Source organism: Lithobates pipiens, unplaced genomic scaffold (genome assembly GCF_037356315.1).
Source record: "Lithobates pipiens isolate NorthernLeopardFrog02 unplaced genomic scaffold, aLitPip1_a1.2 Scaffold_28, whole genome shotgun sequence".
NCBI lineage: Eukaryota > Metazoa > Chordata > Amphibia > Anura > Ranidae > Lithobates > Lithobates pipiens.
The window spans coordinates 145217001-145289089 of NW_027507789.1; the positions used below are offsets into that span (position 1 = coordinate 145217001).

At 45.8% G+C, this 72089-nt stretch overlaps 1 protein-coding gene across 2 annotated transcripts; it reads left to right on the plus strand.

Moving 5' to 3' along the window:
* Nucleotides 1–11522: 11522 nt before the first annotated feature.
* Nucleotides 11523–45906, plus strand: SLC25A19 (solute carrier family 25 member 19). 2 transcript variants are annotated; one of them, XM_077459647.1, is made up of 8 exons: nucleotides 11523–11876; nucleotides 18454–18598; nucleotides 21774–21929; nucleotides 22957–23127; nucleotides 34912–35095; nucleotides 39321–39451; nucleotides 43040–43228; nucleotides 45148–45906. In XM_077459647.1, exons 2-8 carry the CDS (start codon nucleotides 18467–18469, stop codon nucleotides 45265–45267), a joined length of 1083 nt encoding a protein of 360 aa, XP_077315773.1. In that variant the 5' UTR covers nucleotides 11523–11876; nucleotides 18454–18466; the 3' UTR covers nucleotides 45268–45906. The 2 variants fall into 2 exon arrangements, with proteins under 2 accessions (XP_077315773.1, XP_077315774.1); XM_077459648.1 differs by lacking the exon at nucleotides 11523–11876 and adding an exon at nucleotides 11897–11935.
* Nucleotides 45907–72089: the final 26183 nt, after the last annotated feature.

Sequence of the window (72089 nt, forward strand, 5' to 3'; positions counted from 1 at the left end):
CCAGTGGTTCTATAGCCAATGCAAACAAAAATGGGGATAGTGGACACCCCTGACGCGTGCCCCTATGGACGCTAAACTGAGGCGAGACTGAACTAGCTATTTTAATACCGGCCTGTGGCGAACTATACAACAAAGTAATCCAGGTGACATAGATCTCCCCAAAGCCCATGCTCCGCAGAACCCTCAACAGGTATTGCCAGTCCACCGAATCAAAGGCCTTGGCCATATCCAAGGAAACCACTACTCTAGATCCTTTTTCAGTGGGTGCAATTTGTAGGTGGGTAAACAATCTGCGTAAATTAGTGTCAGTAGACTTCTGCGGTATGAACCCCGTCTGGTCAATATCCACCAAAGTCGTGATAACCTTAGAGAGTCTTGTAGCCAGCACCTTCGTGAGAATTTTTAAATCTTGGTTCAGCAATGAAATAGGTCTATACGAAGAGCACTCAAGAGGGTCCTTGCCCGGCTTCGGCAGCAGGATCACCTGCGCTCCAGCAGAGATGCCGGAAGACACCTGTGTTCCAAGCAGTAGTCATATAATTGTTTAAGTCTAGGAACCAATGCTTCCATATTCTGTCTATACCACTCGATGCAGAAGCCGTCTGACCCAGGGAATTTACGGGCAGGAAAGGACCTAATAGCCCATTCAATTTCTTCCGTCGTAATATCAGCCTCCAGATAATCCCTATCCGTCTCTGTCAGCCTCGGGATCTGCAAAGATGTCAACACCCCGTCCAACTCCGCTATGTCATAGGTCGGTATGGGTGCATATAACGTCTTGTAGTATTCCACAAATGCGTCCAGTACGTCTGTTGGGGTCGTCAGCAGGTCACCCTGAGCATTTTTTATACAAGGGATATTAGTCGGAACCCTTTGCTCCGCCACCAGCATGGCTAACAGTTTATCATTCTTGTCCCCTTGTTCAAAAATTGATTCCGCCATTTTCGTCCTAGACGTGTGTGTCAGGTCCGAATAATGGAGTGCTAGTGCGCGCCTTGCCTCCAACAGGCTACCATAAGTGACATCAGACTGATTAGTCGCGTAGTCCATGGCACACACCCTCTCCCTGTCCTGTAGTTCTTGCTCAACCTGATTATGGGACCTACGGGCCTGTTTAATGGCAGAAATATAGTGCCCCCGCATACAAGCTTTAAAGGCGTCCCACACAACATCGGCGTCCGCAGACCCCTCATTGTCTTCCCAGTACTGCACCAAAAGTGGTGCCACTTGAGAGGACACCTCTTCCACCTCCAACCACCCCGGGTTTAATTTCCACCCCCTCCCCACAGGACCTAAGTTGGAGCCAATGTGAATTGACAGGGGAGAATGGTCCGAAATACCACCCGCCAAATATTTTGCCCCCCCTACCACCTGTAGCATGGATGCATTGGCAAATGCCAAATCTATTCTCAAGGAGGATTTATGAGTTTTAGAGAGATGGGAATACCCCCTGGTGACAGGGTTCTTCCAACGCCATAGTTCCGTCAAGGAGGCAGCCGCCGCCCAGGCAGACAGATCCGCCGAGGCCACCCTAGATGCGTTGGACGAATCCAAAGCCGTAGATAGAATGGCATTAAAGTCCCCGGCTATAAGGAGAGGGAGATGCAAGTAGGGCGCCAGTTTACCCAATAAATCATACAGAATTTGGATCTGAAATGGGGGTGGAACATAAACATTCACTAGCACCATCCTAGACCCCCCAATGTCAGCTACCAACACCAAAAACCTGCCACCCGTGTCCGAGATCACATGGTGAATGGTGCACGGCACCGCCTTACTAATTAAAATTGACACTCCCCTGGAATAGGTAGAGTAAGTAGCGTGTAGTGCCCTCTGTACCCAGGCTCTACGTAAGGCCAGTACCCTGCTCCCATCCAGATGCGTCTCCTGCAAGAACACCACATGCGGGCTGATTGTCTTAAGATACTGAAACATTACAGCTCTTCGGAATTTATCATTAAGACCTCTAACATTCCATGAAACTATATTAAACCTGGAACCCGCCATCATTCCCCAAACAAATCATGAAACGGTAGATGAAATACATATGATACCTGTGACACATACAGTTGAATACAAAAAGCACACAGAACATTGAGCATAGCAGTAGACAATGTACCTTGAAGGGCTGCACCTAACAAACCTCCCTCCCTTTGAACCCCATAAACACCCTGCTGTCGTGTAACAACACAAAAAAACTCGTACACGCAGCCTATCCCCAATCCAAGTTCAAAAACAGAAGAAAAAGGGGGAAGACCGGTGGGTGCAGGCAGCCCACCCTTGGCAATCAAGAGCACCTCAATTGGGCATTTACAGCGACTGTAGCCATTGATCAGCCTCCGCAGGCGACTCAAAGAATTTCACCGATCCTCCGTGTTGCACCCGCAGTCGGCTGGGATAAAGCATTGAATACTTCATCTCACGCTCCCGCAACCTTCTTCTGATATCTGTAAATGTCTTGCGTCGTCGCTGCAGATCAGCTGAGAAATCAGGATACAGGTGCACCGTCGTGTTCTCAAAAGGTAGGTTCTGATATTTACGAGCCTCCCGCAGGATCCGGTCCCGGTCCCGAAAATTGAGAAAGCGTACAAGGAATGGTCTAGGGGGGGCCCCCGGAGGACCCCGACTGGTCGGGACCCTGTGGGCCCTCTCCACCACATACGTCGGGGGCACATCCGTCAAATGTAGCAAGGATTTGAAGAAATCTTCAGCAAACTCAGCCGGACGGTCTCCCTCAGCTCCCTCCGGTAGGCCCAGTACCCGGACGTTATTTCTCCGCAAACGGTTTTCGGCGTCATCGGACTTGGCCACCAGATTCTGGACCGTTCTCTGCAGTGCTTGAATGGCCTCATCATGACGGTGAGTAGTGTCTTCCGTCACCGAAATGCGCGTTTCAGTTTCTGAAAGCCTGCCCCGGAATTTGTCAAAATCAGCTCTAATAAGGTTGCATTCCTCCGCTAGATGATCTATGCGTACCAGCAAAGAAGTCCTGCTCTGTTCAATTGCCGCAAGGATAACTGTGGTATCATTAGCCGGCGGCACCGTGGGAGCAGATGAATTAGCCTCCTGTGGAGCCGCCTGCTCCATATCCGCCATTAAAGCCTTGAATTGATTCAAAAGGTCACTGGGATTCTGAACAGGCTGAAGCTGTGCTTTCTTGGCTGCAGACTTCCCCTTTGAGGGCATGGGGAGGAGGCAACAGGCCAGCCGGCCTGAGGTGAGCTTGTGTGCAGTAGAGAGGGTGCGCCCCTTTAAGAATACGCAAACACAGGGATACAGGCAAGGATGATTGGTACAACTAGCAACACAGTTCTGGTAGCTCTCTGGAACTTCTCACTGCCAGCAATAGGATGATAGAACATGCAAAGAGATGTGCCATGCACTAAGGAGTGGAAGAGTAGCCCCTTAAAAGTCACAGTTCATGTGCCCAGCAGGAAGAGCAACCGGGGAGGACACTAGGGCAGTCACCCACTCTCCCACACCTCTCCCCACCGCTCCTGTGCAAACACTGTATCCCCAACACAGCACTTACCGCCCCAGCAGGGATAGTAAAGGGCCTCCTGATAGCCTGTAGTCCTCCCACCGGCGGATACACCGCTGCGCGGCCGAGGGCGGCAGAAAGTGTCCCTTTAGTAGTGGCTGGCAGTAGGGCCTGAGGGTCTGGTTCCGGACCGTGTCTCCACCGTTCCTCTCACCCGCGGAGCCGAACGTCCGCTCCGAATACTCCGCTGCAGCTGGTCCAGAGGCTCCACAGGCCGCAAGATGGCGGCCGGATCCCGCGAGGCGACTAGGCCGCAATCCACGGAGCCGCCAGAAGCACCGATCGCGGCTCCAAAATGCCGCTCCGCCACTCCGCAGGGTGTCCGGAATGTAGGGGATATCGTGCGGTCCCCCCCAAAGTCGAGCAGGCGTAGGATGGGAAAGGATTTTTGTCAGGATGGCAGGAGCTCCAGCACAACACGTCCTGCTCGGTCTACATCCGGCCACGCCCTTGTTTTTTGTTTTTCTTTTTTCAACATTTTCTGTCTTATTTCGTTTATAGAGCACAAAATAAAGAATATGGAGGTGATCAAATACCACCAAAAGAAAGCTCTATTTGTGGGGAAAAGAATGACAGAAATGTTATTTGGGTACAGCGTTTTGCATGACTGCGCAATTGTCAGTTAACCACTTAAGGACCGAGCCTCTTTCTGAGATTTGGTGTTTACAAGTTAAAATAATTTATTTTTTATTTTTTTGCTAGAAAATTACTTAGAACCCCCAAACAATATATATATATATATATATGGTACTGTTTTGTTTCTAATACCCTAGAGAATAAAATGGCGGTCATTGCAACACTTTCTGTCACACCGTATTTGCTTTACAAGCGCACTTTTTTGGGAAAAAATACACTTTTTGCATTAAAAAATAAGACAACAGTAAAGTTAGTCCAATTTTTTTTATATATTGTGAAACACAATGTTACACCGAGTAAATTGATACCCAACATGTCACACTTCAAAATTGCACCCGCTCGTGGAGTGGTGACAAACATTTACCTTTAAAAATCTCCATAGGTGATGTTTAAAAGATTCTAAAGGTTGCATGTTTTGAATTGCAGAGGAGGTCTAAGCCCTTGTACACACGGTCGGAGATTCCGACGGAATGTTTCCTATCGGACCGTCTTGTCGGATATTCCGACTGTGTGTGGTCTGCATCGGACTGTTTCCGTCAGAATATCCGATGGACCAACTTTTCCAACTTGCCGGTAAAACTTTCCTAAAAAATGCTCCGATCGGACATACTCCGATCATGTGTAGCCGACTCCGATGGACAAAGTGCCACACATGCTCAGATCAAATTCCTAGACCAAAGCTATTGGCTACTAGCCTGAACGTAATCCCGTCCTAACGAAATAACGTCATCACGTTATGTACAATCGGATTTTCCAAAAAACTTAGTCCGACCGTGTGTATGCAACATCACTTCCAGACCTCTCGAATCTCCGACCGTGTGTACAAGGGCTAAGGCTAGAATTATTGCTCTTGCTCTAATGATCCCTGTGATACCTCACATGTGTGTTGGAGCACTGTTTTCATATGCGGGTGTGACTTACGTATGCGTTTGCTTCTGCACACAAGCTTGGTGTATTTTACTTTTTATTTTTACACTGTTCTTTTAAAAAAAAAATTAAACATCCCTTGTAATAGAAAAAAAGCATGGCAGGACCTCCTAAATATGAGATCTGGGGTCAAAAAGACCTCAAATCTCATATTTACAAAAAAAAATGTCCCTTTAAGAGCTATGGGCGGAAGTGACGTTTTGACGTTGCTTCCGCCCTGCAATGGTATGGAGCCGGGTTGGGGCCATCTTCCCCTCACTCTGCTCCAGACCACAGAGGGGAAAGGACCCGATCGCCTCAGCCGCTGGAGCGTGGCGAGAGGGGGGACCTCTCTTGCCACCGATAAAAGTGTTCTTGTGCCGAATCCGCCGCTGACACCACTTTTATCTGAAACCAGACCGCTCACTGAAGAAGTGGATATTACCAATCACGAATGATTGGTGGGTCCCGGCAGACATCACGTCCACTGGACCCGCTGATTGGCTCCCGCTGCATCCATTCACAGCAGGAGCGGGTCGCAGGTGGCCCAGTATATCTATGGTGGGTGGTTAAAGTGGATGTAAACCCGATTCATGAGATTGGAGCTGGGCACATATATTTGCAGTGTTTTCTTATCTCTCTTCAAAGCACCAAGTTTCCTGGCTTTCCTCCTGCTTCGTTCTTCTGTTATCAGCATGATAATATCTGACAAGTTCTCTCCATCAACTGAGATAAAACCAGGCTGAAGTGTGTGTCATGGGAGGATGCTATAAATAGATTAGCAGAGAGTTGAACTATTCACAAAACAGCTCTGCAAGTCCTCCAATCACCTGTCTTGGCTGTATGCTCAGACTTAATTTCCAGTGCTGAACAGGAAGTGTCAGGGCTGGGCTCAGCCCTTCCTTCAATGAGCTGGCCGCTCAGCTGTTGGCTACTTGCCAGCTCCCATCTCTCTACACAGTTACTCAGCTGTTGATATCCTGCTCGTCAGTCCTGCCTATTTAAGCTGTCCAGTTAAGAGGATTTCTGCCTTTGCCTTGGTCAATATCACAGAAACTTTCTGCTGCGATCCTGTTCAAGACTGGCTTTGCTGACATCCCTTCTGGCTCCAGATCCCGCTTGCTGTTCCACTACATTGATCCTTGACTTCTGGCTTGGTTGACTATACGTTCTGGTTACTGAACTTTGGCTATGTTTTGACTACGCTTGTTCTTTTTACTTTTATTTTTAAACAAGTGTGATTTAACAATACTTCTGTCTCAGCCTGATTTCATGGTTTCCGTCAAAGAGAAAATCTCCTAACATGATCTGAACTTTCTAAAGAATATATAAAGGTGAAGACAGCAGATATACATGTAAAACTTATGTAGGGAAATTTGTTTCATCTCTGTGTATCATCTGAGGCTGTTCACTTTACTGGGTATATGTGAGGGTTTACATCCACTTTAAGGAAAAGATCCACATCATTGCGATGATTCAAATCCAGAGGCATTCTAGTTTGAAGGTTAAATATCCAACACACCTCCCACTGAAGGAGTGTGTGGTGGATATCTCCTCCTCCTGGAGACAATTTAACCATTTCTAGACCAAGGAAAGCAAAAGATGTCATGTTGCCAAAGTGAAGATATTTGAAATGTTTAGAAACATTGGAGAAATTTTTGTTACTATTATAAGAGATGCCATGAAAATGTTTGCCAATCCTGGCTCTAAAAGGTCTTGATATGCAGCCCATGTACTGTTTGTTGCAGAGTTTACATTCCACAGCATAAATAACTTTGTTAGTGCTGCGGTTAATGAAAGCCTTGTTACATACGGGGCCTTTGGACCATGGCCGCAGAAGGGAAGCAGCTGGAGCTGTCTGCTGGAACCCACTGGGGTCTGTGGCGGAAGCTGCTATCTTTTTTCAGCAGCACACATGATGACCATATAGCAAGGAAAGGAGGCCTGGCCCAGGAAGCTTTGCAGCAGGTGAGCAGGCCCAGTGCGCTGAGGCACGCCCACGCGACGTCATTAGGTGTCAGACCAGGAGAGGAGTCAGACCGGCAAGCCACAACAGGGCCAGGGACCAGGAGTCATTGGCACAGCTAAGGCTGCATTTCATGGGACTGGTAAGGCTGCATTTCATTGGCATTGGTAAGGCTGCATTTCATTGGCGCTGGTCAGGCTGCAGTTCATGGGCACTGGCCAGCTGGTAAATATTTTAGTACACCGTTTGATTCAGAAGCTAGGTGTATATTATGGTCAGGTGCGTCTTATAGAGTGAAAAATATGGTAAATATTTGTTTGGAATATTTCTGATAGAACTAAACTCTTGTGAGTAAGTGGTTACAAATGTTAAAGAATGGTTACTGCTGGATGTTAAGTCTGTCACTACCTTTCCTTTGATGGTGATGGACAGCACAGCCCAGAAGAGCAGATCTGTCCTTGCCAGAAGCCAAACCTACAGCCCTATTGATGTCCCATTTAGTACAGTATATTGATGTTCTTTTATTCTGGAGGTAATGATATTGCATTCCTTAGCAAACCCTCTTCGATAGAGAAGTTTCGTCTGGCCTTGACATATTCTGCCACTGGTATCAATATGGCGCAGCTGGGCTGCCCCACCGCAGCAAAAAGGTGGTGGGCGGTCGGCAACTGGCTATTTTATTTTTTATTATTTTTACAATTTATATATTTTTTTGTTATTTTTTTTACAATACTCTCTTTTTGAGGGGGTGGGAGAGTGCACGGTGTCAGTGTTTTTTTTTTTATTATTATTATTATTATTTTTACAATTAAATTTTCAAATATTTATTTATTACAATTCATTTTTTTTTCATCAGCCTTTTCGGGGGGGGGGGCTTTGGTCAGATATGCCAGAGCCGCTATCTTTTAAACAGTTATGAATGGACACAGTCAGTGATCCCTGACTGTTCATTCAGAAAAGGAAGGAGCCAGTAAATTACATATTTACTGGCTCCTTCATCTGCTCTCCATCCTGACAGATCCAGGATGAGGGGGGACCAGAGGAGCACAGAGGGGAGCCGGAGGAGGACACGGGGAGACAGAGGAGGGAACGAAGACCTAGAGGAGGACACGGGGAGACGGAGGAAGGAACGGAGAGCCAGAGGAGGACACGGGGAGACGGAGGAGGGAACGGAGAGCCAGGGGAGGACACAGGGAGACGGAGTAGGGAACGGGGAGACGGAGGAGGGAACGGAGAGCCAGAGGAGGACACGGGGAGACAGAGGAGGGAACGGAGAGCCAAAGGAGGACATGGGGAGACGGGAGGGAACGGAGAGCCAGAGGAGGACACGGGGAGACGGAGGAGGGAACGGAGAGCCAGAGGAGGACACGGGGAGACGGAGAAGGGAACGGAGAGCCAGAGGAGGACACGGGGAGACGGAGGAGGGAACGGAGAGCCAGAGGAGGACACGGGGAGACGGAGGAGGGAACGGAGAGCCAAAGGAGGACATGGGGAGACGGGAGGGAACGGAGAGCCAGAGGAGGACACGGGGAGACGGAGGAGGGAACGGAGAGCCAGAGGAGGACACGGGGAGACGGAGAAGGGAACGGAGAGCCAGAGGAGGACACGGGGAGACGGAGAAGGGAACGGAGAGCCAGAGGAGGACACGGGGAGACGGAGGAGGGAACGGAGAGCCAGAGGAGGACACGGGGAGACGGAGAAGGGAACGGAGAGCCAGAGGAGGACACAGGGAGACGGAGAAGGGAACAGAGAGCCAGAGGAGGACACGGGGAGACAGAGGAGGGAACGGAGAGCCAGAGGAGGACACAGGGAGACGGAGAAGGGAACGGAGAGCCAGAGGAGGACACGGGGAGACAGAGGAGGGAACGGAGAGCCAGAGGAGGACACGGGGAGCCGGAGAAGGACACGGGGAGCCGGAGAAGGACACGGGGAGCCAGAGGATGAAAGAGAGTTGGAGGACGAAACAGAGAGCCGGAGGAGGGAACGGAGAGACAGAAGAGGCAATGGAGAGCCGAAGAAGAAAACGGGGAGCTAGAGGAGGGAACAGAGAGCCGAAGGAGGACCCAGGAAACAGAGAGTCGAAGGAAATGGAGGACATGGGTAGATGGAGGAGCACCCGGGGAGCCGGTGGAGGGAACAGGGAGCCGAAGGAGGGAACGGGGAGCTGGAGGTAGACACTGGTAGACGGAAGAGCACACGAGGAGCTGGTGGAGGGAAAGGGGAGCCAGAGGAGGGAACGGGGAGCTGGAGGCAGACACGGCCTAACAGCTGCTTCTCCACAGCTAACAGCCACTTCTTCTCCTCTCCCTCCTATGGCTGTCAGCTGCTCCATCGAAAGCTATACAGGGAAATTGGTGCTTGTAACTCCCCCCACCACTGCACTGATCATTTGTGAGGCGGCCTGGGTCCCCCTTGCTGAGTTCAGGACATACTGCCTGACACCATCCTTGCCACGTACAAAACAGGGGACAGACTTGGTCCAGGAACAGTGTCCTCAAGATAGCTGCAGAGGTTACAGCATCCAATCAGACATCTGGTCCCTTAGACACCTGCCCATTTATGAGGGGACGACTTTCGACACATTCCAAACCATTTATATAATGCCACAGTGCCACCTACTGGATGGAGGGAAACCTGCGCCTGCCACAATGTAATACTGTCACTGAGCCCAGACATGCCAGTGTAGTGTCACAGTTTGATGCCTATCACAGGATGGTGCGGAAGTGACGTTGTTTCGTACTGCGCATGCGCTCCAAACGCTCGCGCCGTGCGTTCCAACATAGTTTCGGCAATACAGTTCAGCGAAACCATCACATAATGTTACGGAAGTGATGTTACACACAACACAAACACGGGCCACGTTGTTGCGTACTGCGCATGCGCGATGCGTTCCAAACACTTGCGCCGTGCGTTCCAACATAGTTTCGGCAATACAGTTCAGCGAAACCATCACATAATGTTACGGAAGTGAAGTTACACACAACACAAACACTGGGCCGTTCGTTACAACACTAATACTTCCCTTGTTACCTAGTAGGTTTTGCATTGCTGGGACTTGTAGTGCCTATCCTGAGCTACATGCTTCAATGTTCAGTGTCCTCATCCCTATCCCCATGCTTCAATGTTCAGTGTCCATCCTTATCCCCGTGCTTCAATGTTCAGTGTCCTCATCCTTATCCCCGAGCTTCAATGTTCAGTGTCCATCCTTATCCCCGTGCTTCAATGTTCAGTGTCCTCATCCCTATCCGCGAGCTTCAATGTTCAGTGTCCTCATCCTTATCCCTGTGCTTCAATGTTCAGTGTCCTCATCCCTATCCCCATGCTTCAATGTTCAGTGTCCTCATCCCTATCCGCGAGCTTCAATGTTCAGTGTCCTCATCCTTATCCCTGTGCTTCAATGTTCAGTGTCCTCATCCCTATCCCCATGCTTCAATGTTCAGTGTCCTCATCCCGATCCGCAAGCTTCAATGTTCAGTGTCCTCATCCTTATCCCTGTGCTTCAATGTTCAGTGTCCTCATCCCTATCCCCGAGGTTCAATGTTCAGTGTCCATCCTTATCCCTGTGCTTCAATGTTCAGTGTCCTCATCCCTATCCGCAAGCTTCAATGTTCAGTGTCCTCATCCTTATCCCCATGCTTCGATGTTCAGTGTCCTCATCGAAGCAGGGGGATAAGGATGAGGACACTGAACATTGAAGCTCGCGGATAGGGATGAGGACACTGAACATTGAAGCAGGGGGATAGGGATGAGGACACTGAACATTGAAGCTCGGGGATAAGGATGAGGACCCTGAACATTGAAGCAGGGGGATAAGGATGAGGACACTGAACATTGAAGCTCGCGGATAGGGATGAGGACACTGAACATTGAAGCACGGGGATAAGGATGGACACTGAACATTGAAGCTCGGGGATAAGGATGAGGACACTGAACATTGAAGCACGGGGATAAGGATGGACACTGAACATTGAAGCATGGGGATAGGGATGAGGACACTGAACATTGAAGCATGTAGCTCAGGATAGGCACTACAAGTCCCAGCAATGCAAAACCTACTAGGTAACAAGGGAAGTATTAGTGTTGTAACGAACGGCCCAGTGTTTGTGTTGTGTGTAACTTCACTTCCGTAACATTATGTGATGGTTTCGCTGAACTGTATTGCCGAAACTATGTTGGAACGCACGGCGCAAGTGTTTGGAACGCATCGCGCATGCGCAGTATGCAACAACGTGGCCCGTGTTTGTGTTGTGTGTAACATCACTTCCGTAACATTATGTGATGGTTTCGCTGAACTGTATTGCCGAAACTATGTTGGAACGCACGGCGCGAGCGTTTGGAGCGCATCGCGCATGCGCAGTACGCAACAACGTCACTTCCGCACCATCCTGTGATAGGCATCAAACTGTGACACTACACCAGCTCCAGGAGATAGATTGGAGCCACAATAAAATGTCTGCCATATAGAGGACAGTGTGGTCTACAGCCGCGCACCTGTTCCTCCTCCCTCCAGTGTTTGCAGCGTTCCCCTGCAGCCAGAGAGCTCCTTCACAGAACACACTGGCTGCTTCCTCACAGGAGCCCGCAGTGCTGGGCTAGGGTCACTGTCTGTCCCTTAGCACACGTCCTAATGTAGGAGCCTGACGAAAGCCTTGTCTGCCTTCCATAGTTCGGCCTCTAATGAGCAGCCGGCAGTCTTTATGCTGATTGGTTCAGTTCCGAAACGCATTCATTGGCGTGGAGCAGAGGCCTTGCCCGGTATGGATTCCCCATTGGTTGTGTGTGTGGGCGTGTCTGGAAGAAGACAGTCCAGTGGAAGTACGGCGTGAGGTAGGTGTGTGTAATGCGGGAGGTGAGCGGCGCTGTGAGAGGACGGAGAGCGGGCCAGGGTACTGAGGGACACAACTCTAATTATAAGGGTCCTGGGCGGGCTTACCCTTCACCGCATATATATAATACATGGCTTCAGGCAAGGACACATCTAGTTCTGTACAGGGAATCCTCCCTCATAGGAAGAACAGCCACACCCTTATATTATTATTATTGGTGTCAGGAAGTGATGGCGATCCTCTGTAATGGGGACACGAGTTACATCTCAGCTGCTAACAGATATTGGGGAGTTCAGTAACGCTTACTGACGCTTTTCTGGAGGTACAATACCCCTACTGACACTTTTCTGGAGGTACAATACCCCTACTGACACTTTTCTGGAGGTATAATATCCTACTGACACTTTTCTGGAGGCATAATATCCTGACATTTTTCTGGAGGTATAATACCCCTACTGACACTTTTCTGGAGATACAATACCCCTACTGACACTTTTCTGGAGATACAATACCCCTACTGACACTTTTCTGGAGGTATAATATCCCTACTGACACTTTTCTGGAGGTACAATACCCCTACTGACACTTTTCTGGAGGTACAATATCCCTACTGACGCTTTTCTGGAGTTACAATACCCCTACTGACGCTTTTCTGGAGGTACAATACCCCTACTGACGCTTTTCTGGAGGTACAATACCCCTACTGACGCTTTTCTGGAGGTACAATACCCCTACTGACGCTTTTCTGGAGGTGCAATACCCCTACTGACGCTTTTCTGGAGGTACAGTACCCCTACTGACGCTTTTCTGGAGGTACAGTACCCCTACTGACGCTTTTCTGGAGGTACAATACCCCTACTGACGCTTTTCTGGAGGTACAATACCCCTACTGACGGTACAATACCCCTACTGACACTTTTCTGGAGGTACAATACCCCTACTGACGCTTTTCTGGAGGTACAATAAACCTACTGACACTTTTCTGGGGGTATAATATCCCTATTGACACTTTTCTGGGGGTATAATATCCCTATTGACACTTTTCTGGGGGTATAATACCCCTACTGACGCTTTTCTGGAGGTACAATACCCCTACTGACGCTTTTCTGGAGGTACAATACCCCTACTGATGCTTTTCTGGAGGTACAATACCCCTACTGACGGTACAATACCCCTACTGACGCCTTTCTGGAGGTACAATACCCCTACTGACGCCTTTCTGGAGGTACAATACCCCTACTGACGCCTTTCTGGAGGTACAATACCCCTACTGACGCCTTTCTGGAGGTACAATACCCTTACTGACGCTTTTCTGGAGGTACAATACCCCTACTGACGGTACAATACCCCTACTGATGCTTTTCTGGAGGTACAATACCCCTACTGACGGTACAATACCCCTACTGACACTTTTCTGGAGGTACACTATCCTACTGACGCTTTTCTAGTGGTAAAAATGTGCCCCACTTGGTGGTAGTTCTGCTGAGGGACACAACTCTAATTATAAGGGTCCTGGGCGGGCTTAGCCTTCACCTTATAATATCCCTGCTGACATTTTTCTAGAGGTAAAAATGTGCCCCACTTGGTGGGAGTTCTGCTCTATGGATTCTCTAATAAATCAATCCTGTCTGATTAAAAAAAAAAGAAAATGCTGCAAATGTGTATGTTATGTTTTGCTGGCTTCAGGTTACTGTAATAACCCACCTCTTATTGTTTAGCTCACTTGCTGGAATTGAAGTGGGAACACATTTGACACCTTCGGCTGCTATTGTGCTCTTCCTGAGCTTTTATAGTGTCCTCTGAGGAGGAATGGGCTGCCCCCAGCCATACCTGACCTGAATTTATCCGCTGCTATATATGCTCCAGTATGGAGACGCTCCAAGGTTAGCGTTAGGACAGCAGTTCACAGAGGAGCCGTGACAAGGCAGAGCAAGGAGATTTTTAGATCACCTTGTAACATCAGTAGCCAGCTTAACAGCAGTGCTATTACACTCATTACTGACACAGTGGTCACTGGCCATGCTTCTGCAACACACACCTGAAATGCCCCTGGCAAACTGACAGCTGAGTCCAAAAGATATACCTCTAGCCTGGGCACAGTGAGGGGAACTGGGGCTGTGTGGGAAGAATGTGCCCTAAAAACAGAAGTCTTAGTTGCTCACATTTGCAAATATATGTTGAAGTGATTCGGCCTCATGCACACAGGACAATTTTATAGCTCTCATAGAAGCAAGCAGCATTTTTGCAGAAAAAAAAGCCACACACTTGTAAAAGTTTGTCTGGGTGTTAATTCATTTTATTGGCCAGAATAAATAGTTTAGGCGTGTTTAGCAGCTTTTAGTAGCAAAGTGTTTCTTTCCGCCCAAACTCTGCTGCTTCTGGACACACTGGCAGTGTGTTTTTTTTTTTTTTTTCCTGCCTCCAAAGATCCCTGCCACTAAACACAGATAGAAGCCTGTGTGTGCATGGACACATAGGGGGTTATTTAATAAAACTGGAGAGTGAAAAATCTGGTGCAGCTCTGCATACAAATCAATCGCCAAGATTTCTGGCTCCCAGATGTCTTCTATACAGGTAACGAGCCAAGATTGGAAGCACTTTCTTAAAAGGAGTGCTCCTAATCTCAGCCTGTTACCTGTATAAAAGACACCTGTCCACAGAAGCAATCAATGATATTCCAATCTCTACACCATTGTCAAGACCAAAGAGCTGTCCAAGGATGTCAGGGACAAGATTGTAGATCTACACAAGGCTGGAATGGGCTACAAGACCATCGCGAAGAAGCTTGGTGCAATGTCCCCCTGCTCAAGAAAGCCCATGTACAGGCCTGTCTGAAGTTTGTAATAAACATCTGAATGATTCAGAGGAGAATTGGGTGAAAGTGTTGTGGTCAGATGGCACCAAAATCAAGCTCTTTGGCATCAACTCAGCTCATCGTGTTTGTGGGAGAACAAATGCTGCCTATAATCCCAAGAATACCATCCCCAATGGGGATGATGGTGTTGGGATTATACATTATGCTTTGGGGGTGTTTCTCTTTCGTTCATTGAGGGACACAGCATCTTCATCTTGACCTTAGGGTTATATTGCCACTTTAGGAGAAGACTAGGAAGAAAGTGTTAAAAACAGCAAAACTGCACAGTACTGCCCAGGGGGCGGTCCTACTGGCTATAACCCCTCACACCGAATCCAGCAGCTCAGTTTTTTCTGCCTAGTGTAGGAGAAGGATCTGGCTCCCGGCAGGACCATTGGTCCTGGGATTTTTTTCTTTTTTCTGCATTTTTGATTCCTGTGATCTACAGTCAACAGCCGGGCTGGGTGACAGGTTGGATAATATAGATCCTTGTAGTCTCCCCAGCCTGGCCATTGAGCGTTTGCAGACCTTAGCTATGTGCTGGGTCGGCCAAGATATGCCCCATCTGACCCAGGGGCGGCCGGTGAGCTATATGCTCCGGGGCGCACATATGACCAGGCTACTGCTGTCCGTGTCACAGTGTGCCGTGGCCGACAGCCACCCCGTACTGCTCGGGTGATGGGTCTGTCTGTAGAATGTGTCCAGCAGTCCCTACAGGAGGGGTAAGTGTGGTTCCACCTGTCTCTGCAGGATGGAGTAGCTGGTCATTCCCTGGGAGGTCGACTAGGGGGTCTCTCCCGTTCTTCTCTCCCTGTCCCTTCCCTCCTCCCCATGCTAGGGCCGCTGTGTGACTGGGCACATGGGAGTGCGTGCACGTACCTGGCCGGGGGTCCTCAAGGGTGGGGGGGGGCTCCGGGTCCTGGCATGGGGCTGCGGTGGGTGTTGGGGGTGCGCTCGCCTCTTCCCTGTTTCTGGGCCATGGTGTTTTTGGTGTGTATGCCATGTGGGGAGGCCGTCGTATGCTCCGTGGCCATTTTCCTGTGGCTGCGGCCATTTTTCTGTAGCCACAGCCAGTTTTTTCCTTTCGCCCATTTTCTCAGCGCCCTCCGACATTTTTTGCTGAGGCGGCCATTTTCTAGTAGCCTCAGCTTGTTTGGCCTCTAGCGCTGGGTATATAAAGTGGAGAAAAATACTGCGCTAAAACTAAAATGGTGAAAAAAGCTGCTAACAACACTCAAAGTCCAAAAGATATACAAATAATTAGTGTAGCGCTAAACATAAATCATCCGTGTACTCAAACAGTGACAAAAAATAATAAAATAAGTGAAATGAAAACCGTGAAGGTAAAAAAAAGACGTTCAAGGCAAGCATTATTGGAGTTATGCATCACTTTATTGGACACTTTTTAATATTGTATATAATTTTGGAACTTTATGGTTGTATCTATGTACATATAGTTTTGTGGGTGACACCCTATGGGGATATTTGCATGTACATATATGTACCTGCCTTCTATGTACACCAATAATTTTTGCCTTGAATGGCTTTTTTACCTTCACGGTTTTCATTTCACTTATTTTATGTCACTGTTTGAGTACACGGATGATTTATGTTTAGCGCTACACTTTAGCGATGGGTGCTTGTTTCCTTCTAGAACAGCACACTTTTTACACAGAACACCTTGTGGCGGACAGTAGCCGTACAGCGCAGTACCTGGGTCAGGGTGTTGAGTCCTGCAAGGGGCCCCTCAGTCTGTGACAGCTAGGAGGGTGGACATTTTGTGTGACTAGCCTCAGATCCCTAAGTGGTGACAGGCTAGTGTGGGTCAACATGGCGTCAGAAGCTGGTGCTTCTTGCCCAGACATCCATGTGATGGCAACCGGTTCCCCTGCACCTGCGGTGCCTATGGACGCTCTGTCGGCAATCCTGGAGGCCTTTGTTGCCAAGTCGGAAGCGATGTGCGGGCGCAAGGGGGGGGGGGGGTAAAAAGCGCCCCTGTCTTTTGGGGAAAGTTCTGATTCAGACTCGGGCCCCGCTGTGGCAGGTGGCTCTTGCTTTGACATGTCAGATGATGTGGACCAGGACCATTCAGACAGTGAGAATGACTCTGTGTCTGGGTCAGCGTAGGAAAAAGCGCTTATAGGAGCACTTATCACATCGGTGCGGGATACCCTAAAGATGGAGAATACGGCGGGGGCATCTACAGAGGTGTCGCTCCCTTTCAGATCCCACAAGCCGGCCCGCACGGCTAAGGTTTTTCCTTACCCAACTTATTCTGATAAGTTTATTTACAAGGAATGGGGAAAACCGCAACAGGCCTTTACAGTCCCGAAACGCATGGTGGTGCGTTAACCCTTTGAGGAGAGTTTCCTGAAGAAATGGACATCTCCTCCGATTATTAAACCCCCCCCGTTATCCAGGTTAAATAAGGTAACCACGATTCCTGTGGAAGGGACCCCTGCTTTCAAGGACCCTGCTGACAGGAGGGCAGAGGCGGTTAAGGTCCTGGAGTGGCCTAGTCCGTCTCCAGACCTTAATCCCATAGAAAATATGTGGAGGGAGCTGAAAGTTCAAGTTACCAAATGTCACCCTCGAACACTTAATGACTTGGAGAGGATCTGCCAACTACAAGAAAAGTCTGACCTCTGTAAATGCCAACAAGGGTTTTGCCACCAAGTACTAAGTCATATTTTGCAAAGGGGTTAAATACTTTTTCCACTCATTAAAATGCAAATCAATTTTATAACTTTTTTGAAATGTGTTTTTTCTGGATATTTTTGTTGTTATTCTGTCTCTCACTGTTTAAAATAAACCTACCATTAAAATTATAGACTGATCATTTCTTTTCAGTGGGCAAACATAAAAAATCAGAGGATCAAATACGTTTTTTCCTTACTGTACAATCCTTCTACAGGTCACTACCTAGCATTCTGCATTATGTCTAAAGAAGCAGCGCTTTGATGTCATCTGCACTTCCTGTATCTCCACTGCGCATATTTATAAAGGGCATGTGATTAATCATCTGTTGCTGCAGAGGTGCATGAGGGAATTTGGTTTCCCCTGACAAGATCATGACCCTAATGAAAAAAAAGAAAAAAACCCAACTGCAAACATCTAAAAATGTGTCTGTCATGCTAATTTCTGTCTGCTGTTACACTAATAATTTCCATATTTAACCCAGCTTTACAGCTTTGCATGTTGTAATACATGTTACTATAACACAACACACTCATTTCATTTAGTGCAGTAAGTCCAAAAGGATGTCATACAAGATGCCATGTGATGTGCTGCTTTAATAGTGTGTCTGGATTTTGAACTTGTGTTGACAGCAGTTGTAAATAATGGGCTTCTTGACACCCATCTCTGGGCTAAATCTACCTCCAATGTAAAGCTCTAGCTGTCCCCAAAAACAAGTACTATATGGTCAGGTATACTGCAAAAATCTAAAAATACCATCCCAATACATACTAAAAGCATAAAAACTAGCTATTATATAGCTCTCTGGACATGTCAGGGGTTGGACTTAAGACCCCTTAGATTTATCAGGTTGATCACCTTCACTCTAGGTCCTTTTGCAAAAGGGAGAGGTCAGCAATGGTTGGTGTCCATATTTCCCTCAGAATTGGTTAACAGAGTGACCCAGCTAAACTATAGTACTGGAGAGGACTTCCTATGTGATTTGATTCACATGCTGTGTTTTTTTTTTTTTTTTGCTTGTTCTCAGGTTTCTTTGGAGAATGGTGGGATATGACCCTGACTCAAAGGGACATCTTCTGTCTACCACTGAAGTAGCTACCGCTGGTTCACTTTCTGGACTGGTGACAAGGGCCTTCATTAGTCCTCTGGATGTCATAAAAATTCGCTTCCAGGTATTCCTATATATTTTCTACTAGAAATGGTGGGGTTCTTATTCTTAAAGTGAACCTGTGAATGGCATTACATTGTTAAGTGAATACTTTACTACATTTAAGTACAAGTACTTTCAGATGCCTACATACCTGCTTTAGTTTCACGTAGAGCACACTGCAACCCTAGAAAATTGAAATGCTCAGTTACCTTCTTTGGCCCCCTCATGGACTTATTGGTTAGCGAGGCAACCTATAATAGCGATGGGCCAGTACTGAGAGTAGGCAGGCCAAACCTGGCGCCATGGGAGATGCATGAGAAATCAACACACTTTTTATTTTTTATGTTAGAGTGCCAGCTAGAAATTCCATTGTGGGCAAAATCCACCAATGTGGATCTTCCATCAGCTTTTAAGGATAAAAAATCCACTCCAGCTGCTATATTCATCTCCTGTCTGGCACTATTCCCAGCAGATACACCTGTTTGTCGAAAATATGCCCATGGTGTCAAGGGCATGCCTCCTACTCTGGACTCGCAGGAATATGCTGCCGAAAGCAATAACATTACATTATGCGTCACACCAATCTGCAGCGTTTAGGATCCTGCCCACTGCCAGGGGAATAAAGGGGTACAGAGAACCTGTGATGTCACCAGAATGAAGATGCCTGAAAAAAGGAAAGGCTTCAGGGGTTCTCTAGCGGAAGAAAGAGAAAAACAAGCAGGGGATTTAGAGACCAGAGTTGGGCTTTAAAGTTTGCAAACAGGTGGAGGTGCTTACACAAACTGGTTTTGATCTGATGCCTATAATCCTCCATGTGTTCACTTTCATGAATCTGCACAATTAAAAAAATAATTAAAAGCTATATAAATATTAAGTCTACCTGAGTTGATTTATTGAAGCGGGTGTTTGTATAGACGGTGTCAGAAACCATGAATCAAACTGAGACAGAAGTACAGTTAAATCACACTTGTTTAATAATAATAATTACAAAAAAGGTAAACAGAGTAAACTTAGAGCCGGTTCACACAGCGGGTGAGGCGACACGACTCGCCTCGCCTCGCTCTCGCAAGTCGCCCCCGTTCTGTACAATGGAACCGTTCTGAGAGGAGCGACTCGAGTCGCTCCGACTCAGAAAAAAGGTTCCTGTACTACTTTTGGGCGACCTCGGGGCGACTTGCATTGACTTCTATACAGAAGTCATTTGCAAGTCGCCGCTGAGGCCGCGGCAGGTCGCGGCGAGGCAAGTCGGAGTCGCCTCGCCTCGCCTGCTGTGTGAACCGGCCCTTAGTCAAAACATAGCCAGGAACTGGAACGGATGGTCAGATAAGCCAAAATGTCAGGGAACTGGAGATGAGTGTAGTAGAACAGCAAGCAGGATCCAGAGCCAGAAGGAATGTCAGCCAAGCAAGTCTTTAACAGGAACACAGAAGAGCGTCTCTAGAGATGTGGCGAAGGCAGAGATCATCTGGACTGGACGGCTTAAGTAGGAAAGACTGATGAGCAGGAAATCATCAACAGGTCATTCACTGTGGAGAGAAAGGAGCTGGCAATTAGCTGACAGCTGAGCGGCCAGCTCAGAGAAGGAAGGGCTGAGCCCAGCCCTGACAGACAGGTACTGTACACTAATAGAGAGGACATCTGCTAAGAACACAATGATTTGGCTTTGAAACTCAAACTGGGAGCTGTAGACACCTGGAGGTGCAGAAAGAGTTAACTCCTATTTACTACTGTTAAAAGCCACTGTCCGTCTGATATAAGACTTCAGTACGGCAATGTCTAAATTCTGACTCTGCAATCTCCTTCAGATGTACCATCAGATGTGTGGTACTTGATTGTACCTAATCGATTATAAATTGAATGGATTACTGGAAAGGCCCCTAGGCAATGTATTTATTCATTTCTCTAGGGGAGATTTCACAGGAATTGCATAATGAGATTGTAATGTGTGTAGCAAGTATAAAGCATAACCTGTCCTGTATTTAATATACAGGTTTCAATTGCTGAGCTCATTTGAAAACTATTTGCTCCAGCAGCTAGCATTTTCAGATGTAAATGGCAGCCGCCATTCTTCCATTATGAGGTAATCAATCAACAGTGCAAAGATAATAGGACAAGAAGGTGCTGTCTGATTAGTGTGAAGTCTGACAAATCAGCTAATAGTTTTTAGGTACATTTATAGTGCCTTGAAAAGTATTTACACCCCTTGACATTTTCCATACTTTGTCATGGTATAACCAAAAATGGGAATGGTATTTTTATTGGAATTTTATGTGATAGACCAACACAAAGTGGCACAAAATTTGGAAGTGGAAGGAAAATAAGTTGGTTTAAAAAAAAATAAAAATTCAGATATTTGTAAATAAAAAAAAGTGTGGTGTCCATTTGTATGCAGCCCCCTTTTACTCTGATACCCCTAACTAAAATCTAGTTTAACCAACTGCCTTCAGAAGTCACCTAATCAGTAAATGGAGTCCACAGTGTAAATACAGCTGTTCTGTGAAGTCCTCAGAGGTTTGTTAGAGAACCTTGGTGAACAAACAGCATCATGAAGGCCAAGGAACACACCAGACAGGTCAGGGACAAAGTTGTGGAGAAGTTTTAAAGCAGGGTTAGATTATGTGAGTATGGCACAACTGCAAACCTACCAAGACATGGCCATCCACCTAAACTTGACCACCTGGGCAAGGAGAACATTAATTGGAGAAGCAGCCAAGAGGCCCATGGTAACTCTGGAGGAGCTGCAGAGATCCACATCTCAGGTGGGAGAATCTGTCCACAGGACAACTATTACTTGTGCACTCCACAAATCTGGCCTTTATGGAAGAGTGGCAAGAAGAAAGCCATTGTTGAAAGAAAGCCATAAGAAATACAAATGCACCCCACACTTTTCACATATTTATTAGTAAAAACTTTGGAAAACGAGTTATCATTTTCCTTCCACTCCACAAATATGTGCCACTTTGTGTCGGTCTATCACATAAAATCCCAATAAAATAAATTAGTTTTTGGCTGTTACATGACAAAATGTGGAAAATTTCAAGGGGTATGAATACTTTTTCAAGGCACTGTAAGTAGATGTCAGGCTGCCCCTATCTCCCAGAACACAAAGACTACTAATTTCATTTGTGCATTTTTTAAATAGCAAAAAAAAAAAAACATTTGGAAATATAATGATCTCTCTGATTGTTATTTCACAGCTGCAAATTGAGGGTCTGAGTAGGCATGGAGCCCATGGGAAGTATAGTGGTATTGTACAGGCATTCAAACTGATTCTGAAGGAGGAAGGCTTGCCTGGGTTCTGGAAAGGACATGTCCCAGCACAGCTCCTCTCTGTCACCTATGGCGCTGTACAGGTGAGTTCACTTACCTCATTGTATTAGTTTGGACTGTCTACAGCGGAATAAAAAGAATGGGTGCATTTACATCCAAGCTGCACTTTTTATTATTGTGAAATGCCTTATGTGTTCGAGGATAACATTAAGTATCCTGGGCACTATCCTTCCCTATTATCATACTTCCCAACATTTTGAGATAGGAATGAGGGATACCTACTAGCAAACATATGTAGGCATAGGACACGCCCACTGCCACACCCCCTTAAAGGAGCATTAACCCAAAAAAAGGTTAATTAAATCCATAAGAGCTTTTTTTTTTTTTTTTTTTTTACCATTCCTTTATATTAGCTTTAAAAATTTACAAATGCAGCGATTTAGAATTTGGATGAACGGTTTAGCACTGGGAAACACATTTTAAAAGATAAAAAGTGCATTTTAAGTACAACTATATGAATCAGACCAAAATGAGGGGGAGGGGGAAGAGGGACATTGCTCCAAATCAGGGACAGTTGGGAGCTATGTATTATTCAAAACAATTTCATAAAATATGTCTCACTAAATATGCTGGATGTGAGAGAAGGGAAGATTCCCCTTGACTTTCTCTATGACAGGGGTTCTGAAGCACAGTAAGTGAAGAGACATGTATCCAATTGGGACACACACAGCAACAACAAATCGGATCCTCTGTGAAGTGTTTTTTTTTTTTTTTGCTGTATTCGTCCTCGTGCCCCTCCTTTCTCCTATGTTAGGGAGAGAGTCTACCACTTCCCACTGTTTCTGAAACAAAAATAAAAGTTTTGGCTAAAGCTAGGCATGTTAATGTCTCTTTTCAATTGGGGCCATTCCTTCACTATACTATGAAAATAGGTAAAGGGTTTAAAGTACTGCATGTGCACTGCTGTCAGCTTCAGACAGGAATCATGGTGGGTTCTAGCAGTCACAGTAGGTTATATAGAGTTTGTTCTGCTCATTATTTTATGTCTGTGGCCAGCCACTGTTGTGCTGTGTTGGGATTCAACTTTCTCTCTGTCTCTTCAACCTACAGTTTGTAAGTTTTGAGGTCCTAACTGAAGGTATTCATACATCCACCTCCTTGGACACACGAGCACCCGCAGTTCACTTTTTGTGTGGAGGTCTAGCTGCCTGTTCAGCAACTCTCACTGTACAGCCCCTGGACACACTGAGGACACGCTTCGCTGCTCAGGGGGAACCCAAGGTAAGTTAGACTTCTCTTGAAGGGAATGCATGACGATCGTTTATATAATTTCTTTATTAAGCGGCTCCAATCTATTTATTCCAAACTTATATATAGCTGTTTGCTTGGAGTTGGGCTTTGAGTATAATTACTGGCATTGCTTATCACAGCCGATGATAAACATACAGTGCCTTTAAAAAGTCTTCATAACCCTTTAAATTTTCCATACTTTGTCATGTTACAACCAAAAACTTAAATGTATTTTATTGGGATTTTATGTGATATGGTATGAATACTTTTTCAAGGCACTGTAAGTTCAGTACTGAAGGGTAGTTGGAAAAGCAGGCATGAAGTTAAATTTAACTAGATTCTCCAATACCCAAATCTATAAGGCTAGATTGGAGTTTTCTGCCTGATAGAAATGTAATTTGTGCACGTTAACCACTTTCAGACCGGACCACTTTTTGCAATTCGGCACTGCGTCACTTTAACTGACAATTGTGCGGTCATGCGATGTGGCTCCCAAACAAAATTGACATCCTTTTTTTTTTTCTCACAAATAGAGCTTTCTTTTGGTGGTATTTGATCACCTCTGCGCTTTTTTTTTTTTTTTTTTTTTGCACTATAAACAAAAATAGAGCGACAATTTTGAAAAAATCACATCATTTTTTACTTTTTGTTATAATAAATATCCCCCAAAAATATATTAAAAAAAATAAAGTTTTCCCTCAGTTTAGGCCGATATGTATTCTACATATTTTTGGTAAAAAAAAATAAAAAAAAAATTGCAATAAGCGATTATTGATTGGTTTGCGCAAAAGTTATAGCGTTTACAAAAAAGGGGATAGTTTTATGGCATTTTTATCATATTATTTTTTTATTTTTTACTAGTAATGGCGATCAGCGATTTATTTATTTATTTTTTTATTGTGGCGGACACATCGGACATTTTTGACACTTTTTTTTGGACCATTGTCATCTATACAGCAATCAATGCTATACAAATGCAGTGATTCCTGTGTAAATGACACTGGCAGTGAAGGGGTTAACCAGGGGTGGCAGTGTAGGGGTTAAGTGTTCCTAGGGGCGTGTTACTAACTGTGGGGGGCTGGGCTTTGTGTTGGTGAACACTGATCTCTGCTCCAATCGCATGGAGCAGATATCAGCGTCACTTGTTGCTAGCCATTGTAAACAGCATTTCCCCATTCAGCCGCCCCGTGAGACAATCTCGGGTATCCTCGTGGCGATCGAGTCTGCGGGACCCGCGACCGGACTCACGGGGGTCCCGGCACGCGATGGCAGGGTGGCATTTAAAAATGGACATACCTGTACGCCAATATGCCTGCCCGTGACATTCTGCCGACGTACATCGGCGTTGCGTCGGTCAGGAACTGGTTAAAGAGTGGCCTGCAATGTGTCCTAATGTCCATCTATGACGCATAGGTTTTGGTATACTTTGTGGAAAACCATTTCATACTTTTATACATCATAATGTGATTGAGCAGCAAGGCCACATAATTGCAACTACTGCAAATGCATATGACTTGAGTTTTAAAGCGGGAGTCCACCGGGACTCCGCGTTTTTTTTTTTTTTTTTTAAAGCCAGCAGCTACAAATACTGCAGCTGCTGACTTTTAAAATAGTGACACTTACCTGTCCAGCGCGCCCGCGATGTCGGCACCCGAAGCCGATTTCTAGGTCGCCTGTCGGGTCCTGCTGCCGCCATCTTGGGTATGGGAATCAGGAAATGGAGCCTTTCGGCTTAATTTCCCGGTTCCCTACTGCAATAAGGACGCTCCCCGCTGCCTCTGGGATCTGTGTGTTTCTCAGCAGGCAGCGGGGCACTTGCGGGAAGGGGCGGGCACTTGCGGAAAGGGGCGTACGTTACGCCCCTTTCCGCAGAGAGCTATCCCGGAAGTGGGTGCAGTTACCTGGATTATCCAGGTAACTGCACCCCCCTCCCCCCTGAAAGGTGCCGATTGTGGCACCGGAGGGGGGGAGGGTTCCGATGAGCGGAGGTCCACTTTAGGGTGGACCTCCGCTTTAAATCTTCATGCAGATAAGCGTAGACCTCACATTTAAAACCATCACAAATACAAAATGGACATAACTTTGTATGTATATATTTGCTGGAAGATTTGTCTCAACTGACATCTTCCTCTTAATTAAGCCTTGTCATTACACGGAAAGGCATGTGATCACACATGTCTATGAATAAGGGTATTTACCAAAAACGCGTAAGCTGCTGTACCTTGCACACTGTACCCTTTATCAATAAAGTACCTTTATCGGGAGGACGAGTTGGCGGCTCTTCACTAGTGATGGACGAACTTCCGACGGGACGTTTCGCGAACGCGAAACGCGAACGGACACAAACGTTCGCGAAAACGACCGTTCGCCGCGGGCTCCATTGACTTCAATGGGAGGCGAATTTCGCAAACCTTTAGGTCGAATTTGCGGCCACGGGGTAATTATTAGGGGGTAGCACGTAGTCCCACCACCTGGACAATAGCATAATACATGTATGAGGTGAATTTGGGATCGATAACTACAAGCATTTTTTTTTTATTTGGGAAATTGTTCTGACAATTCAGGACTATGGAGCTAATGAAGGCAATGGAGGAGAGGGAAGGTCAGGGACCAGGGTAGGCAAACAAGAGGGTGCAGGAGATACAGAGCACTGACAGCAGCACCGTAATACAGAGCACTGACATCAGCACCGTGACATACAGCGCTGACAGCAGCTCCGTGACATACAGCGCTGACAGCAGCTCCGTGACATACAGCGCTGACAGCAGCTCCGTGACATACAGCGCTGACAGCAGCTCCGTGACATACAGCGCTGACAGCAGCTCCGTGACATACAGCGCTGACAGCAGCACCGTGACATACAGCGCTGACAGCAGCTCCGTGACATACAGCGCTGACAGCAGCTCCGTGACATACAGCGCTGACAGCAGCTCCGTGACATACAGCGCTGACAGCAGCTCCGTGACATACAGCGCTGACAGCAGCTCCGTGACATACAGCGCTGACAGCAGCACCGTGACATACAGCGCTGACAGCAGCTCCGTGACATACAGCGCTGACAGCAGCTCCGTGACATACAGCGCTGACAGCAGCTCCGTGACATACAGCGCTGACAGCAGCTCCGTGACATACAGCGCTGACAGCAGCTCCGTGACATACAGCGCTGACAGCAGCTCCGTGACATACAGCGCTGACAGCAGCTCCGTGACATACAGCGCTGACAGCAGCTCCGTGACATACAGCGCTGACAGCAGCTCCGTGACATACAGCGCTGACAGCAGCACCGTAAGCAGCCCCAGGAGGAAGTCAGCACAGCACAGGGATGGTGTGATCCCCTCATAATAAGAACCCCCAGGAGGAAGTCAGCACAGCACAGGGATGGTGGGAGCCCCTCATAATAAGAACACCCAGGAGGAAGTCAGCACAGCACAGGGATGGTGGGAACCCCTCATAATAAGCAGCCCCAGTAGAAATATGACACCGCTCAACCTCTTCAAAGAGGAGGGTAGGGGCATATAGTACGGTGTGCTTTTTTGGGTCAGGGAAGTGAGCCAAATGAATTAAGAAGGTCTGTGTGCTTGATTCCAAAAATTGTTTATAGACATATACATGGTCTACTGATCACATGTGTTGAATTCCTCCGAGATCCATGCCTCATTCATTTTTAGAAATGTGAGGTAGTTAACACTGTGGTGAGCTAGGCGAGTACGCTTATCGGTCACAATCCCCCCTGCTGCGCTGAACGTCCTTTCGGACAGGACACTGGATGAGGGGCAAGCCAACAGTTCGATTGCAAATTGGGCAAGCTCTGGCCAGAGGTCAAGCCTGCCCACCCAGTAGTCTAGGGGTTCATCACTCCTCAGAGCGTCCACATCGGCCGTTAACCCAATGTAGTCGGACACCTGACGGTCTAGGCGTTCCCTGATGCTGGATCCGGATGACACCTGTCGATGGGTCGGCTGAAAGAATGACCTCATATCCGAAGTCACCAACACATCTTCAAACCGGCCTCTTCTTGCAGGCGCTGTTGGATTGGTACCCGCAAATCCTTCTCTGGGAGTGGGAATTGCTCCTCTGCCAGCGCACGCAAAAGCAGAATGCAGCATTTCTCGAAGCAAGGCCTGGAAGTGCTGCATTCTGACAGCCCTCTGCGACGGCGGTAACATTTCCGCCATTTTGTGTTTGTACCGGGGGTCTAAGTACGTTGCCACCCAGTACTGGTCCTTGACCCTCATGCTTTTTATACGGGGGTCCCTATTAAAACACTGGAGCATGAAGGCCCCCATTTGCACTAAAGTGGAAGCGGTGTGGTGGCCTGGCTCCTGCTCATCATCCAGGATAATGTCGTCCTCTTCATTCTCCTCTCCCCATCCTCGCACAACAGGGATCCCAGAAAGGTTTAAAGCATGCTCTTCTTGCTCCTGCTCATCCGCCCCGGCACCATCCTCCTCTGACTCCTCATCAGACTCCTGTTGTTGACTTGTCTCAGATAGAGTAGCCCCCCCTGGGAATTCATCCAGCATTGCGACTTCCTCATCTTCCCGCTCCTGCTCCTCCACAGCCTGATCAATGACACGACGCAATGCACGCTCCAGAAAGAAGGCATAAGGTACCATGTCACTGATGGCGCCATGGCTGCGACTGACCAGTTTGGTGATCTCCTCAAATGGCCGCAGAAGTCTGCATGTGTCGCGCATGAGCAGCCACTGGCGCGGTGAAAAAAAACCCAGCTCCCCAGAACCGTTTCTTTCGCAGAGTTCATACAGGTAGACGTTAACTGCACGTTTCTGCTGGAGCAGCCTATCAAGCATATAGAAGGTTGAGTTCCATCGCGTCGGGCAATCGCAAATAAGACGTCTGACCGGCAGATGGTGTCGCCGCTGAATGTCAGCAAGGCGAGCCATGGCCGTGTAAGATCTTCTGAAATGGGCCGAGATTTTCCTTGCCTGCCGCAAGATGTCCTGGACCCCAGGGTATTTGACAAGGAATCGCTGCACGACCAAGTTTAAGACGTGTGCCATGCACGGCACGTGCGTGATTTTGCCCTGTTTCAATGCGCTAAGCAGATTGGCACCGTTGTCACACACCACTTTACCAACTGTCAAATTGAGCGGTGTTAGCCACTCATCTGCCTGTGAACGCAAAGCTGAAAGGAGTGCCGGGCCAGTGTGGCTCTTTGCTTCCAGGCACAACAGACGCAGCACGGCATGGCAACGTCTCACCTGGCATGTGGAATAGGTTCTGGGGAGCTTGGGCGGTGCAGTGGAAGAGACGCTAGCAGCGGAAAAGGAGGAGGCAGCTGAGGAGGAGAGGGAGGAGGATGGAGTAGGAGGAGGAGAAGAAGAGTCAGGCCTGCATGCAATCCGTGGCGGTAAAACCAAATCTACACGGGTGCCACGGGTTACATGCTTGACGGCCGTCAGAAGGTTCACCCAGTGGGCAGTAAAACTGATATACCTTCCCTGCCCGTGTTTGCTAGACCACGTGTCTGTGGTCAGATGTATCTTGGCACCGACACTGTGTGCCAGAGATACATTCACTTGCCGCTGAACATGGCCATATAGCTCTGGGATGCCCTTCTCTGAGAAATACTTCCTTCCTGGGACCTTCCATTGTGGTGTTCCAATGGCCACAAATTTGCGAAAGGCCTCCGAGTCCACCAGTTTATATGGCAGTAGTTGGCGGGCTATGAGTTCTGACAAGCCAGCCGCCAACCGTTGGGCAAGAGGGTTATCCGGCGTCATCATTTTTTTACGCTCAAACATTAGGCCCACGGAAGCCTGCCTTTTTGCAGAAAAATGTGAGCTTGGCGTGATGGAAGGTGGAGTGGAGGACAATTGTGAGGAGAGAGGAGAAGGAGAAGTAGAAGACGAGGCTGGACGGTGAGAGCCTGCAGTGTGGCTTTGTGTGTTCCGTTGCTCCCACTGGGCTCGGTGATGGCTGCTCATGTGCCTTCTTAAGGCGGTCGTCCCTAGGTGAGTATTGGGCTTACCGCGACTAACGCGTTGACTGCAAAGATTGCAGATGGCAACGCTATTGTCAGCAGCGGACACGTTAAAAAAAGCCCACACTGCGGAGCCATGTGCCGGTGTCCTGGGAGCGCCAGATGTGACCGTACATGGTCGATGACTCGCTCCTGATACATTTGCAGTCTGCTTTGTCCCTGCTGTGCAATGTAAGTCATTGCTGCTTCTCCTCCCTATCTGCTGGTCCATATCTCCCTCTGAACTCCCCTCCTCTTCCTCTCTTGTGGGCACCCACGTGACATCACTAGACACGTCATCATCAACGTCACCTTCCCCACCGCTATAAGTAGAGTAGGCAGCAACACCGGGGACCAACCTCCTCCTTGGGCTGATCTGGGTACTGGCGTCAGACTGCTGAGTAGCGCTTGTTGCTACCTCCTCTTCCTGATCCAATACCAAGAGTGGCTGCGCATCAGAAATGTCCTCTTGATATGGATCGGAAAATAATTCCAGTGACTCAAGCGGAAGGTATGTGGTGGTGGTGGTGGTGGTCGTGTTGTTGGTGGTAGTGTCTTTGGGGGTGCACATAGCAGAGAGTGAAGAAGAGGGTGCAGATCGAGAGGATGAGGAGGGTGCAGAAGAGTAAGGCTGAGCGAGCCACTCAACCAAGTCTGGTGCATCCTTTAAAGTAATTGAACGCACCTTCTGCAACTTCCCACTTTGGCTCAAGCCTGTTGCTCCTGCCCTACCCCTACCACCCCTGCGGAAGGGCCTGCCTCTTCCTCTGCATGTCATTTTTTAAATGACCCTGTGACAAAACTCTTAGTCCCTATACCGCTGAAGGACTGCTGCAGTATAGGTGAGCGGTCAGCAGTGGTGCACGTCAACCCTATCTATTGTGGACCTATAGCGGTCCTTACAGAACAGCAGACTGTACCGCACTCAAGCCTATGTACCGTAGCACCCTATACCAAGTTACCAGTCCTTATAAGAACTTTTGTGGACCAAGCAGGTTGTGTATTAGTGTTTAGCAGACTGTACGTCAGTCCCTATACCGCTGAAGGACTGCTGCAGTATAGGGCAGCGGTCAGCAGTGGTGCACGTCAACCCTATCTATTGTGGACCGATAGCGGTCCTTACAGAACAGCAGACTGTACCGCACTCAAGCCTATGTACCGTAGCACCCTATACCAAGTTACCAGTCCTTATAAGAACTTTTGTGGACCAAGCAGGTTGTGTATTAGTGTTTAGCAGACTGTACGTCAGTCCCTATACCGCTGAAGGACTGCTGCAGTATAGGGCAGCGGTCAGCAGTGGTGCACGTCAACCCTATCTATTGTGGACCGATAGCGGTCCTTACAGAACAGCAGACTGTACCGCACTCAAGCCTATGTACCGTAGCACCCTATACCAAGTTACCAGTCCTTATAAGAACTTTTGTGGAACAAGCAGGTTGTGTGTTAGTGATTAGCAGACTGTACGTCAGTCCCTATACCGCTGAAGGACTGCTGCAGTATAGGTGAGCGGTCAGCAGTGGTGCACGTCAACCCTATCTATTGTGGACCGATAGCGGTCCTTACAGAACAGCAGACTGTACCGCACTCAAGCCTATGTACCGTAGCACCCTATACCAAGTTACCAGTCCTTATAAGAACTTTTGTGGACCAAGCAGGTTGTGTATTAGTGTTTAGCAGACTGTACGTCAGTCCCTATACCGCTGAAGGACTGCTGCAGTATAGGGCAGCGGTCAGCAGTGGTGCACGTCAACCCTATCTATTGTGGACCGATAGCGGTCCTTACAGAACAGCAGACTGTACCGCACTCAAGCCTATGTACCGTAGCACCCTATACCAAGTTACCAGTCCTTATAAGAACTTTTGTGGAACAAGCAGGTTGTGTGTTAGTGATTAGCAGACTGTACGTCAGTCCCTATACCGCTGAAGGACTGCTGCAGTATAGGTGAGCGGTCAGCAGTGGTGCACGTCAACCCTATCTATTGTGGACCGATAGCGGTCCTTACAGAACAGCAGACTGTACCGCACTCAAGCCTATGTACCGTAGCACCCTATACCAAGTTACCAGTCCTTATAAGAACTTTTGTGGACCAAGCAGGTTGTGTATTAGTGTTTAGCAGACTGTACGTCAGTCCCTATACCGCTGAAGGACTGCTGCAGTATAGGGCAGCGGTCAGCAGTGGTGCACGTCAACCCTATCTATTGTGGACCGATAGCGGTCCTTACAGAACAGCAGACTGTACCGCACTCAAGCCTATGTACCGTAGCACCCTATACCAAGTTACCAGTCCTTATAAGAACTTTTGTGGACCAAGCAGGTTGTGTGTTAGTGTTTAGCAGACTGTACGTCAGTCCCTATACCGCTGAAGGACTGCTGCAGTATAGGGCAGCGGTCAGCAGTGGTGCACGTCAACCCTATCTATTGTGGACCGATAGCGGTCCTTACAGAACAGCAGACTGTACCGCACTCAAGCCTATGTACCGTAGCACCCTATACCAAGTTACCAGTCCTTATAAGAACTTTTGTGGAACAAGCAGGTTGTGTGTTAGTGATTAGCAGACTGTACGTCAGTCCCTATACCGCTGAAGGACTGCTGCAGTATAGGTGAGCGGTCAGCAGTGGTGCACGTCAACCCTATCTATTGTGGACCGATAGCGGTCCTTACAGAACAGCAGACTGTACCGCACTCAAGCCTATGTACCGTAGCACCCTATACCAAGTTACCAGTCCTTATAAGAACTTTTGTGGACCAAGCAGGTTGTGTATTAGTGTTTAGCAGACTGTACGTCAGTCCCTATACCGCTGAAGGACTGCTGCAGTATAGGGCAGCGGTCAGCAGTGGTGCACGTCAACCCTATCTATTGTGGACCGATAGCGGTCCTTACAGAACAGCAGACTGTACCGCACTCAAGCCTATGTACCGTAGCACCCTATACCAAGTTACCAGTCCTTATAAGAACTTTTGTGGACCAAGCAGGTTGTGTATTAGTGTTTAGCAGACTGTACGTCAGTCCCTATACCGCTGAAGGACTGCTGCAGTATAGGGCAGCGGTCAGCAGTGGTGCACGTCAACCCTATCTATTGTGGACCGATAGCGGTCCTTACAGAACAGCAGACTGTACCGCACTCAAGCCTATGTACCGTAGCACCCTATACCAAGTTACCAGTCCTTATAAGAACTTTTGTGGACCAAGCAGGTTGTGTATTAGTGTTTAGCAGACTGTACGTCAGTCCCTATACCGCTGAAGGACTGCTGCAGTATAGGGCAGCGGTCAGCAGTGGTGCACGTCAACCCTATCTATTGTGGACCGATAGCGGTCCTTACAGAACAGCAGACTGTACCGCACTCAAGCCTATGTACCGTAGCACCCTATACCAAGTTACCAGTCCTTATAAGAACTTTTGTGGACCAAGCAGGTTGTGTATTAGTGTTTAGCAGACTGTACGTCAGTCCCTATACCGCTGAAGGACTGCTGCAGTATAGGGCAGCGGTCAGCAGTGGTGCACGTCAACCCTATCTATTGTGGACCGATAGCGGTCCTTACAGAACAGCAGACTGTACCGCACTCAAGCCTATGTACCGTAGCACCCTATACCAAGTTACCAGTCCTTATAAGAACTTTTGTGGAACAAGCAGGTTGTGTGTTAGTGATTAGCAGACTGTACGTCAGTCCCTATACCGCTGAAGGACTGCTGCAGTATAGGGCAGCGGTCAGCAGTGGTGCACGTCAACCCTATCTATTGTGGACCGATAGCGGTCCTTACAGAACAGCAGACTGTACCGCACTCAAGCCTATGTACCGTAGCACCCTATACCAAGTTACCAGTCCTTATAAGAACTTTTGTGGAACAAGTGAGTTGTGAATGTTTAGCAGACTGCAGCAGAAGGGCAGCAGTCAAGTATAATATCCTTTCTATATTTGGAAGAAAGAATATTATACATGTACAAGCCTATTACTGTACCACTGATACCAGTCCTGAAAAGAACCTTTGTGGAACTAATAATAACAGCAAGTCTTTAAAATTACCCTCACTGCCTGACAACACTGCTTCCTTCCTGTCCCTATACAAATTGGCAAAAAAAGAGAACGATTAGTGGTTACTGGAACAGCTCTTTTGTGGACCTTGATAGTAACAGCTAATGATGATGATGATGATGATGATGATGAAAGACTAATCTGGCTGTCCCTGTAGCATACACCGTCCTTTCCCTTTCTCTAAACTAACAAAAGACACTCAGGCTGCTGCAAGAATCAGCAGCACAGCAAACCTATCAACACCTAACACCTATACCAGTCCTGAAAAGAACTTTTGTGTACCAAATAGCTAGTGGTTTATCTCTCCCTACTCCACACAGGAACCTGTCCCTATCTTAACAGAAGAAAGAATGTAAAATGGCCACCGGATCGGGTGTATTTATAGGTTAGGGGGAATGTACAAGTGTCCATGTGCTGTCATGTCTCAATTGGCTGTCCTGTATCACATGATAAACGTGTCACCAAAGGTTAAAGTTCTTGTATACATTAAACACGTAAGTCCGCCGCGGCGAACGACGGAAAAAGGCGTTCGAACGTGCGGACCGCGAATGTCGGAAATTCGCCGCGAAACGACCGCCGGGCGAACCGTTCGGCCATCACTACTCTTCACATCATTCTCCCATGCTGTTTAAAATGCCAGGAGGACACTGAGCTTTGGAGCACCATTGGTCTTCCTCCAGGGGGAATTAACCTAGGCGTATATATCTTCTTTTTTTTATGTGATAACCCAGACTGATATTGATGCCCATGCATTGCAGTAGTGGATGATCCGCAGATCTGTTTTTTTTTTTTGTGGTCCTGTTACTATGCACAGCTACACCAGATTCTGTGTTCTCCGCTTTTAGTAAATCCCCTTCAATGAGTCTATAATTTAATAAAGGCATCCTGAAATGAGAGACATGTCAGTGCTGACCTTCTTCTGAAAATGCTGGCTGTAGTACTTTTGGTACTTTGAGAGACAGCCCTGGAACAAGTACACACCTCACAAGTCCGAATTAAGTCAGGCCTCCTGATCTGAATACTTGCACTGACCTAGAAAGTATTGAAGCCTCTATTATTTCATAAACATTTTGCAAAGGCTGCCTACATAGTACTTATCTACAGGTAAGAACAAATGAGATCACTTTCCCTTAGCTGATGTGATGATTGCAAAATGTTTCTGAGCATAAAAAAATCTAAATGTAAAACCCTATAACAGATGTATAGTATTTATCCATATGTTATGAATATTGTCTCCTTTACATTCCATTTGTTTGGGAAGAATACTTCTAAGACCTTGAACACACAGTCGGACATTCTGACGGAAAGTGTCCCATCGGACCGTGTTGTCGGATAATCCGACCGTCTGTGGGCTCCATCGGACTGTTTCGTCAGAATATCAGACTGACAACGTTTTAGAGCTGGGCTATAAAATTTTCCGACAACATGATCCGATCGGACAAAGTCCAATCGTTTGTAGAGAATTCCAATCGGTCAAAGTGCCACACATGCTCAGATCAAATTCCTAGACCAAAGCTATTGGCTATTAGCCTGAACGTAGTCCCGTCGTAACGAAATAACATCATCATGTTCTGAACGATCGGATTTTCCGACAACTTTGTCTGATCGTGTGTATGCAACACAAGTTTCGGATAAAATCCGTCAGACAAAATCCGACGGATTTTGTTGTCGGAATGTCCGACCGTGTGTACAAGGGCTAATACATAACGATCTTCTATAAAATGGGAAGCACATCTAATTTACTGTTTCTTTCCAAGGTGTATAGAACACTCCGTCATGCCATTGTCACTATGTTCAAGACAGAAGGATTTCTCACATTCTACCGGGGGCTCACGCCTACTCTTTTAGCAGTGTTTCCATATGCCGGCCTTCAGTTCTCTTTCTATAATCTGTTGCAGAGAGTTTGGAATGCTGCCTCAACACCAGACCATGATAAAAGAGGTGATGAAACCTGTTGGCATGTTCAGATGTCATCTTCTATTCTTTCCCACAACTAGTTACAGTAATTAGTTATTAAAGATTCCTATGGACAAGTAAATTGTGTGTGTGTGTGTGTGTGTGTGTGTGTGTGTGTGTGTGTGTGAAGATATAGTATAACCACTTGCCACCCATATAACTTATACAGCGGCAAGGTGGCGCTGCTGCGCTGGATCATGTACCTAGTATGTGATCCGACACTTCCATGTTTGGGATACGCATGTGCGCTGCCGGTGACCCGCTCCCGCTGTGATTAAACACAACGGGAGCTGATCTGTGGGTACCGCCGACTTGATGTCCACCGGCACCCACTTATTCAGCACAAAGGCAGAACAGCGATGTAAACAAGCTCTTTTGCACAAACCAATCAATATACACTTTTTGGGATTTTTTTTTTTTTTTTTTTACAAAAACATGTAGAAGAACACATATTGGCCTAAATTTATGATGAAATGAAATTTTTGTTTGCAGTTTTTTATTGGATATGTTTTATAGCAGAAAGTAAAAAAAAAAAAAGTTTTTTTTTTTTCTTCAAAATTGTTGCTCTTTTTTTGTTTATGGTGCAAAAAATAAAAACCACAGAGGTCATAAAATACCACCAATAGAAAGCTCTATTTGTGGGGGAGGCCTAAAATGTATTTGGGTACAGCATCGGAATGACCGTGCAATTGTCAGTTAAAGTAATGCAGGGCCATATCACAAAAGATGGCCTGGTCATGATGGGAGGTAAAAATCTTCCAGACCTGAAGTGGATAATTATGCTGTGTGTGTGTGTGTGTGTGTGTGTGTGTACAGTATCTCACAAAAGTGAGTACACCCCTCACATTTTTGTAAATATTTTATTATTATTTTTATTATATCTTTTCATGTGACACATCTGAAGAAATTACACTTTGCTACAATGTAAAGTATTGAGTGTACAGCTTGTATAACAGTGTAAATTTGCTGTCCCCTCAAAATAACTCAACACACAGCCATTAATGTCTAAACTGCTGGCAACAAAAGGGAGTACACCCCTAAGTGAAAATGTACAAATTTGGCCCAAAGTGTCAATATTTTGTTGAATATCATTATTTTCCAAAACTGCCTTAACCTCTTGGGCATGGAGTTCACCAGAGCTTTACAGGTTGCCACTGGAGTCCTCTTCCTCGACTATATCACCGAGCTGGTGGATGTTAGAGAACTTGTGCTCCTCCACCTTCCGTTTGAGGATACACCATAGATGCTCAATAGGTTTTAGGTCTGGAGACATGCTTGGCCAGTCCATCACCTTTACCCTCAGCTTCTTTAGAAAGGCAGTGGTCGTCTCGGAGGTGTGTTTGGGGTTGTTATCGTGTTTGAATACTACCCTGCAACCCAGTCTCTCCCAATGGAGGGGTTGTGTTCTGCTTCAATATGTCACAGTACATGTTGGCATTCATGGTTCCCTCCATGAACTTCATCTGGTTGCCGCCACACTCGCGTGACACCATCTGAACCAAATAAGTTTATCTTGGTTTCATCAGACCACAGGACATGGTTCCAGTAATCCATGTCCTTAGTCTGCTTGTCTTCAGCAAACTGTTTGCGAGCTTTCTTGTGCATCATCTTTAGAAGAGGCTTTCTTCTGGGATGACAGCCATGCAGACCAGTTTGATGCAGTGTGCGGCGTATGGTCTGAGCACTGACAGGCTGACCCCTTCAACCTCTGCAGCAGTGCTGGCAGCACTCATATGTCTATTTCCCAAAGACAACCTCCGGATATGACGCTGAGTACTCAACTTCTTTGGTTGACTGTGGCGAGGCCTGTTCTAAGTGGGACCTGTCCTTTCTTGGCCACTGTCCTGCAGCTCAGTTTCAGGGTCTTGGCAATCTTATAGCCTAGGCCATCTTTATGTAGAGCAACAATTCTTTTTTTTTTTTTTTTTAGATCCTCATAGTTCTTTGCCATTAGGTGCCATGTTGAATTTCCAGTGACCAGTATGAGAGAGTGAGAGCGATAACACCAAGTTTAACACACCTGCTTCCCATTCACACCTGAGACCTTGTAACATTAATGAGTCACATGACAGCGGGGAGGAAAAATAGCTAATTGGGCCCAATTTGGACATTTTTTTTTTTTGCACTCACTTTTGTTGCCAGCGGTTTAGACATTAATGGCTGTGTGTTGAGTTATTTTGAGGGGACAGCAAATTTACACTGTTATACAAGCTGTACACTTACTACTTTACATTGGAACAAAGTGTCATTTTCTTCAGTGTTGTCACATAAAAAGATCTAATAAAATATATTTACAAAAATGTGAGGGTGTACTCACTTTTGTGAGATAATGTGTATGTGTTTGTGTGAGTGTGTGTATGTGTGTGTGTAATGTATGTGTATGTGTGTATATATATATGTGTGTGTATGTATGTATGTATGTATGTATGTATGTGTATATATATATATATATATATATATATATAATTATATATTCATATATTTTTTTTATTTTACACAAATGTGGTTAAGGAAAGCTGCACCCGGTCTACAATTAGTGCAAAGCAATCAGGTCTTCCCACTGACCATACATATAAGCAAAAAAGTCCAAAGGATTGCTGCACTTAAAAACTTAATTTAATCGTTCAAAGATTTGTAAAGTTACATCTCAGAAAGTGTTCAAAAATATTTCCTTTTCGGACTCACATGCTCACGCCCTTCTTCAGATCAGGACACTTCTAACATTTTGATCACAGACATTACAATTTAACATTTTTCCCCAACAAATCAAATATGGAATCAATCTATGGTTAATTTCTCATTAGTACAATTGTATTCCTTCGTTTATTAATCATTTCACACCACTCGTATACAAATGGTTAACCATGTGGAGACTCTTCTCACTATTCACTCAGGAACTATCACATTGTCATTCTGTAGAAAAAATATATATACATATGTAAAAAAAAAATCATCATCCAAATATTTAGAAGGATGCCATAAAATACTTTTATAGATAATGCATTATAAATCATACAAATAGATAAAGATCCAAATCTGTATTTAAACATTTTGGAGTAATAGTATTAAGTAAATGTATCCAATGATCCTCACATTTTCTGAAAATTAGTTCAGGGATCACCTCCTCTTCTGTTTTTATTAATGCCTTCCAGCACAATAAATTTTAACTGGTAAATTGTATGCCCTTTCTCTATAAATTGTCTAGCTAGTGGTAACTGTATTACCTTATCTCTAATTGAATATTTATGTCTGGCTATATGATCTTTAACCTTTTGGGTTGTTTCCACAATATATAATAATCCACATGGACATTTTATGGCATAAAACACACACACACACACACACACACACACACACACACACACACACACACACACACACACACACACACACACACACTATGTTAATGTACCCATTTCGGTTATAGGATGGTGCTGATATCAAATATGTGTTTTCAATATAGTAAAAAGGAAAACGTTGATATGAAAAAATATATGCAGGTGATAAAAAAAAAAAAACCTAAGCTATAGGGGAACAAGCACTGGAAGGTTCTTCAATCCAGCTAACGTGAATTTGTCTGAAATTCTGTCTTCTCATTTCAGCACAGGTTGCTTTTAAAGCTTAATTTTAGGGAAATATGAAAAAACATTTGTTTTGTTTAAGTATATTTAAATGTATAAGCATGTGAAATCTGAGAGGCTATGTATTGCAAAAGATGCTGAAAGTATAAGTCCACCCTAAAACTAAAATCCCTGCATTCCTAACCTATCTAGCCCTGTAAAGAAGCAATCAGTATACATACCTTTTTTCTGAAGCCGATCCAAACTCCAGCGGCGGTAGCTCTGCAGAGGACTTGGCCACCAATGACCGTGAAATGAATGGGAAATTAAGTCGCCCATAGACTTACTATGGGGCTTTCGTTGTCGGATGTGTGCTCTGCATATGATAGCTCAGCATGGGATTGGGTCAGATTGGCTGCAGAAAAGGTAATTATACACATTTTTATTCTTTACAAGGCTAGATAGGTGAGTGTTAGATCCTCAATGTCTGTAGATGCAGGGATTTTAGTTTTAGTGTGGACTTCTACTTTTAAGGCATGTTAATGTAATTTAATTTCCTTTGTTCCTGTTCAAATGGTCTTATTTCTCAACTTTTATATTTTCTACTACACATATAAATGATTACTTTTTTACTTATATTCTCTAAATAGGTAACTTGAAGAACCTCCTTTGTGGTAGTGGAGCTGGAGTGATTAGTAAAACAGCCACTTATCCACTTGATCTGCTTAAAAAAAGGCTCCAGGTTGGGGGATTTGAGCAGGCAAGATCAGCATTTGGAGAGGTAAGAACTTCTACTTCTTGGGCTAGGGATGGGAATGCATTGCATGTGTCATTGAGCAAAATATAAAAATACATTAAAAGAATTAAAGCAAAGATATGATAGAATACAAAAGGCACACATTTAATCATGTTACAGTATGTATTCATGAACAAATAGTTAAAGCCATTCTCTATAGTTTTAGTGATTTTGGCTGTAATGAAGGATGTACCACATTGTGCATGCAGCTGGATTCTGTAGAAATCTTGCAAGAATGCCCTGTCCTCTTCCTGTCTCTGAACTTCCAGCACTGCTGGGTTTATTTCGCTTTTGGTCTTCGGGGAAACTGCTTTGAAATAGTTCCCGACCAGGACTCGCCCACTCCTCCCTCTTCCTCTATTGAGGAACATTTTTTCATTGCCTGTAACACGATCTGTGAATGAAGGAGAAAATCTGGTTACTCATCAGATTCTTCCTCCCAGTCACAGTATGTACTACAGTCAATGAAAGCAATTAAAATTATTTCACAACATCTTCACAGAAGACCCAAAGCTGTTAACTCCCACAGCACCAGAAGCAAAGTAGGAAGAGGACGGGGCATCCCTCTATAGAAGATGTTTACGTGGTCCAGCTGTCTGCACAGTGGGTAGGGGTAAGTTAGCTCACTAAAGGTATAGATTGTTTTATATAACTAGACTTCACCTTCAAATGTATTTACATATTATTACCATTCTAACATTTCTAACAGCTATTGTGCAGTGGTAGTACAAAGAGTATAGAAAGTGCTGACAGTCAGGTGTTTACACAGAGTGCTTGTTGGTGGGACGATAGAGCACAGCGATGACTTCATCAATTTGGCTTGTTTCTTCACTATTCAGTCAAAAGTTGGAGCAGGCCTTTGACCTGCCTATGTTGTCTGGAAGGGGTGAGTGAATGACAGTGGATGGATGGGATTTCCACTGCATTGAGGCGTAAAATAATTCAGATTTATTTTTCATTTTGTCTATTTAGCTGCTTGCCTGAAGTTCAGGGCTAATATTTTATTAGCTACTTGTCTATATTTTTGCTTTTGACTGAACAAAACGCAAAATAAGCTGAGCTTCAGCCCTCGTTCACACTAATGGCATTTGACAGTTCAAAAAGCGCATGACAAGTCGCACCCTATTTGCGGCAATTGAACCACTCAAATCGCTTCGACAAAGTCGCAGCAACTTTGAAAAAGATTCCTTCAGTATTTTTTTGTGATTTCATTGCGAATTGCATTGACTTCTGTTGAAGTTGCAGGCTGTAATGAAATCGCACATCCAAATCACACTGATCTGCAGCTTTGAAATCGCACTGAAGTAGTACAATTTCAAAGTCACACTGGTGTGAACAGGGGCTAAAGGATAACTATACCTAGCTTACCAGTCTTTAGATGTGGTGGCTGCTTTTGTTTTTATTTTTTAGGATAAAAACTTTTTTTGGCAAGTACAGAAAACGCATGCTGGTCTTGCCAGGTATACAGTGTGAGTTTCACTTCCTGTGAACTGAACTCGGCAATGTTATCAGCCTCCCATGAGCTACTAATCCTTTACATCCCGTGTAAAGGCAATAAAGAGGGGAAGACATGTTTGAAGTCCACCCGGAACGACAACCATGACTCTCAGTGATGGCCGCTCCATTGAGGGGGGCCTCCACCCCAATCCATGATTGGATTTGGGCTGACAAACCGACCGGGGGAGGGGGGGTGGTTTGTTTGCTAGTCCCCCCCCCCAAATAAAAATGGAGCACCAGCTGCCACTGCTCTCTCTATAGATACATAATTGATGCACTGCAGCAAGCAATGATTTTCCAAAACTGGCAAAAAACAAGCATGGTTTCCTTTTTTATAGGTACATTTTGACCTGTTAGTGCACAGAAATTGCCCACAAATGTCCCAATTTCCTGTTGGATCACTGCTTTTGCCAACTTTCTTTGGGACATTCAGGGAAAATTGACTGCTTCTCTTGAATGCCCATCTCCATCTTCATCCACCCTCTGAGGCATCCCTTCTACTTGCCTGTTCATCTATGGAAACCCTTGTCTCTGAGTATAGGGAAGCATGTAATCTCCACCCCTCCGCTAGCGATAATCATAGGTAAGACCCAGCATGCTAGTTGTACGCAAGTTGATTGATCAATCAACTTGGTTCATTCAGCCTGCCCATACACTGTTTGAATCTTGGCTGGTTTCTGCTGAACCGGCCGAAATTCGAATTGTGTATGGCCTGCCTAATCCCTGTATGAGACTGTCTGTCTGTCTGATAGTAGATCTGTTGATTAATCTACACGCAATTCCCTAACTACAGCCACACATTACATCAGGGCTCGACAAATCCCAGAAGTTGCTTACTGGCGCCTGGGCTTTTGCCAGCCCATTCACTTTTGGCACCAGGTGCAGGGATGCACAATTCCCATCACCCAACACCCGGGACATTTCCAGATGCCGGGCAGTTTACTTGTTGGATGGAGGCATGCGGGGAGCTGCGCTGTCTCCTGAATGCTTCCACACATTAAAAGTTGCACATAAAATGCCCCCCCCCACCCCCTCATATATGCACTTACAAACATAAGCGTTGGGGCACCTACGCCTGAAACTGTTGATCGCGATATACACATGTTACATATTGCCGCACACGTCCAAGTGAGAGCAATAATTCTAGCACCAGACTTCCATCGTAATGCTAAACTGATGACCTATAGGAAGCTTTTAAAGTGTTGCCTATGGAAAATATAGGGTACTGAAGTTTGTCACCATTTCACGAGTGCAAATTTAAGGTTTGACATGTTGGGTTTCTATTTACATGGTGCAACCTTGGCATTTATATTTTCCCAAAAAAATGGCAAATTTTGGGGGGTTTTTGTGCTCTCTAAAACAACAAACTGTTGTGTTTCCTAGACCTTTTGTGTGAGATAAAAAATTGGAACTATTACTATTTTATTCTCTAGGGTGTCATAGGGCTACATAAGAGGTTTTGTCGTTCTGACTCCTAATTATTTTAGCTGGCTCCTAGATTCAAAGCAAATTTGTCAACCCCTGCATTACATGATTGGAACTAATCTACTTATGGTTGGTCATGGCATATTGGTGAACAAAGTACGTCCCATGAGACCACGTTAGCTATCTTGTGTCTGATAAATTAGAAGGTTGGGTTTCTTTCCTCTAAATAAAGGCCTTTTTCCTTGTAATATCCTCTTAGGGCCGGTTCACACTGCAGGCGCGGCGAGGCGTCTCCGACTTGCCTCGCCGCGACCTGCGGCGACCTCAGCGGCGACTTGCAGAGGACTTCTGTATAGAAGTCAATGCAAGTCGCCCCCGAAGTCGCCCAGAAGTAGTACAGGAACCTTTTTTCTGAGTCGGAGCGACTCGAGTCGCTCCTCTCAGAACGGTTCCATTGTACAGAACGGGGGCGACTTGCGGGAGCGAGGCGAGGCAAGTCGCGTCGCCTCGCATCGCCCGCTGTGTGAACCGGCCCTTACTATCTTTTGATTACATAGTAAATTATGCCAATGCCTGTGTAAGCTCTGTACAGTTATTAGACTTGCTTGACCACCTACGAATACTATTCTTCTGGCTTAATTATTGCAACAGGTCAGGACATACCGGGGTCTCGGAGACTGTGTATATCGTATATACATGGAAGAAGGCTTTAGGGGTTTCTTCAAAGGATTGTCCCCAAGTCTGCTCAAAGCTGCTGTTTCAACTGGACTCACCTTCTTCTGCTATGAGATGTTCTGCAACATGTTGTGGGGTCTGAAGGAAACCAGAGAGAGTCAAAAGGTGGACAAATGAATCTGTAAAATCTGATCTATTGCAGAGGAACTACAAGTACAGTACCATCCATGTTCATATCTCTCTGTGAGAGTTGATTTATCTAAGATTTGACTGGCTGTCCCAATTCATCAGTAGAGTTGGGAAGCCTTTATTTTTATTTTTATTTTTTTTTTACAGTTTTGACCATGCAGGAATATGGGCCCATTTGACAGATCCAGACATATAGCACTTGCATCAGCCCAGGGTTGCTCTATAATGGGTAGGGTTGAACATTCTATCCTGTCTGTCTGAAATCCTTACAGATTGGGAGGAGAAGTCTCTTTCATTCAATGCACAATGCAAACATTGATAGGACTGTAAATCTGTAACAAGCAATTTAAGAAATTGCAGAAGTGCCCCATGCTCACATTTCAAATCTCTATTACTATTGACAGAAAGGGGTGCTATGATGCTGCCAGTTCATTGTGTACAAAGAGGGTGTTTGGAAGTCTCCAGATGCCCCATGTTGCTGCTCGTATGGACTCTTAAACACAGATGTGTAATTTATAAGAAATCATAGTAATAGAACAGGTTGCACAGATAGCACTCCGATATTTCTTTATGAAAGCTAGTAAAGAGGACACAGAATGGTTTATGGGTTCTAATCTGACTGGCAGAATCAAATTCATTTTCCATGGTGTTGTTTTTGAGGGCATGTGTTCATATGCCTCAAAAGGTGGGTTAGAAGTCATATGATGACAACATTTATTAGACTTTATCACCTCTCTGTTTCTCTTGTAATGTCCCACTAACTATAAAACTTAGAACACATAGCTTTAAATTGAAAAGAGTCCCACAAAATATGGCTAGTAAATAATAGTGGCATGTGTGTTAAATCCCCCCCCCCCACCTCACTTACCCTAGCTTTTTTTCCCTACAACTTAAGCTGGCCATAGATGGAGCGATTTTCTTTCCTGCAGCCATGGGTTGAGGGGGGATCCCTTCTATGGAGCCATTGTGGAGAGAACACAGTGATTACTGCTAGTGGCTATAATAGTAATGCAAAATCTGACAGGCTGGTTGTACCAAAGTTGATTTATTGTTCAACTTGGGTACAAACAGCCTGCCCATATATGGTTCCTGCTGAACTGGCCAAAATTTGAATCATCTGTGGCCAGCTTTAGCTCCATTAGCAGGGCAAACTGCTTGGAGTCCAAACTTGTTCTAACCACTTCCGAACCAGGCGTCGCAGTTTTACTGCGGCAGGTTGGCTCGGCAAATCAATGTTACCTTACTTTGCTTCACCTTTTGGCCACTAGGGGAGCGCACGCCCACAGCATGTGCCCGGAGCCGATGTGAGTGTCCGGGCGTGATGACCGCTGGGCACCCGTGATCGCTTTTGCCAGCAAGAACCGAGAGGAGACAGATCGTGTGAACACCAATCTCTCTTTTTCCCTAGTCAGTCCCATCCCCCCTACAGTTAGAACACACCTAGGGAACGCAGTTAACCCCTTGATCGCCCCTAGTGTTAACCCCTTCTCTGCCAGTGACATTTTATACAGTAATCAGTGCATTTTTATAGCACTGATCGCTGTATAATTGTCACTGGTCCCAAAAATATGTCAAAAGTGACCAATTTATCAGCGGCAATAACACAGTCCCCATTAAAAATCGCAGATCGCTGCCATTACTAGTAAAACAATAATAATGATAAAAAGGTCATAAATCTATCCCCTATTTTGTAGACGCTATAACTTTTGTGCAAACCAATCAATATACGCTTGTTGCGATTTTTTTATTTATTTATTTTTATTTTTTTACCAAAAATATGTAGAATACATATTGGCCCAAACTGGGGAAAAAAAAGTGGGATATTTATTATAGCAAAAAGTAAAAGATATTGTGTTTTTGTTTTTTCAAAATTGTCACTCTTCTTTTGTTTATAGCGCAAAAACTGCAGAGGTGATCAAATACCACCAAAAGAAAGCTCTAGTTGTGGGAAAAAAGGAAGTCTACTTTGGGTACAGCATCGCACGACCGCACAATTTTCAGTTAAAGCGACGTAGTGCCGTATTGCAAAAAACGGCCTGGTCATTGAGCAGCCAAATCTTCTGGGGCTAAAGTTGTTAAACCCCACTTGGTTATTTTTACCTACAGATAAGTCTATAATAACCCTTACCTGTAGCTAAAATGAATATCTCCTAAACGTGCACCATTTAGGGTATATTTACCCTGCATGCAGCTAATGACATCACTGGCGCAAGAGCTCTGAAGGTCCGGCAAAGTTTTCCGGGAACTTCAGAGCTTGGTGTCAGAACCGAAGGCTCCCACACACATTCATGGGAGTGACACATCATTGCAGCTCCAGCCAAACACATAGGCGGAGCGCGCAAACCTGAAAGAACAACAAGGGGAACATATCAGCCTTCTCAATGATGACATTACAGCGCTGGAGGACTTTGTTCCAAGGGGAGTATTTCATAATGTGCTAGCGTGCGATGCATACTAGCATAATACAATATGTCACTGCATTGCACTTTTTTTTTTTGCAACATCTGCAGTTTACAACCTCTTTAATGAAACTTGAATAGTGAATGGTGATCCTTCTAATTGATGCTAAGAGTCTGTGGCATGTATGTGTTGGTTTAAAAAAAAAAAATTGAATCTATTTACTCATAAAATCATTCAGTGTATTTTTCTTAAAACCGTTTCAAGTGCCTCAATATGTCTCCTGGAATGCTCTGCACAAGCAGTGAGGGGGAGTGTCAGAGCCAGCAGAGGTGTTACCTAATCGGTATACTATTACTCCCCACTGTCCAATCGCAGGAAGCCAGTGACCAAACTGTATGGCTGAACTGCAAATGAGAAAAGTGGAATGAGGGACATTTCTAATTATAGTGGTGTACTCCAGATTGCACAATTTATTTATTTTTATTGTTGTTTATTAAGCTTTTATATTTGGATATTGCTGAACAAGATGCACTATATTTTTCCAGCATCTCATAACACCTGTGCTGCTTCCTCCTCAGTAATGCATATACCTCCAGTGAGGAATTACAGACAGGGCTGGAGTGGCTCTTCAATTGCCTTTTTAAAGTGACTGTAAAGGGTGCCATTTAAAAAAAAGAAACATGTTATGCTTCCCTGCTCTTTGCACTGGTTCTGCGCGGAGCAGCCCCGATCTTTTTCTTTTTGGGTTCCCCACCGGCATATCTGGCTCCTCAACCCACCCCCCCCCCCTCAAGTCCCCAAAAAGCGAGCCTCTTGCTTTAGAGGCACTCAAGCAGGCTTGCTCCTGAGCCATGGTCCTGTGAATGGATATTGTCACACATACAGTGTGGCTCAGTCCATGCCAAACTCTCCCCTAAGTGGCTCACTGGCTGTGATTGGTAGCAGCTAGAGCTAATGGCTCCCGCTGCTGTATGAGCCAATGCAGAGAGACACACCTGGGAAAGCCGCTGCTGTCATGCACATCGCTGGATAGAGATGGGGCTCAGGTAATTATATGAGGGCTGGGTGGGAGGAAGGTTTTTTTACCATAATACATAGAATGCATTAAGGTAAAACAAAAAAAAACTTCTGCCTTTTAGAATCACTTTAATCCTAAATCAGCAGCCATTATAAATGCAGCCTTTATACGCAGGAAAATGATGACTCTTGTCTTAAAATGGGAATGTCCAAAGTCCGGCCGTTTTGGTTTCAAACAGCCCACCTGGTAATTTTGACATGTATCTCTTTTGTGGCCCCCAACGAATCCCCGAGCGATGGGGGGGCCACAAAATATATACATGCTGGCTGCCTTGGAGGAGACAGGGAGGGGACGGGACGAGTGCCGTACATATAGGTGTATTTCCTATTTACATGGCGGCCTCTGTAAAAGGAAAGCCCATCTCCTGCGCTGCCATTGGACAACTGTTCTGTCCATCATAGGAGGCAGGATTTCTTTCTATTAAAGAGATAAAACAAGAATTTCATCTGTATGTCTGTTGGCGCTCGACCCGCCCCTCTCCCTGTCCCCTCCGAGGCTGCAGATGGTCATGACTCAAGCTGCACTGATGGCAATGGTAAGTCTGCATTCATGTCAATTCAGCTGCTGCATTCAGGACAATGGGGGTGCTGCATTCAGGACAATGGGGGTGCTGCATTCAGGACAATGGGGGTGCGCCGCATTCGTGGCAACTGGGGGGGGGGGGTGCGCCGCATTCGTGGCAACTGGGGGGGGGGTGCGCCGCATTCGTGGCAACTGGGGGGGGTGCGCCGCATTCGTAGCAACGGGGGGGGGTGCACCGCATTAATGGCAACGGGGGGTGTGCGTCGCATTAATGGCAACGGGGGGTGTGCGTCGCATTAATGGCAACGGGGGGTGTGCGCCGCATTCATGGCAACGGGGGGTGCGCCAAATTTGCATGCCGCATTCATGGCAACGGGGGGGTGCGCCCCATTCATGGCAATGGTGGGGCTGCATTCATGGCACTTGTGAGGCTGCAGATGGGCACTGACCCTTATTTTGCTTCACAGTTCTTTTTTTTAAATGTAAGATTTTTTTCCTGCAACTTACCTCTTAAAGTGAAGGTGTGTGTTTATATGCCGACAAATACGGTATATCCAGATATGCCCAAGTTCATCTCTTCACCACACACAGCCACAAAGGCAGGGGAATTCTTGTTGGGCAGTGTATTAGTGCTCGGACGAACACACTTAGACCGAATTTTAATGGTTCAAAGAATGTCACGCATGTTCACTTCATCCAATCTGGCCTTCTTTGAAAAAAGTTTGGACACCCCTATCTTAAAACCTTATACTGAAGTATGATCTGTTAGTCCTAAAGCCAGTCATACACTATACAATCACTATACAGTCTACTTTAGAGTTAGCAAAACTGTGTAATATGAGGACAGCCCTAAACCATTCATTCAATTTGTATGAAATCATGCATTACATAATTGCTGGTAGATCTACAGCAGCCTTTCTCAACCTTTTCAACACAGAGGAACCCTTGAAATAGTTCTCCGGTCTCGGAAGCCCTGCTAAAAATGAAAAATCTACAACTCATGATGAATTAGTGTAATGGTCCACTCCATACACTTGTGGTCATTGGGAAGAATTACCTCCTTACAGATAGCTAAAAAGGTCGGTGGTGTCAGCGGGAACTTATCTGAGAGGCAGAAATGGCCCAATGCTGAAGGAACCCCTAGCAACCTCTGGAGGAACCCTAGTTGAGAATCACTGATCTACAGCAATACAGTCTGGTTGTATAGTGGATGGTTAGCTTAAAGGGATTGTAAAGCTTTGTTTTTTTTTTAAATAACAAACATGTCATACCTCCACTGTGCAATTAGTATTGCACAGAGTGGCCTCGGTCCTCCTCTTCTGGGGTCCCTCAGCGGCACTCCTGGCTCCTCCCTGCATCCAGTTTCCACGTCAGAGAAGTGCTTTGCTTGATGGACACCCATGCAGGAGTGCTCCCGAGACCCGCATCTGTGTCCATTCACACAGAATGCAGAACTCGTCCCGCCCCCTGGTGCCATGTCATTGGATTTGATTGACAGTAGCAGGAGCCAATGGCTATCAATTCATCAAATAAGGACACAGGACACTGGCTAGATCTGATGTGCTCATTTCCGGCTGGAGAATGTCAGCATTCAGGTAAGTAAAACGGGGGGCTGGGGGGCTGCAGAATGCATTAAGGTGAAAAACCACAAGGGTTTACAACCCCTTTAAGATCCATAGCAGCTGCTGGCTAATATGGCTGAAGATGCTTTCATTTTAACTCCTTTTTAACAAAACACTAAAACATATTTGTGATGTTACAAGATTTCCTGTTGATGTGTCTCAAGAACAAAGTTTACCGTGTTATTTTTTTGGATGCATGGTGAGTGCTACGTGATCAAGCTACCTCCTGGTTTAGCTTTATTGTACTTTTGTTATATTATGCACTGTTTTATCTTTGTTGAATGTAAGTCCTTTTCTAGGTCTGCATACTACTGTATACTTTTGACATAGTAATGTACAATCTTCATTGTGCCATTTGCTAGAAATATTGTAGCACTTGCTTAAAGCCCAACTCCAGGCAAATGTTTTTTTTCCCCGTGCAGTGGAGCTTTGCCTGCACTGCATGGGTTAACTGCTTGTTTCATGTAGGGATGAACACAGAGCTTATACCCACCTCATCCTTCGATCTCCCACACCCAGCAGTGGACTGTACCTGACGTCTTCATGTGCAGAGCCAGTCTTTGGGCATGATGACGTCTGCAGTTCAGCTTTGAATAATTGTACTGCTAGAAATGTGCAGTTTTTCCTTCCTTAAGCCTCATACACACGGTCGGACTTTGTACAAACTTTTCCGTGGACTTTTGTACAAAGGGCGTGGTCCACAAGTTTGTATTGCATACACACGGTCGGACTTTTTGACAACAATAACGTAATGATGTCACAACGTACTGACGCCGCTTCAAAAGAGGACGTTCAATGACTCCAGCGCCACCTTTGGTGAACTTCTGTATTGTATTCTGATCTTTTGCATTGGTTCTGAGCATGCGTGTTTGTACCTTTATACAAAAGTCAGATGCTTTTGCGTACACACGGTCGGACTTTGCTCCATCGGACTTTTGTTGCCAGAAAGTTTGTCCGTTCGCACAGCCAACAAAAGTCAGATGAAAACAGAAAAAGTTTGTCCGATGGAGCGTACACACGGTCGGATGTTGCTCCAAAACAGCTAATTTGCATGTTTGTTGTCAAAAAGTTCGACCGTGTGTATGGGCCTTTAGAGTCACAGCATTCATAATACCACAGAGTTTTACGTGCCACTGCTGAGAATTTTTATTTGAATACCAATTTTTTATTGCTGTAATGTTTAGAGAGGATCTTCCAGTCTGGGGGGGGGGGGAGAATTAAATCAGAAGCTACAAATACTGTAGCTGCTGACTTTTAATATAAGGACACTTACCTGTCCAGGGATCCCACAATGTCAGAACCCCAAGTCAAATTATCCATCAGCTCCGGGTGCAGGCGCCAGCATCTTCACTAAGGGAAAAGTGAAGTGAATCCTTGCGGTTTCATAGCCATTCCTGCTGCACATGCGCAAGTCACGCTGTGCTTTATGAATGGCGTCAATTGATTTGGTGATCTTTTCCAGAAGTGGGAGAGGGTACTGGGTTTTGACAGGTATCTGCTCTCCACACTCCCCCACCCCCCGAGAGGTGCCAAATGTGGCAGCAGAGGGGGGGGGGGAGAAATCAAACAAGCAGAGCTTCCCCTTTTGGGTGGAGCTCTGCTTTAAGCTTTTTTAAAATTCAACAGCTACAAATACTGTTGTAGCTGCTGACTTTTAAAGCCTTATTTAATCCGAGTACAGAGATGGCAGTTTTGTCTGCACACGTTCTGCAAGGGCACAAAAAACAATTGTTCTCTATGGGGTTGATTTAATAAAGGCAAAATACTGTGCACATTGTAAAGTGCAGTTGCTCCAGAGCTTAGTAAATGAGCTGACTTCCATTATCCAATTATGTGCAAGCAAAAATTCTGTTTATTTAATTTCCCTTGAACATGATTGGGAACTCTATGAAAAGTGAAGCCTTACCTCATTTACTAAGCTCTGGAGCAACTGCACTTGCAGAGTGCAACTGCATTTTGCAAAGTGCATAGTCTATTTTGCCTTTAGTAAATCGACACCTATGTGCCCTGTTCACACCACAAGACTGGTATCATGTGCAGTTTTTTTTCTATAACGAGTGATATCAACACTGTGGTGTGAATGGGGAACATAACTGATGTGCAAAAAAACTGACTGAAATGTTCATGAAAACGTATCTGGTTTTACCATCAGTTTTCATGCACGTATGGTGTGAACGAAATCAGGTAAATACCAGTGCCTGGAGTCCAGCACTCTCTTCCTGCAGCTGATTCTTACTGTTGTGGGTCCCTGGCACCACCATCTTGGATATGGGAGCTGACTGTTTCTTCTTGAAGAACCACAGCTGGCTCCCCACTGCGAAAGCATGAGCTTTTGCCCTATGCAAAATCATGTGAGAGTCGTTCAACTAAAATCACCAGAAAGTACGCTTGCTCCTGCTAAGCAAATGTGTGACTGTAGCCCAAAAATGTTAAAAATAAAGTTTTTAATAAAATAAATGTTTTAATCCCCCTGCTCCCACATACATGCACATATAACTGCACACACATGCGTCGGGTGCATGTGTATGAAAATGCTGATTGCGGCTCATGTAATAATGTTAATTTTAATGTTAATTTTAAATTTTTCTGTTACACCTCAGCCATGGGGAATATCAGTTGTTTTCAGTTGGCCAGACATTACTCAGCAAATGGAGTCTACATATGCAATGAGAAAATATGGCTGCCTCTACGTACATATACATGGGAACAAGTTTTTTTTTTTGTTTGTTTTTAGGAAAATCATTAAAGACCCATTGGTACCTCTACAGTGCAGTGTGTCACAGTAATGCGCACTTTGAATGTGTTAGTAGGTTGCAATACCATTCATTTTTAATGGTACCCCGAAGCACTAATCCAATGTATATGCATTGCAGCACACCACTACATGACTGCAGTGCACACTACTGTGTTGTGGTTCACTGTATCATAAAATAATTCATTTCTGATTACTTTTCCAAGATTACTTTCCCTTGTGTATCTTAAAATTCTATTATTCAAACATTGTACATTTCTAGTTTCTGATAAGGGGAGTATGGAGTCCGTATTGTAACTACCATATTTAACATAAAACTCAGCCTTTTGTCATAAAGCTATATCGTGTTTTACTATATGGTATGTACAGTGTATTTTTGCCAATATGCACTGAAGAATCTTACCTTGAAGATGTTACTTTTTTCTGGCAACCATTAAATGTTATTTATCAATAAATACATTTTGGCATACTATTTTTTGTGTGTTTATGTTCAGAATAATGCTTAAATCCGAAGTTTAATTTAACTTTTTACATGCAAAGTATGTTTTAAATGTGTATTATATACAGTGTTGGTCATCTTACTTTAAAAAAGTAATTAGTTAAGTTACAAATTACTTCTCCCAAAAAGTAAGTGCGTTAGTAACTCGGATAATACATTGGAAAAGTAATTGGTTACTCAGCAAAGTAACACTGGCAGGGTGGCAGCAGTGGTACTTGAGGGGGTGGCAGCGGTGGTACTTGGGGTTGGGGGGTTGGGTTTGGGGGAGATGGCAGTGGTGGCGGTGTACTTGGGGGGGGGGGGGGGGTTGGCAGTGGTGGTGGTGTACAGTACTTGGGGGGGGGGGGGGAGGGTGGTATTTTGGGGGGGGCAGCATGGTGGTGTCCTGGGGGGGTGACAGGCAGCGGTGGTGCCATCCTCTCCCACCACCACCTCTACCTCTTACTGATCCCATCCCTCACCACCACTGATCTCATCCCTAACCTATCCCCCCATCACCTCTGTTGTAGAAGTGATGGTGGGTGGGTGGGTAGGGATGGGATCAGTAAGAATCAGAGGTGGTGGAGGACTTGGAATGGATCAATCGCACTCCAATTCGAATCGTCAGACAGTCGCTTACCTGAATGCCTCCAGGGAGGCCTTTCCTCGTGCAGAGAGAGAGAGAGAGAAGACCCTCCCCTTCACTTGGTCAGCTGACTTAATTTTTCAGTGTCCACCCCACCTCCCTACATTCTCTCTCACTGCGGTAACAATTTTCTGCAGATTTTTTCCTTCAGATTTACCAAAACCATGTAATGTGAGGTAAAGCCTTAGGAGTTTCAATGTGTACGCAATCAGGCAGGCCCTTGCACTACATGGTTTTGGTAAATCTGAAGACAAAAATCAGCAGAAAATCTGATAGTGTGTATGGGGCTTTATGGGAACTGCGTTACCATGAAGGGAAGAGTAATCAGTTAGATTACTTGTTACCCTCTAAAGTAACTGAGTTACTTACATCACTGATTATATATAAATCGTTTAGGCAGAAATAAGATAACCCTCTATTGCCTTATTTATTTCCATTAATTGTGTGGAGGTAGGGTTCTAGGCAGGACCAACTTATAAAGTGGGTGTGATTTGGGTGTGCCCACCAGAAAAATAGGCAGTTAAAATGCAGACCAAGGGTGGGGTTAACATTGTGCATCTGAAAAGATATAAATATTACATAATAAAACAAATGCATTTTTTCATAATTGGGAAACACTGTAGATGGGGAAACAGGTAAAATATTTACCATAGTGGGCTGCTTACCCCCAATCAAGCGCCATCCGGGCCCAAGGGCCAACCAGCAGAGCCTCCCACGGCGACTGGGGGAGGCAAATGCACAGAGAACAGGAGGCTGGTGTCTGGGTGGAATAAATAAAATATGCTAAATGGATAAGAAATTGCAGAAACAAATCAGGCCATTGTCAAAAGATAGAAACCCCAGGACAGTGACCCATTGGAACAATAAAAAAAGGGCTAGATATACACCAACTGTGTGTGGGGAAAAAAAGTGGGGTGGGGGGGGGGAGAAGGGAGTCATTGAAAGATAAAGGAAAAGGATGGTAACTGAACATAACAGCTAAAAGGGAGAAGGAATGAGGGAAGGGAAGGTAAAAGGTGGAAAAAAAAAAACACCACGGGATGAATATCAATGGAAACCAAAGAAAGAGAAGTTATTGGCCAGGGAAAGCTAAGAAGAATGAAGCAGGAATGATGATTGTGATAAAAGGCAAAAGCACATGTGTGACCGTGAAAACAACCAAACAAACTATCCCAAACCGTGACTAAATGCCAGCTGAATCAATACTGAAGAGTGATTAGCAAGCAAGAAAGTGTGCACAAAGTGAAAACATAATGCAGACATAGTGAAGTGAATGTGGTCCATCCCAACATGCATCAACATAAAGACATAAAGGTACCTATTTAGCAGAGTATAGAAATTACGCGCTCCATAGCCACTAATGTCAAGCTGGGACGTGTGCAAGGGGAGAGCCCCGCCCTAAGGGAGCGGTCCCTAGGCTACAACCCCACAGCCTGCAAAACTCCGTTTTTTCTTGCCTAGTGAGACGATAAGACCTAGGAACCCTGCGGGCCCATAGGTCCATGTTTTTTTGGTGCAGAAGCTTGGCTTTTTGCGCAAGATGAATGATCCTGTGATCTTCTATGAACAGCCGGCTGGGTGACAGGCTGGTTCACTTATCCTTGTAGTCTCCCCAGTCCGGCCATCGAGCATGTGCAGGTCGCAGCTACGGCTGGGCAGACCACGACATACCTCAGCTCCAGAGGTGGTTGGTGAGCTTTATGCTCCGGGGTGTACATATGACCAGGCTACGGATGTCACAGTATGCTGAGGCCAGTAGTCTTCCCTGTACTGATCAGGAGCTGACTACCGTGGAATGTCTCCCAGCTTCAGGACTGGTACGTACAGCTCTCCCTGCCTGCCAAGGTGAAGCAGCTGGGCATTCCCTGGGAGGTTGATTCGGGGGCCCCCCTCACCCCCCTCTCTTCTCTCCCCTGTCCCTGACTCCCTCCTTCCCCCCCCCCTCACGGGGGGGTCGTACATGTGTTGAGCGGTGTGTGTGTGCCTGAGCTCTCACCTGGGGGTTTTAGCTGTGCTGGGTGCCTGGGTCCTGCAGCTTATCCTGCTGGATGCCTGTGTAGTCATGCCCCTGTGTGGGTGCAGCACTGTGCCTGCCACATGTTCTATCTTGTCCCCCATAGCGGCCATTTTAAGTATGGCCAAGGGTCAGACTGGCTTCAGGCAGCCATTTTCCTGGTGATTCCCTATTGAAAACACCGGCGGCCATTTTCTTGTAGCGTAACGTTTTTGTGCTCTAGCAGCTGCCCCTGTGCCCTCTGCTTCCTGTTTGGTCATCACAGCACGCTGGGGAGGTTATCCTGTGTTCTGAACATGTGTGTTTGATCTCCTACAGATCGTTCACCGATCGTGCGACCGGCTGGCCACCGACAGTTTTTTGCTATCTCTGCATCTGGGAGCGCTGGGGATCATCAGGCATTGTGGTTATACAGCGCGGAACGGCCCAGGGTGGTGAGTCCAGCTTGTTGGTGCCCAGCAGCCAGCGGCAGCAGGAGGGTGGGCCTGTCACTGTCCTAAGTCCCCGTCGGGTGGCAGACAGGGTAGGGTCAGTATGGCTTCAGAAACTGGTGTTTCTTCCCCCGAAATCCAGGCAATTGCAACCGGGTCACCTGCGAACTGTGCGGTCCCTATGGACACCCTTACGGCGGTCCTCAATTCGTTCGTTGCCAAGATAGAGGCGGAACGTGGGAAGAAAGGTGCTAAAAAGAGGCCCCTGCCCCCCGTCCCCTGGGGAAAGCTCTAACGCAGACTCGGGTCCTGCTGAGGCCAGTGACCCCTGCTCTGTCTTGTCAGATGACGCCGACCAGGACTGTTCGGACAGTGAGGATGAGTCCCCATCTGGGTCTGTGCTCGACAAAGCGCTAGTTGGAGCACTTATCACAGCTGTGCAGGATACCCTGAAGATTCAGGAGCCAGCGGATCCCTCTGTTGATGTACCGGTCCCTTTGGGTCCAGCAAGCCAGCACGTTCACCTAAGGTGTTCCCGTATCTGACTTATTTTGACAAGTTCATTTACAACGAACGGGGTCACCTGCAAGGGACCTTTTCGGTCCCCAAATACATGGCGGTGCGTTACCCCTTTCCGTTCGTGGACCCCCCAGTATCCAGGTTAAATAAAGTAACCACGATCCCGGTTGAGGGGACTCCTGCATTCAAGGATCCCGCAGATAGGAAGGCAGAGGCGGTGGCTCGTTCCTTGTTTATGGTTGTGGGGTCAGCCGTGCGACCTGTACTGGCATCCGCACTGGTGTCGCAGACACTGACTGAGTGGGCAAAAGTTTTGCACCACGAATTGGGAGAGCAACAGGCCTCCCCTGTCTGCGTGGAACTAGCAGACCAACTAGTGCAAGGCCTTAAGTACATCTGTGATGTGGCCCCGGATACTCTCCCTCTGTTATCCAGGGCTTCAGTGTCAGCTGTGGTGCTGAGGCACCTGATTTGGTTGAAATGCTGGTCTGCTGACCAGGCATCCAAGAAAGCCCTGACGGATCTTCCCTTCCTTGGTCCACTGGCTCTTTGGAGCCTCGTTAGATGACATTATTAAAAATGCCACTGGTGGTAAGTGTACTCTACTCCCACGGGCCAGGAAGGCTAAGGAGCCACGCCGCAGTCGAGGGCCCTCTTTTTCGGCTCACAAGCGGCTTTTTCGTCCGCCCGGTGCTTCGACAAAACGTCCCCAGCCCCGCAGGACGCCCACGGACGGTCAAAAACGTCCCTTGAACCGCAAGCCTAACAAGCCTGCGAACAAAAGTGCTACCGCATGAAGGTTTGCCCCCACCCATGTCTCGGGTGGGGGGGGTCGCATTCAGGAGTTTGCAGCCCGGTGGTCCTCCCGGTTATCCGACCAATGGGTCTGCGATCTGATTTCCACAGGCTACAAGATAGAGTTTATCTTGGCCGCCAAACAGATTCTTCCCCTCCAGCATACCCGTATCCCCGGTTTGCCGGGAGGCCCTGTTGGGGGCGGTAAGGGACTTGCTGAATCGAGGGGTGATTGTACCAGTTTCCAGAATCGGAGCGCTTCCAGGGATTCTACTCAATTCTGTTTGTGGTTCCCAAGAAGGAAGGGGTACGTCCGATCTTGGACTTAAAAGCCCTCAATCACTTTGTAAAAGTGCAGAGGTTCAGAATGGAATCAGTTGGCTCAGTAGTCACTGCACTCCATCAAGGGGACTCCCTGGCATCCTTGGACATCCAGGATGCGTACCTGCACATACCCATATGCCTTCGGCATCAAAAGTTTCTGCGTTTTGCAGTCGGGGAAGCCCATTACCAATTTGTGGCTCTTCCCTTTGGTCTGACATCAGCCCCCAGAGTCTTTACTGAGGTACTGGCTCCAGTATTGGCGTTTCTGAGACAACGCGGGATCGCGGTCGTGGGCTACCTGGATGATCTCCTCCTGAGAGCATCTTCCGTCTCAGAATTAGAGGAGGATGTGGTGATCATCATGCAGAACCTGCAAGAATTTAGGTGGCTGTTGAACCTAAAGAAGTCGTGATTGTTCCGACCCAGCGTCTGGAGTACCTAAGTTTACTGTTGGACTCCAGGGAAGCGAGAGTATTTCTCCCTTCAGACAAATTGCAGACTCTCAGGTCCGCGGTAAAACTGCTGATGCAGCGCAAGTGGTCGTTGCTCCGGTTTTGCATGCAAGTACTGGGACTCATGGTAGCCTCCTTCGAGGCAGTACCCTTCACCCAGTTCCACACCAGAGTACTGCAGAAGGAGATCTTGTTGAAATGGGACAAATCTCAGTTGTCCCTGGATCGATAGATCCAGGTGAGCCAGCCAGTCAGGGACTCTCTGATCTGGTGGTTGAGGTCCCCGGTGATTCATTTCGGAAAATCGTTCCTTCCTCTGAAATGGACAGTGATCACTATGGATGCCAGTCTATCCGGCTGGGGTGGAGTGATGGGGATTCAGTTGGCTCAGGGCCTTTGGTTGACGAAAGAATCCGATTTACCGATCAATCTGCTCAAATTGAGAGCGATCAGGCTGTGCCTCCACTCATGGTCAATGTGTCTTCAAGGGCATCCGATCAGGATACAGTCGGACAACGCCACGGCTGTGGCGTACATAAAGCACCAAGGGGGAACAAGAAGCTCAGCCGCTGCTCAGGAGTTCGCTCACAAACTTCGGGCAGAGGGGTGGGCAGAACGACACATACCGGCCCTGTCGGCCATTTACATCCCAGGGTTGGAAAATTGTCAGGCGGACTATCTGAGCCGACAGATGCTGGACCCAGGAGACTGGGCATTGCATCCAGAGATATTCAGGCTACTGTGTCTGAAGTGGAGCACACCAGATGTGGAACTATTGGCCTCCCGTCTCAATCGGAAGGTGCGAAGATTCGTGTCCAGGACAAGAGATCCATGGGCAGACACGTCAGACGCGCTGGTAGCTCCGTGGGATCAGTACCAGCTGATCTACGCCTTTCCTCCACTGAAAGTGTTGCCACGTCTGCTTCGCAGAGTGGAAGCTGAGGGGATTCCAGTAATCCTGGTTGCCCCAGATTGACCTCAGTGGCCCTGGTACGCCGACCTGGTGCGTCTGGTGGCAGACACTCCCTGGTGACTGCCGTTGCGAGAGGACCTCCTATCTCATGGTCCAATCTTTCATCCTGCTTTACCATCACTGGCTTTAACGGCATGGCTATTGAGAGCCAGGTGTTGAGGAACCGGGGTCTATCAGACTCGGTGATTCCAACTATGTTGAGGGCACGGAAATCTTCTTCTCGGAAGATATACCATCTTACCTGAAAGGCCTACATCTCCATGTGTGAGGAGAAAGGGTGGCATCCGCATTCCTTTTCCATAGCAAGGATCCTCCTGTTTCTCCAGCAAGGAGTAGTCCAGAGATTGGCATTGAGCACCATCAAGGGGCAAATCTCAGCCTTGGCTGTCTTTTTTCAAAGACCCCTGGCATCGAACTCCTTAGTGGGTACCTTCGTTCAGGGGGTAAGACATGATGTCCCTCCGGTGTGCCCACCGTTACCCCCATGGGATTTGAACCTGGTGTTGTCGGCGCTTCAAAAACCGCCATGGCATCGGCCAGGAGGGTTTTGGAATTGGGAGCCTTGTCTTGCAAGTCGCCTTATCTGGTCATCCACAGGGATAAGGTGGTTGTGACGGGAACCGATCCCACACTCCGATTGAGTGCTTCCGTCAATATACCGCTGCCTAAGTCCTGGAACACAAGTCCAATGGATCTGGCTATAGGAACCCCCAAGCACTAGACGACACCAGGCTTAGGAGTACAGGTCAGGAATGACCTTTATTTGAGATCTCACACAAAATATATACAGCGGAGTAACTAAAACCTAACCTAATTAGCATGAGACAACACACATCATATACAGTGCCTTGCGAAAGTATTCGGCCCCCTTGAACTTTTCAACCTTTTGCCACATTTCAGGCTTCAAACATAAAGATATAAAAGAAGAATCACCAACAAGTGGGACACAATTGTGAAGTGGAACAAAATCTATTGGATATTTTAAACTTTTTTAGCAAATAAAAAACTGAAAAGTGGTGCGTGCAAAATTATTCAGCCCTCTTTACTTTCAGTGCAGCAAACTCACTCCAGAAGTTCAGCGAGGATCTCTGAATGATCCAATGTTGTCCTAAATGACTGATGGTGAGAAATAGAATCCACCTGTGTGTAATCAAGTCTCTCTATAAATGCACCTGCTCTGTGATAGTCTCAGGGTTCTGTTGAAAGCGCAGAGAGCATCATGAAGACCAAGGAACACACCAGGCAGGTCCATAATACTGTTGTGGAGAAGTTTAAAGCCGGATTTGGATACAAAAAGATTTCCCAAGCTTTAAACATCCCAAGGAGCGCTGTGCAAGCGATCATTTTGAAATGGAAGGAGTATCAGACCACTGCAAATCTACCAAGACCTGCCCGTCCCTCTAAACTTTCAGCTCAGACAAGGAGAAGACTGATCAGAGATGCAGCCAAGAGGCCCATGATCACTCTGGATGAACTGCAGAGAACTACAGCTGAGGTGGGAGAGTCTGGCCATAGGACAACAATCAGTCGTACACTGCACAAATCTGGCCTTTATGGAAGAGTGGCAAGAAGAAAGCCATTTCTCAAAGATATCCATAAAAAGTCTCGTCTAAAGTTTGCCACAAGCCACCTGGGAGACACACCAAACATGTGGAAGAAGATGCTCTGGTCAGATGAAACCAAAATCTAACTTTTTGCCCACAATGCAAAACGATATGTTTGGCGTAAAAGCAACACAGCTCATCACCCTCAACACACCATCCCCACTGTCAAACATGGTGGTGGCAGCATCATGGTTTGGGCCTGCTTTTCTTCAGCAGGGACAGGGAAGATGGTTAAAATTGAGGGGAAGATGGATGCAGCCAAATACAGGACCATTCTGGATGAAAACCTGTTGGAGTCTGCAAAAGACCTGAAACTGGGACGGTGATTTATCTTCCAGCAAGACAATGATCCCAAACATACAGCAAAATCTACAAAGGAATGGTTCACAAATAAACGTATCCAGGTGTTAGAATGGCCAAGTCAAAGTCCAGACCTGAATCCAATCGAGAATCTGTGGAAAGAGCTGAAAACTGCTGTTCACAAACGTTCTCCATCCAACCTCACTGAGCTCGAGCTGTTTTGCAAGGAAGAATGGGCAAGAATTTCAGTCTCTCGATGTGCAAAACTGATAGAGACATGCCCCAAGCGACTTGCAGCTGTAATCGCAGCAAAAGGTGGCTCTACAAAGTATTAACGCAAGGGGGCCGAATAATTTTGCACGCCCTACTTTTCATTTTTTTATTGGCTAAAAAAGTTTCAAAAATCCAATAGATTTCGTTCCACTTCACAATTGTGTCCCACTTGTTGGTGATTCTTCACAAAAAATAAAAATTTTATATCTTTATGTTTGAAGCCTGAAATGTGGCAAAAGGTTGAAAAGTTCAAGGGGGCCGAATACTTTCGCAAGGCACTGTATACATATATACAGCATTGAATCTGACTAGCACAGATTATAGTGGGGTTCTCATTCACCCTGTGCCCCTTAAAATCCAGGGCCCATAATCGATCGGCAAGAGGCTCGCACTCAGTCCTCTCAAAAAGCCTGTGTCCCGGCTAGGTCTGTTACAGTAGTGTTGCGTCCGCAACCGTCCTTTCTACCGAAGGTGGTCTCGGCTTTTCATATCAATGAGGACATTGTATTACCATCGTTGTGTCCTAAGCCAAAGCACCCCAAAGAGGTGGCCCTTCACGCTCTCGACGTGGTTAGGGCTCTGAAGGTGTATTTATCTGCCACGGCTCCCTTTCGGAAGTCAGACTCACTGTTTGTTTCGGTGGCTGGTCCAAAGAAGGGTATGGTGGTCTCGTCGGCCACCATTTCCAGGTGGATCAGACAGATTGTAGTACAAGCCTACATCTTGAAGGGGCAGGTGCCCCCCTTTCTGGTCATGGCCCACTCTACAAGGGCAATCGGAATATCTTGGGGGTTCCGACACCAGGCGTCGGTCGCTCAGGTGTATAAGGCGGTGACTTGGTCATCTGTCCATACGTTTACCAAGTTATACAAGGTAGACGTCAGTGCATCGGCTGATGCCTGTTTTGGCCGCAAAGTTTTGCAGGCAGCCGTGTAGTTGCAATTCCATATGCAATCAATATTTTTTCCTGGTTTTTCGATAAAAACGCAGTACTGTTATGTTAATGCACTGTTACATTTCTTCCACAAATGGTTGCGGTCTTGGGGATCACTCCTGTTGAGGATACCCGGTTATGTGGTGGGGTTTTTCCACACACTGTTGTTTTTTTGTGGGTTTAGTTTCACTAGTTCCCACTTGCCATGGTGGATGAAGTTCTTATGCTGTTTTTCCCACCCCTCATTTGGCACTGCTTGGGGACGTCCCATTTTGTTACAGAGAGGAGCTGTGTCGGTCGGTGAATATAATGCCTCATACACACGATCAAACAATCCGCCCGTGTGTGGGCTCCGGCGGACTTTTTTTACCCAAAAGTCTGGCGGACTAAGAAAGTATTTTTGCACTCCAATCTGTCCGCCGGACTCGCATGGAGAAAAGTCCGCTCATTTTAAACGCGTCTCCAGGTAGCCGGGGCCAGCGAAGGAGCATCCTCTGGGACTGTGACATCATAATGGGCGGGGACGGACATCATCCGGCGATGTCCCTATATAAGTCGCCGTGCCGCGTCCCTGCCATTGTGACCGGAGACAGCGACGAGACAACATCTCCAGAAGAGAAGACGGCGACAGCGGCGACAGAAGACCGGGCCACCGCTTGTAAAAGAGCTAGAAGAAGCCGCGGTGGGCCGGCAAGAAGAACCGAAGAGGGGGATAAGACCCCCAAAGTCGGAAGAAGAGGGCGGCGGCGAAGAAGAAAGCCAGGCTCCTCAGCTAGTGAAAGAGCTAGCAAAAGAGCAGAAGATAGCGGAGGAGTCCGGCGAGAAGACCCCCGTAGACGGAAGAAGACCCCCGGAGCTGTGCAATAAACTATTTTAACCCTTGTGTGTTGTTTTTTTTTTTACTTTTTTTTCACAGGTGAATGGGTAGGGGTACATTGTACCCCATATTCATTCACATAGGGTGGGGGCCGTGATCTGGGGGCTCCCTTATTAAAGGGGGCTTCCGGATTCCGATAAGCCCCCCGCCCGCAGACCCCGACAACCAACGGCCAGGGTTGTCGGGAAGAGGCCCTTGTCCTCATCAACATGGGGACAAGGTGCTTTGGGGTGGGGGGGCCGCGCGCCCCCCCTTTCCTTGCCAGCCGGGTAGCAGGCTCGAATAAGGGTCTGATATGGACCTAGGGGGGGACCCCCACGCCGATTTTTCGGCGTAGGGATTACCCTTTAAGTCCATACCAGGTGACGGGCCAGCAACGCCTCCTTCGCTGGCCCCGGCTACCTGGAGACGCGCTCAAAATGAGCGGACTTTTCTCCGCGTGTGTGGGCGAGTCCGTTCATTTCAAAAGTACGGTTATTAGTCCGGCTGACTTAGTACGCTGTATTAGTCCACTGCAAAAATGCCGTGTGTGGGCAGGTAGCTAGTTCGGAAAGTCAGCCGGATAGTCTGCTACGTGTGTACGCGGCATAAGAGAAAATAGGATTTTTGTATTCACCATAAAATCCTTTTCTCTGTAATTCACCGACCAACACAGCACCCGCCCCTCCTTTTTCTCTTTACCTTATACTGCTTGATGTACTGAGTTCTGCTAGAGCAGGCTGTGGGGTTGTAGCCTAGGGACCGCCCCCTGGGCGGAACTAAAAGTTCTGAAGTGTTGTATTACAACTTGCCTAGTAATCTCCAGCGATAGGGCTGACAACCCATTTTGTTACAGAGAGGAGCTGTGTCGGTCGGTGAATTACAGAGAAAAGGATTTTACGGTGAGTACAAAAATCCTATTTTTACAACAAATATGTTAGATACTACATGACAAATATAAGTAAGTCAAGATGATGGGTACATAATATAGTAGAGGATATATGTTCCTCAACATCGGACTATAACAAGCAGGCAGCAGACATGGGCGAACAGGACAAGTACAAGTCGCCAATCAAAAATTATTGTTAATATACAGTACATCAGTTCATGAAAACATAACCGAAGTACAGAAGATTACAAGTAAAGCTGTCGGCAAAATGGTGAGACAGACAGAGGGGCACTACGGAAATTTATAAAAACGATTTGAATGAATTAACCTCATTCAGACCCGGTGGTACCATGGCATTTAATCTTTCGATCCACAGGGCTTCCCTCTGAAGTATCGTTTTATTGCGGTTGCCTCCCCTGACATCAGGGGGTACCACCTCTAATGCCAAAAATGTAACTGCTTGTAGGTCAAACTTGTGGTATAGACCTATATGTCAGCCAATGGTCGTCAGTTTACCATTGGTAGTATGGTAAACATGATCTCCAACTCTGTCTGAACTCCCTGACCGTTTTGCGGACATAGAAAGCTCTGCAAATGCATAACATCAAATATACAATTCCAGTGGTGCCGCAATGAGCCGATACATAAGAAGTATAGTGCTCTCCATTTGGGAGTTCTAAAGAGGTACCAGTCAAGGGCAGATAGGACATTGTCCACAGGGGAAAGTACCCCTGCGGTTTGATGTGCCACTCGAGTCGGGACGATAGTGGCTACTTGTTAAACGATCCCTTAGGGACTTGGCCCTAGGTAAGACTAATTTGGGCGTATTACGTACATACTGATTGAGTATGTGAGGATCAGTAAGGATATGCCAATGCTTTGAAAGTATGTTCCTAAGTTGACTCTGATGTGCTGAATATTGAGTGATGATTTTAACAGTGTTAGTACTGGGAGCCCGTGGAGAGGGGTAAAGTAGAGAGGTTCTTGTACGGCCCAAGGCTTTATTGAAAGCCCTGGGTAAAGTGTTTTTTGAATAGCCCCTAAACAGAAGTCGTTCACATAGGGCAACCGATTGTATATAGAAATCCTCCTCTTGTGCACAGTTCCGGCGCAGTCGCAAGTACTGTGCATAGGGGATACTGTGGACAAGAGGTTTCAGATGAGCACTTGAGGCATGCAACAAAGTGTTGCCAGCTGTTAATTTCCGGTAGAGGTTGGTTCCTAGGGTATCATCAGGGTTTTTAGCAATCAACAAATCCATATGTATCATATGTAACGGTGAAACGCAGATTCATGGAATTGTGATTGATAGTTTCAGTGAATTGGTTTAATAGAGCCGATCCAGACCACAAACAGGCCGTTGATCAATCTGATCCAGCAAAGTATAGACTCTAAATAAAATGAATACTGATCATTGGAGAAAATCAATCTCTCCCATGCTCCAAGGAACAAATTGGCATAAGATGGTGCACATGAAGTGCCCATGGCAACGCTCTGTGTTTGTAAATAGTGTTGTTCCTCAAACACAAAGACACTTGCGTTATCAGAGGGATTCGTGTACAAGTGGGGAGGTAGGATGAGGGGCATAAGAGTGGTCCCTTGAGGTAGTTTTACAACTGACTTAACTCTCCAACCAAGTAAATCTGATTCAGCTCTTTCATCCTCTGTTTCTCGTTCAACAGATCCCCGATCTACAGATCCCTCCAACTCTAAATCAGGGGAATGTTCTTAGTAGCGAAGTTCCTGTCACTCGATTAATAGCTATGAGCGCTTCATATATGTATGCTAAATTTAGAGACATATATGTATGCTAAATTTAATGGTTTTGATCATCCTCATTTTCTTCTGGTGCCCTCTTTCACCAGGGTTGTACTATTGCTTTCTGCCTACACTTTTAATGGTGCCTCTCGTGCACCATACCCCTTTTGACCAGGGTGATTGGCCTCGCGCATTGGATCCCCCGCTGTGCAGTGGGCATTCGCACGTGCCTGCTATGGCCCTTAACCAGTTGAGGTTCGGGCCATAGCCGAATGACGGCTACAGCGCGGACCTCAATTTCTGGGAGACGGTCATAGGACGTCCTCCCCTTTCCTCATTTGGGGAAATTCTGTGCTGCCCGTGTCCCTTGGACACTGTCAGTCACAAATCGCTGTAAACGGCCAATCACAGCAGCCGTTTACAGTGTGATCGGTGTGGCCAATGAGAGATGATCTCAAATTGCCGGTGTCCTATCACATAGTGCCCCCATCCGATAGTGTCCGCTGTGTACTGCGCATGCACAGGACACACAGATTACGAAAATATCCGAAGATGAACGGCGCCTGCGCCGTGAGTCCAGGTTCTAGCCCCACCATCCAAGTGGACATAGAGTTAGAATAAAAAGAGCCAAGCACAGCAAGGCTTTGCCCGAAGCTTGGCGAGCGAAGCGAGCCTGCGAGGGGCCCTCTAATATTTGTAGCCCTATGTCAACTTGGATGGTCTGGCTAGCACCTCGATTTACATCACAGGCGTCGTTCTTCTTCAGAGATTTTCCGAATCTCCTTCTACTCTGTACTGCACAAGGGCTGCGCCTGCGCAGTACGGGGTGGACACTATCAGATGGACGGACGATATATGGCAGAACAGCTCTCTCTCCTCACACAGAGACCGCGTGAAAGTGAGTTTGTTACAGCGATAACAGTGCCCAAAACAGTGCCCCATAAGTACAGTGCCTATTTGGGATCTGTACCACCTCATCAGTGCCCATCTGTGCCCACCTGTGCCATTGGCGATCAGTGTCTGGACATCTGTGCACCTCATCAGTGCCCATCTGTTCCGCCTCATCAGTGCCCATCTGTTCCGCCTCATCAATGCCCATCTGTTCCGCCTCATCAGTGCCCATCTGTGCCACATCAGTGCCCATCTGTGCCATAAATCAGTGTCCATCTGTGCCGCCTCGTGCACATCTGTGCAATCAGTGCCCATCTGTGTAATCAGTGCACATCTGTTCCACCTCATCAGTGCCCATCTGTGTAATCAGTGCACATCTGTTCCACCTCATCAGTGCCCATCTGTTCCACCTCTGTGCCCATCAGTGCAGGCTTAGCACACATCTGTGTAGTCACATCACCACCAGCAACCATGTCCAAAAGATGCTTTTCCCCCGAGGAAGCGTACCAAATACTTTCCCAGGCCGAGGAGGGGGAGGAGCTGCTGATCAAGATGGCTGCTCAGTGAGACTGACATGCTGCAGCAATAGTTTGTGAAAGGATAGTTTGGACAGCTGGAGGCAAGGATACCTAATCTAATCCAGCCTAGGGAGCCACAATTAAGCTTTGAGTATTGTCTGCAAGACTACTCATCATCCTACCGCTATACCGCTACACTGCTATATTGCTCAATATACATGCTCTTAGAGGGGTCGCGAAAGAGACCAAGCTCAAGAACCTGAGAGACCAACCTGTGGGGTGCCGTCGTTTAGAGCCGAAGACAAATCAAAGAGAACCGGAGCCGGCCCGAGTGAGGGCTTCAGCGTGTTGGCGGCGGTCGATAGCGGAAGCCGATAACCACATGACCCTTCCTTCTGTGGCGTCTCGGAAAATGAGCGGCAGAGATCAGGAGATCCTCGGGGAACCTCGTTGAGACTCAGAAAAGCTCGGAGAACTCGGGGGCTATCGGAGAAGCTTGGATAAGGAGCGGCAGAAAGTGGCAGAAGGTGGCAGAAAAGGTTGGTGACGACCAGTAGTCACAACTATTCATCTAAAAAGCTAAATGCTCCCGGGGACAAAAAAGAAAAGGTCATAGAGTCTATGGTGAAATAATACCTGGAGATTGCTGGAGAGGACTAGGAGACCCCAGAAAAACCCAGAAAACACAGAAAAATTAACGGGTGGTGAGTGGATGCACATGAAATAAGATATACTGATATTTTTTACTAGAGGACTTAACCTCCCTGGCGGTATGATTATTTCAGATTTAAGGTGCTGAAAGAGGTGCCATTATTTTGCATGGAAATTTGGCGTTTTATATTGTAGGCCTGTAATTCTTAGAAATAATTCACTTAAATCCAGGGGACAAGGTAAGTAACCCTTACATGGATCCAGCAATGCGATCCTGAGTCTTGCTCGGGAATACCACTTATGGTAATTAAATCTCATCCCGAGCCAGACTCGGGAACACCGCCAGGGAGGCTACTGATAAAAACGTAAAGTATTTGCATATGAGTTATAAGATTAAATGTCAATAGGAGCTATAATTCAGATTGTATAGAGATAAAAGGAAGAAAGGTATAATATATCTACAGTTGAAACGGGAGAAAGAGAAATAGAGCTGATATCACAAGAACTATTGAATATGGTAGAATCGTGCACAACGCTAGGAACATTGGGGGAGGAATCTACAAACCATCCTAGGAATAGATCACCAATAGACACAAATGTATTGTCACTAGAACAGAAAGAGGTGGATAAAGAAAAGTAGGACATGAGAACATATATCCGTTCCCTACCCACCAGGGCAGATATGGACCTATACGTACACAGACTGGAGAAGTCATAAAGTAGAAATGCAAGAGCTTAAAATATCCACCCAAAATACAGAAGAAAAGATAGGAAAAATAGACACAAGAATGATAAATATGAAGCAAGAGCTGATACAAATAAAGGAGAAAGTACAAGAGCAATATAAACAATTAGAACAAGCTACAAATGCTATAGATGAGCAGAAAAGCAGAAATAGAAGAAATACCATAAGAATTAGAGGATTAAATGAAAATGTGAGCTCAAAAGACTTGATAATAGTATTACAGAAGGTATTTCAAGAATTAATTCAGGACTCATCTTTAACAGAAATAATAATTGATCGTGCACTTAGAGTAATGGTATCAAGAAGACCATACCATACCAAACCAAGAGACGTTATATGCAGAATGCATTATGCACAAACAAAGGATAAAATTATTATGGCTGCACAACAAAATAAAAATATACAATATGAAGGGACACAATTAATATTTTTTCAGGATTTGTCTAAATACACAGACAAGAGAAGAGCACTAAAGTCCCTTTTGGAATAATTAATAAAGAAGAATCTCCAATATAGATGGAAATTCTCTTTTCAGTTACAAGTACTACACGAAGGATCAACTGTAGCATAAGGGACTTGGAAGACTTACCGAAATTCCTAGAGACCTTTCAACTCCCAGAAGTAAAACTGCCAGACTGGCCCAAAATATATAAGAGAACATTTAGAAGACCATAGGAAGTCATAGAAAAGGAATGAGATATTGGGTTTGGGGGGTGGGGTGGACAGGAGGGACTAGGGAGGGGAAAGTGAGGGGGCAGGGGGGGCAAATTAAACACATAATCACATAATGGTATACAAAACTAAAATCACATAAGAATGGTATAAGAATGTTATATAACATATAATTACGCATACACTAATTTGATAATGGGTAGAAGGGGAAAGAAAGAAAAAAAAGGGAGAATAACTGGAAAAAAAAGTAAGCTGTTCAAAAAGCATTAGGGAAGCGGCATGTGGAATCCGGACAGGTGGCAGATCTGAAGCAGCAGCCTCGGATTCCCCCTCACTAGGGACCTTACTTAGAGTAAGACAGACTTTATTGAAGTCAAATTAGATATAGGAAAGTGTGAGAAGAGTGGAGTGTGAAGTGAGGGTTGAGTAAGGGCTGAGTGAATTGATTAACGAAGAATAGGTGGTGAGTGAGTGAAAAAGTTTTTTGTTTTTTTGTTTTGTTTTGTTTTTTATCTTCTCTTCTCCTTTTCCTTCTCCGTGTACTTTTTCAGAATATCTACCCCTGTCCATATTTTTAAATGTGGGGGGGGGGATTCAATTTTGTTCTTTCAATGCAAGAGGCCTTAATTCTTCTTCTAAAAGAACCCAAATTTTAAACTTATTTCATAAGCAAAAGATAGATATTATTCTGTTTCAAGAAACACATTTTTGTTCAGATCACATTCCGAAGTTAAATATTAGTAATTATGTCAATTGGATTCATGACACATTTTCATATTCCAAATCAAGAGGTGTATCAATTGCGTTCCACAGAGATATACCACATCAAATTCTGCAAAATTATAAAGGCAAAGATGGCAGGTTCTTAATTGTAAGGGTCATGCTATATGGAAATTTTTACTTACCAAATTATGAACAAATAAAGAATGGAATAAAAGCTCTGTCGGACACAATGGAGAAAGCGGAGGGAACAATAATTGAGTGTAGAGATTTGAATTTTATAATGGATGAAAAAATAGACACTACTAGTAATCGCGATCGTAGGAAAAATAGCCAATTAAAGGAGTTCAAACATTTACTGAGAAAATATCAAATGACTGACATATGGAGGGTTCAGCATCAGACAGAAAAGAACTATACATACTATTCAAACATACATGATTCATATCACAGAATAGACTACTTTTTTTTTAATCAATCCGGTCTGATGATGACTCCTTCAACAGATATAGGTGGATTCTTGTGGTCAGATCATGCTCCGATATATGGGCGGCACAGTGGTGTAGTGGTTAGCACTCTCAAATAGCAGTAAGAAGGGTTGCTTGTTTGAATCCCAACCATGACACTACCTGCCTGGAGCTTGCATGTTCTCCCTGTGCCTGCGTGGGTTTCCTCCAGGTACTCCGGTTTCCTCCCACAATCCAAAGACATGCAGGTAGGTTAATTGGCTTCTGTCCAAAACTGGCCCTAGTGTATGAATGGGGACCTTGGATTGTGGGCTCCTTGAGGGTAGGGACCGATGTGAGTGTGCAATGTACAGGGATAGGGACAATTGTAGACACTCACTCAGGTTGAATTGGATGGACTGGTGTCTTTATTCAACCTTACTAACTATATCTGGAACTCAAGATAATTTAATATAAAAAAAGGAGGGGGATGTGGAGACTGAATGACAATTTAATTAAAGATAAAGAATCTGAAAAAGATATTCAACAAGCAATAAGAGAATTTTTGCTAATTCACGAAAAAGATGAAACTTCACCCCCTATCCAATGGGAAACATTAAAATGTGTTTTGTGGGGACTATTTGTCAAGCATGGATCAAGAATAAAAAGAGCATCTCTCGTGTACCCCTTTCCGATACACCGACTGGTACCTAAAACGTAACCTCACTAACTCGCTGGGGAAACTCAAAATACTGGCTTCGCAGGCCACTCCTTCTCCTCACCTTCCGTATGCAACTCTTCTATCTGCTTCCACTTCTTGGATACTTACATGCTTACAATGGACATTTTTCATGATCGAGGGACACATATTTTGGTTTCAACGTATTAATAGATGTTTTTTTTTTCAAGTGTGGTCAATTATACTATTCTGGAAATATGATGGTATACAACCCCCCCCCCCCCCCCATTTATTTTTACTTTTTTTCCCCTCCTCTCCTCTTGCTAATGTTTAGACTGTGTTCTAATTCTGGCCTACTCAGCCAATTTACTGTTCTGTCTTGCGCATTGTCAACGGAAAATATCTGATCGGACCGTGTTGTCGGATAATCCGACCGTGTGTGGGCTTCATCTGACTTTTTCCATCGGAATGTCCGACCAACAAAGTTTGAGAGCTGGATATAAACATTTTCCGACAACATGATCCAATCGGACTTTGTCCGATCGTTTGTAGAGAATTCCGATCGGACAAAGTGCCACGCATGCTCAGATCAAATTCCTAGACCAAAGCTATTAGCTACTAGCCTGAACGTAGTCCCGTTGTAACTAAATAATGTCATCATGTTCAGAACGATCGGATTTTCCGAGAACTTTGTCCGACCATGTGTATGCAACACTAGTTTTGGACAAAATCCGTTGGAAAAATCGAATGGATTTTGTTGTCGGAATGTCCGACCGTGTGTACAAGGGCTAAAAGATAAACAAATGGAATTACAATCAATGCTTGATGATGTGTCCCTTCGGTTAAGGGATAAAAATAAAATACAGTGGTATCAATATGGAAATAAAACTGGAAAGTTATTAACTAGAACATTAAAAACACAACAATCCATGACCTCCATAGTAAAAATATTAAAACCAAATGGGTATATGACTTATGATCCAATAGAAATAACTAAAACTTTTCATACTTATTATTCTAAACTGTACAATATAGATACACAACAAGAAAATAAAGAAAAGGGAAACAATTTGTAAATATATAAAGGAAAAAGTTATTCCCATGTTCCCTAATGAAATAATGAAGGACCTGGAAAAAGAAATTTCAATAGAAGAGATTCAATATGCTATCTCTGAACTGGCCCTTGGAAAAAGCCCAGGACCAGATGGTTATACTTCTAGATTTTATAAAACATTCCAGGATTTCATCATAAAATCATAAAAAAAACATATAACACCATAACCAAAGCACAAACTTTTGTACCACAAAGTACAGAAGCCCATATTATATTAATTCCAAAACCAGAGAAAGATCATACATTATGCAAGAACTATCGACCAATTTCATTGACTAATATAGATATAAGACTATATTCTAAAATGATCTCTAATAGATTAACACGTATTTTACCCGGATATATAAAATTAGATCAGAGGGGTTTTACGAAAGGACGGGAAACTAGGGGTAACATTATAAAAACCTGCACATTAATGGAATACGTTCAGAGAACTGCCATCCCAACATGGCTTTTTGGCTATAGATACTGAGAAAGCATTCGACAGAGTGGGATGGCAGTTCTTAGAGGAAACATTAATCCAGATAGGATTGGGTCCTAAAATGCTTGGAAGGATTGTCGCACTGTATACCAACTCAAGGGCTAAAGTAAGAGTAAACAGAATATTATCAGAGTATATAAAGATATCAAACGGAACTCGACAGGGATGTCCCTTATCCCCATTGTTATATATAATAGTAATGGAACACCTCATCACTGCAATACGAGAGAATAAAGACATTCAAGGGATAAAGGTTAAAGATAAAGAATATAAGACAGCTGTATATGCAGACGATTTACT

Coding starts and splice junctions, on each gene's coding strand:
- SLC25A19 (XM_077459647.1), top strand. CDS start 18,467: ATGGTGGGATATGACCCTGACTCAAAGGGACATCTTCTGTCTACCACT. Junction 21,930..22,956: donor TCACCTATGGCGCTGTACAG/GTGAGTTCACTT, acceptor TTCAACCTACAG/TTTGTAAGTTTTGAGGTCCT. Junction 35,096..39,320: donor ACCAGACCATGATAAAAGAG/GTGATGAAACCT, acceptor TTCTCTAAATAG/GTAACTTGAAGAACCTCCTT.